At 55.8% G+C, this 64,141-nt stretch overlaps 1 protein-coding gene across 1 annotated transcript; it reads right to left on the bottom strand.

Moving 5' to 3' along the window:
* Positions 1 to 17,539: 17,539 nt before the first annotated feature.
* On the bottom strand, positions 17,540 to 58,228 carry HS3ST6 (heparan sulfate-glucosamine 3-sulfotransferase 6). The gene is made up of 2 exons (XM_064461389.1): positions 57,792 to 58,228; positions 17,540 to 19,390 (listed from the first exon to the last, which is right to left on the bottom strand). Exons 1-2 carry the CDS (start codon positions 58,142 to 58,144, stop codon positions 18,772 to 18,774), a joined length of 972 nt encoding a protein of 323 aa, XP_064317459.1. The 5' UTR covers positions 58,145 to 58,228; the 3' UTR covers positions 17,540 to 18,771.
* Between the last annotated feature and the right edge of the window lie 5,913 nt (positions 58,229 to 64,141).

The raw sequence follows: 64,141 nt of genomic DNA, 5'->3' as shown, positions 1-64,141 counted from the left end.
TTTTCTGATTTAGTGCTTGATCCCGGAAAGGTCTGAGTGATTTTAACTCCCCAGCACTTCAGCGGCACTTAGCACTCTGCCAGATTCAATCTGTCATTAACGGAGACTTCTCATACAGGGCTGCAAATTGCACGGTCCCTGCTAATTAGGCCTTCATGAATGGATTTATTTAAATTACACTCATTGGCATGGTCAAGGAGTGCAAATGCCATTTTGTAATTCACTTAGCAATTTGTTACGTGACGATCTGTACCGTTTACGTGCAGGGGAAGCTAGTCCCCATCCAGCGCTAGCAGGGACATTTCAGAAATCATCTTCAAAAGCATCTGCAAAGCTAGAGCAATATAAAAATATTTGCTCTTAGTTTTACGCTGCCCACAGCATTTACTGAGCGGGCTCATTGAATATTTATACATTCTTAGGACAAAAAGAACCCGTAAAATGAAAAGAGCAGACCTGTAATTTTATGCAATTGGCCTGACTGAATGCATTAAAAGCAGCAAATTATTAAAGGTATTCACTGTTCAGTGGCTTTGGCTGATACCTGAACTGGCTGCGAATGGGGAGCGCTGATGGAGTAATGATGGGCATCTTCAGCAGGAGTAATGCAGGTGCTGATGCAGCCAACAGGTGCTCAGCGAGTTGAGGGATATTTAACTTAAATTTCTCCCCACCACCGCAGAGAGTTTTTGTTCATCTCTCGCTTTGCGCCACGTCCCCCCCGCTGGAACCCAACACTGGAGTCATCCTGGTGCTGTTTCAGTGGGATTCCCTCGCTCTGAGCAGTGCCATGACTTCCAGCACCACAGGAAAAAGCAGCAACCCGGAGATTTATTTTAAAATTAAAATTAATGTGGCTGGTTCCCGCCTGATCTGTGTTAATTCTGGTTTCTTTGGTCCAGGGAAGACACCAAGACCCGAGGCTGGTGCATCTGCGTGGCAGCAGCACGAGCAGTGCTTGCACGCCTGCAGGCAGCTCCGACGCCAAACGCGTGCGTGAGCAAGCAGCACTGCGTGCCAAGGGCGCGCGTGGCGATGCCAACAGCTCTCTTCTGCACAAGGAAAGCCCTATTGCTGGCAAAGAAGAAAAAAGCCTGCTTTTAGGTGTAAAGCTATGTGTGACATGTAAGCTCTGCCCTTTCCAGCTGTCCAGGAAGGACGGTGTTTTGAAACAATGGCTGGTCTCAAGACAACAAAGTCTCCCTGTTCTCTCTGATGAATTCACATGAAACTGCTTAAAACCAGACCCAGCCATCCCCACAGGCAAGGGGTGCCTGGCATCTGCAGGCCCCGAATGCAGCAAGCACAGCATTTCTGCAGCGGTCCATGCTGGGGGAAGGCAGCGTCCTCCCTCTCCAAGGCAAGGCCTGGATGCCCGTTCGCCAGCAAGTTCAGTTCATAACTATTTCAACACTAATTAATCCCTTCTGCAACATATGCGCAAGGGTGGAGCAAAAACGTCATGCAATGCAGGCAAGCCGGCACAACCCGGAGAGGAAAGCAAGCTGTCGGCACCAGCCCGTGGACTGAAATCAGCTCACCTCAGGTGGCCATGGCAGAATTTTAGCAAAGAATAAACACCACAATTGAAATCTAAGACATTCTGGATAGTCTCGCCAAGCAGTTGGTATATTCTCGGCAAATAGCAAATAAACATATGCCAGAACTAATCCTTCTCTGTCTTTTTGATCGCAAAAAGTCAGAGTAAGATGTCCATACAGGAACTCGCTGCTTGAAAACGCCGACACAAGTCTTTTCTTCGCTTCTCTTTGTCCGCACAGCGGTACTCTACCTTGCTTTCTTGAAGATCAAGCTTTCATTGCCCAAGATTTTAAAGCCCTCAGCCTGCTGTTTATCTCGCCTGAAACTACAGAGGTGGAAAGTACTTTCTGGAGCCTCCAAGTGGCGTGAGAGCATTCACACTGTAGAGGATAACTTCTCCTGCACATAATTCCAAAATAACTTGAGTGAGGTCACTGAAATTACTTGGATTTTCATCACTTTCCCCAAGACCAGAATTTCTTTCTCCTTCGACAAGCAAAAAAATGATGAGTATTTTCCAACAAGACATCATGAATTAAAAAATACAACCATTAAAAATAGTTTTAGTGACAGCTCCCTGACACTGAGGAAGAACGCTTTGGGAGGAAAAAAAGAAAATATTTAACATCAGTTGGCTGCCATTCGAACATTTTCAACTATTCAAATATTCAAACCAAAACCAAATAAATTATATCGATTTCAGTTTGAGACACACAATACTGAACAAGACCTATTAGGACACACGGGAGGAGTGTCTTCCAGCCACAAAAGTGGAGGAAAACCCTTCCAATCTTCAGTGGCTCCAGTTTCCAACCAAGCCTAAAACTCAAGCCCTGCATGAACAGTTCACGAAGAGGAAAACTTGGGACATAACTCTCAAAGACAGATGGGGATGGTTGTAAGAGAAAACTGAGATCTTAGAGTAAATAAAACCTTTTCCCCCACCACAGAATTCAGTGAACAGAGCACCAGTGAAATCCAAACAACCCATCCAAGCAAAACTTTCCAGCAAAAATATACCTTTGATCTCCTGGCTGAGCACTTGGCCCCAGCGCGGCGGTGGCAAGCCTCCCATCGCCTCCGAGAGCCAGGACCGCATCCAGCCCCTTCCTAGGTAATCATGTGTCAACATTTCCACAGTATGCCTGGCTGCCTGTCAGCCAGCTCGTTAGAAAATTCCTGCAGACTGACAAGGACATTTTAAGTTTTTATCCATTAGAAAAACAAAAACCTCCCCCCAACGCCCGTTCAGAGTGCGAAGGTACGAGACCTGATCAAAACAGGACTTTATCGAGATATTTTCCCTTAAGAAAATGAACGCTAGAGGTCAATCTAACAACTTGTCCTGGAAATATATATCCCTGAAATAAAATATTACAGACTTCTTCTGTGTACTGTACACCTCTCTAACTACATCCAGATTCACTGGCTTGGCAAGGCACTTCGTATCTAACAAGAGTTTCTTCTATTCTTTTGAATTTGTTCTTGTCTTGCTATACATTAGTATTTCCTTTTCTGGAGCTCGCCCCGTATGATCGCTGTGGCGATTCACGTGGCTCGCTGATGTACTTAACTACCCGTTTATGAAACGAAAGGGGAAATTGGCACTTGCGTGTGTAAATACTGGAGGCCAAATGTGTCCCTGATGTAATTCCGCTGCAGCCGGTTGAGTTAGATTAAAGATGAGTGCAGAAACAGAGGAGCAACCATTGCCACGCAGATGAAAGCCCGTCTAACTCGGGATCTTGTGTCTTATGGATAAATCCATGGTTTCAAAGAGGCGGCAGGGAGCCTGTGGAGAAGCGGGTTGGGATGCGAGCGATGGGTTTGACTTCCAGCCTTCAAGTCTGATTCCCTTCCAAAGCGTCTCCCATCTAACAGCAACAGGGATGACTTCATTACCTGCGCCTCACGCTTTCTTCATCTCATCATCTGCGCTCAGATTCTAGAGGACCTTGTGGCTAAAGTCCCACAGACTAGCTACACATAACACACACAAAAATGGTTTTGGTTGGTTTGTTTTTTTCTTTATCATTCTTAAATATCCAGTCTTCCAATTTCAGTGAATTTCTTCCTCCCTCACCCCTGCTCTTAACAGCAGAAATAAGGTGTAGCCCTGCCAGCTTGCTTCAGCCTCCCCATTTCAACCTTCTTTAGCAAATCCCCAGCTCCCCTTTTATAAGGCTCCTGCCTCAGCCAAACTCGATGGAGATGCGGAAAGAGCGCAGGCTTCGCCGACTTGGAGGCTGCCTCCACCGGGAAAGCCAAGGGAGATTTAAGGCACAAAAGTCGGGTCAGATGAAAGAGCAGATCCAGCAAAGAGTGTGTTTAAGCACAAAATTTCTCCCAGGGAGTCACCGGGACCACTCGTGTGCTTCGCGCTGAGCACATGTGTGAGTGCTTTGCTGAACTGTGGCCAAAATGCAGTTCTTCTTTATGAATGCGGGCCAGATCCTGTAGCACTGAGTAACGCCGATGAGTAACATTTATTCACACAAGTGGTCTCTGCTGAGAAGGGCTGCCAAGTTCTGGCCCTATATGATTTTTTTCTTTAGCAAGCATCCAGAGCAGAGCTCCATATGGCAACACCGACTCCTCACTCAGCAGCTTGCCTGCTGCCAGCTCCTCAGTGGAAGCAGCCCAGCGAGGCAGAAATCTTCCAGCTCAACCTTCATGTTACAATTACATTTAAAAAACTGCCAGATAAATTCCTTAAAATTCTTCCAGGGAGTTTCTTCCTGCTGTGGCTGCCTGCATGACCGTGGTGGTCCTTGTTGCAGCTGGTAACGCTCTCCCAGGGCAGCACCCAAGCCCTTCCCAGGTGAAGGCATCTCCCAGGGTATGTCCAAAGGGTGACCATCCTTAGCACCCAGCTCCTTGGAGGCCTGGCACATCCCAAGGCTGCCACAGAGCTGATGGGCTAGCAGGGAAAGCCTCTCACACTCCTCTTCGGCAATCTGGCCCTAATGTGGAGCTTAAGCCGGTCCAGGGACACATCTCTCCAGTGGCTCATCCCAGTTAATGCATGCACGGGAGATATTTAGGAGGAGTACAAGAGTGGCTGAGGCCATGATACAGAGGCAGACACCTCATGCCACCATGCACTGTCGTGCATTAACACCCTCGCACCAAGACGGTCAAAACTGGGCAGAGCTGAACAGGAGACCTCCCTCCTCACCGACCTCCCTTGCAGCTGGGGGCTCTCAATGCCTCACCTTGGCAGTTTTAGTCCTGTTAAAAAGCACAAGGGAGGATGCAACCTCTTCAGCCACAGGTGCTGCCCTTCATCCCCACGCGCCTGGGAGTTACCGCAGCCAAGGCTGGGTGCAGCCAGAGGCTCTTCCCGAAGGCTGACTGCAGTGACCACAGCAAGAAACTGCTTGCCACAGCAAAGACACAGTGCAGGGCCCTCACCAGCCCCAATACCAGCTGCACCAGCCATGAGGACCCTCCAGGCACTGCAGGGACCCTGCCTGAGCCCCCCAACACCACAGGGACCCCACAGCAGAGAGCAGGAGCCACCCATCCAGGGTCCCACATGCGTCCTGTGCTGTCTCCATCCTTCGCCATCCCCTCTTCCGAGGGGCCACGCACGCAATTCCTAGCGAAGATCTGTAATAGGGGCTGGCGTTTCACAAAGGTCTCCAAAGCTGCTAAGCCAGCCACTTAGGAAGCGTAGCTACCTGCAGGGACTGGCAGCACTCGACAGGGAGCACGGCCATCTCACCGCCGCCTCCGGCGCAGCCCTCGGTGCCACTGCCCTCCTCGTAGTGTCTGGGCATACAGCAAAGCCAAAGGTGACACCAGAGCAGCAAAAGCCACAGCAGTACCTAATGTACTGTGGGCTTAGCCCATCCAGGGTCAGGCCTGCTGAGCACTAGGGCAGGATCAGGCCCAGACCAGGGCTAGCAGCGAGCCCAGGTTGTGCTCATGAAGCTTTTCAGAATCTCCACAGTCTCAGCCCTGCCGAGTGCGTGCAGTTACTGCCAAATCAATACATGCATCTTCCTGGTAAATAATTGTGTCAGTGGGACGTTAATAGTGCGCAGTGCTCATGGTGTCAAGGCTTTTTTTTTAAAAAAAAACGAAGCAAAGTCATTCTTTTTCCTCCTCCTTCCCCCCCCCCTTCCCCCGGCCTTCCCAAACACACAAAATGGGCTCCAGACCCACCTCCTACAAGGAAATGAGAACCAGCCCCGGAGGATCACCCAGCAAGAAGCCTCTGTTCGGAGATCTGACGCCTCTTCAAAGACGGGGGAGCAAATGTGCTCCTACCTCGGCTGATTTATGAAGAACGTCTGCATCACCGATGCGGGGGAAATGCTTAAACACTACCAGAGAGAAGGGGAATCCAGCCCTCCTGCCTGTGCTTAGGGGGTTGCACTAAACAACCCTTCTATTTATTACAGTTTGTTTTCATATAATTAGATCTATATTGCATTTTGAAGGAAAACAAACAACCTAGCGACTGCAGCACATGCTGCTGGCTTATACGCTCACTAGCAAAATAAACGCTGGTGTGCCGCCGCCGGGACCGGCCGATGGCAGGCGGGATGTGCCAAAGGCAACTCTTGAACTGCACGTGGCAGCAGCTGGCCTGGGACCGTGTCCCCATGTGTGAGGGGACGTGGGGAAAGCAGGTGGCTGGCCTGTGTTGGTGGGAAACGGCCAATATCACCTCAGCTGGAGGCAGGAGCAACGCCAGAGCCACGGGCAGCCAACCTAGCGCCCTAAAAAAGGCAGGAGAAAGGCTCAATTAAGCGAGGGGCACAGCCCAGGAGCGTTGTCTGAAGCTGTTGTTTCCTTCCCCCTCTGTGTTGAGAAATTCTGGGTGTAAATTGTTCTAAGTTGTATCTGTTTGGTTTTAATTTCTGCTGATGTCCCAGTGTTATTTATGCTCTTGAAATATAGCAGTAGGCACATGTATAGCGTTGCGTTTGTGAAATACAGCCTGCTGCCTATAGTATTTATTGATCAGTGCAGTAAATAATTCCAACAAGCACAACTCATCCAAGCGAGCAGAGGACAGAGCTGAAGGCTGCCCATCTGCCAGGGCCTAAGGCGCATCCCTTCCAGGGCTGGCAGGGTTGCACCAGCAGCACAGGGCTGACAGAGCCGCTCCTGAAATGCTATTTTTCATCCAAAACAAAGCCAAGAGAGCCAGTGCAGCTCCCAGGTGGGTCTCAGTGGCAGCTGCGGGGACATCCATAGTGACACAGGATCCAGCCCTGTGCCCACCGTGGGATGCTCCCTGTTAATGCCAGAAGGGCAGCGACAGACAACCAGCAACTCCTCGACTGCGTCCGAGCTGGAGCGGAGGTACCTGAGGGACACGCAGCCACACCGGGAGCTGGATCCCCAGAGCACCCTGCGCCGCAGGACAGCCAGGAGGCCAGTGCCAGAAATAAAAGCTCTCTGCAAGGATCTTTTCTTGATTTGACCGCTCTTGGGGAGAAGAGGAAGGCGGTACATAACAGCCCTATGTATAAGCTTGATTAGCATAGTTAATGTCTGTGGAATTTATTAAGTGTCTGAATTCTTGCACTTTTTCCAGGGGAAAGGCAACAGGGGCCTCTGCATAATGCTGTCCATGCAGAACTGTGTCTCTCAGCTGTCCCAAGTACTTCCCTGGAAGCCCTCCCTGTCCTGCAGCAAGAAGAGAGACCCGGGAAAGCCAAGCACAAGGCTGGATAGATTTAGTGTTGCTACACTCGGACTCATTTATCTTAGCTCAAAGGTGAACCAACACTATCCTCAAGGACAGGAGATTAGCAAGCAAAAGAGGAAGATCTGAACCAGATCTTGACCTGGTGTCAATCACGCAGCTGCACTGAACCAAACGAGGTTGATTTATGCCAGAAAGAAGCCCATCTCTTAGGCTTGAATTCATGCCCAGCTCCTACTGCCGCCAGCATTGCTGGAGCTGCCTGTCCATGCCAGGCAGAGCTCATCCCGCTAACACCAGTTCTCCCAGTGGCTCAGGGACTGCCAGCAGCCCAGTGCAGAGCCATGACATGACATCAACGCTCAGACTCCACGGGACACTCACACCAGGACATTGTACCACTGACCTCAGCGTCCTGCCTCAGCAGCAGCCTTCAGAATCCCTGGGTAAAATGAAGACCCTCAGAAGGGGATGTGCTGCAGCAGACACACCTCTGGGTTTCACATGGCTGCCCATTGCCACGGGATGCTGTGCGTCCTAAACACAGCCTGGTTTTAGGGGAGACCCTCAGCACCACGTGGTACAAATGGGAGCCTCCCAATGGGCACTCACAGGCAACTCCTCTTGGCTTTGCTGCAGAAATATCACTTCCCAAAGGAGATAATCATGCATCAAACTCGTATCTCAGCCATGAAGCAGGTCCCTGGTCTCAGATCAGGTCCCTAATCAGGGACTGGAACAGGTTACAGGGGAGCAGAGCTGTGCGAACCTGTGGATCAGGAGTGAATTTTATGCGTAGGCCCCTTCGTGCTGCCTGCCTGGGTGACGCTGCACGCACAGGGTGGCACCTGCAGCATCCCCAGATCCTCCGCTAACACAGGGGCCCTGCACCTTGCGGCATCCCCCCGCTCTGCTGCGCGACAGGAGCGATGGGGCTGTGGCAGGGACGGGTCCAGCGATGCTGGGAGCTCTGGCCACGCTGATCCCGGTTCATCCGAGGGCAGGATTTCTGAGCAGGACAGTACACAGCACAGCACAAAAGGGTGCTTTCATCAGTTCTGCTAACTTTTACCCTGGGGCGAGCGTGATACCCTGATGGCCTCTCACCAGGGGACAGCTCCTTCCAATTTAGCTCCTCGCTGCCCCAAAGGGGGTGAGCACAGTCTGATACATTCTGGAAACCAAGGGGGATCCCCGACTCCAGGCAGCATAAGGCATCGGACAGCTCTGCCTTCGGCCAAGCCCCCCACTTTGCACTGCTGCCTGCGCACACCAGGGCCTTTTTCTTTCCCAGGCTCCCTCCAAATATCCTCTCTTGCTCCACAGGCACAGATGGAGCAGGCACCCGCTGGCCCCATTTCCCGGGCTGCCCTTGAGCTCAGCGCCTGCCCCTTTCCACCACCAGGGAATCTTTCGCAGCCCCAGGGAGCTGCAACATCTTCCACCTCCTGCAAAACACACCAACTCACTTCCAGGGCTGAAGGCACAAGTCCCCACTGCTGGAGATGCCCCCAGGCACCTGGCATGGCTGGGGTGGGGGGGACCAGCACCCACTGCACTCCCCAGCACCCCAAACCCCACAGATACTGAGCAGACCTACTTCACCTTGGCCCGCTCCCTGGGTAGGAGCTGGTTGCCAAGCTCAGACTTGGATCTAGTGATAGACTTTTGTGCTTTGGCTCATGGATCCTGAAAACAAGAGTTTTAATCATTGCTTGCTTTTATGCACTGAGAACCAAAATTGGCTTGTTAAATACAGTAAGCGATCAGTGCTCTTTCCACAGTAAAGAACATTTCAATGACTGCTTGTGTGGGTAATTTCTTCACGCTTGCCTCTCTTCCCCTCTTGAGAAAAATTATGGAATGTGGAAATTATTGCGAAGCCTCTCCCAGCTTGGAACGTTTTCTGCCGGTTACAGGCGCTTGCTCCGGGCAGCGCTTCAGCCTGTGCCTACATTTTGCTGCCTGGTTGTGCACCACCCCGCTCGCCGACATGCCCCAGTCCCTGGGAGACTGCGCCAGGATCACATCCTCTGCAAGCAGGTACACGACGGGCCTTTAGCTGGGCCAGGTCTAAATAACCCCAATACCTGTCCTAAAGGCAATAGGAATCTTTGCTGTGCCAGCCTTGGGGTAAAGCCCGTCCTTCCCCTGCCTGAGCGCAGCACATGAGCACACATCGGCCAAGCCCAGAAAAACATTGATTTTATGGGGTTTTTTCCCCACTTCTGCATCCCTGAGTGGCAGCCCTGGATCTGTGCTTGGGAGCCCTGGCTGTGCCGTGGCCCTGGCCCCAGGCAGGAGCCCTTTTCTCCCAGTGCTTCCCTTCCAGCCATCTCTTAACATTACACTAGTGAAGTTGCCTTATAGCTTTTATTGTGATTTTTCCCAAAGATAAAATAGCGCTGTGGAAGCAGAGGAAGCCCCAGGACTAACCACGTCGTTGGAGCTGACACTGGGAAGCCTCAAGCTGGGAGCACTGCGGCGAGGCCAGGGTGCATGGAGGAAGAGGAGGAGGAGGATGCTCAGCCGTCCCGTCACTCAGCCCCAACTTTGGTGAAGGGAGCAGGAGAGCAGGCTGCAGCGACACTGCCTGCTCCAGCAGCCAGAGGACTTTTTGCTGGAAAAGGGGGATTTTTCCCTTTCCAAGCAAAACACCCTCAACCCACTCACAGATGGGTTTGCATCACCTCCTCCTCTCCAAATGCAGCTTCCGGCTGAAACCTCAGCAGGAGGAGTTAAAAAAACCCGGACAGGGGACAACTGTCAGTTTGCACTCATTTCTAGAGAAAGGTTTAGGGTTACAGAGGAACGCACAAAACTGGCTTTTAAACACAGACAGCTCCACACACAGCATGCTCCGCAGCAGGGTTTGGCACCCACAGATTTCCGCTGAGCCTGGAAACGCTGGGAAAGCCCGGCCCACAGGGGAGCAGGAGCAGAAGGAGTAACCTCCATCTGCAAACAAACCGCCTGCCCTCGCAGGCAGCCCTGGCCTTGGCGAGGAAGGGCGATGCAGCACCCCCTGCCCACACCCCCCAGACACTAAAACCTAACGCAAGAGGAGAGGCAGGGCTGGGAGCACCACTGCAGCCACCCACCAGAGCAGACCACCCCGCTAATACCAGCTCCCTGCATTATTTACAGTGCTTTGCCACATCCTGGTGTGAGGGTGATTCATGGGGCACTTTCCTCCCTTTCATTACACTAATAAATCTCCCAGCAAAGCGGGGACAGCACATCACGGCACACACCCATACCATCCTCGCAGCCAGCGGGCATCTCTGCTCCCACCTCTGAGAGGGTTTTGTACAAGGCAGTTTTGGTGATGGTGCATGGGATGGAGGAGGGAAAGGCCGCAGGAGGATTTAGGTGAAGTGATGAAGCTTAAAAAGGCAGAACAAGTCCCAGTTTCAGCATAAACACCTCTATGCAGGTTTACCTGCAAAGCAAAGTCTATCCCCAGCTGGCAGATGGGCAAATGCTTTCACCCTGAAGTTCATTTCTGAAAGTTTATTGCAGGTGCAAGACACAGGGCAGAGCCATTAGCTCCAGCAGGCGCCCATCACCCCTGCCCTGTGGTACCCCTGCCCCAGGGTCCTGTGGCTGTGGGCAGGAGGGGCTGGACAGCACGGCTGCCTGCAGCGGGGAAGGCAGCACCCACCACGGGGTGGGTGAACAGGGTGAGAATTGCAGCAGAAAGGACCTCTGAGATACCTAATACCTGCTTGCAACTAGAGCAAGATCAGAGCAGAAACCTTTCAGGGTGGACTTTAACATAGGACTGTATCGCCGTATGTAAAACCTACCGTGAAGACAGACCCAACGGCAGCGCAGTCCCAACCCAGCACCGAGGGGCGAGGGGCAGGGGATGTGCAGAGTGAATCTGAGCACCGTCAGCAGAGAGAGCAGACGCATCCCATGGCAAGCGCAGCTCCGCAGCACCAAACCAAAAGCGGCCGAGCACAAACAAGCGCCCGAAGGGGAGCAAGCGACTTCAGAGCGTGCCCCCACCCTTAGCTGGGTGTGAAGCAGCTCGGCAGCACCGGCTCAGCTGCATGCACATGAAGGTCGCTGCGGACCAACCCTTCTCCAACTCAGATGGTTTTATGTGCTTTGGTTTTTCCTAGAGGTAATATAAAAAGCATCGGCGCAGCCACAGGTACAGCACAGAGCAGCGGGGTTTGCCTGCTTCCACTGGGACAGTAGTCACGTACCTTCACCATGCTCACCTTGCCAGACAGGAGCCTCTGCACTTCAGGTGCAGCTTTGGCCTCTCATACCTGTCCCCAGACCTCCCCGCAGCCCGGCCACAGCCGCAGGGCTGGTTCCTGGCACCAATAGCCACCCTAGAGCTGGATCTGGCACTCCTAACCCAGCATTTGTCTGCTGGGTGCAAGACCACGCTGTTCCCTCCCAGCGCCCGGTGATGCCACCAGCGCGCTCCCCCCACAAACTGCTCTGGGTGCTGCAGAAGCAGCGTTAAAAATACTTGGGTGTTACAACCAAGTCAGAGAAATGGGCTTCCTCTCTGCCTCGCCCCTCTGTGAGTGCAGAGGGCTCCCCGTCATCTCCACCCAGCCACGGCCGCATTTTTCTCTGCCCCCTTTTTTTGGAAGGCGTGGGGGGACTGGGCTCAATGGGGTGGGGACCCATCACCTGCACACAGGGCCTACAGGAAGGGAATCATTCCCGAAGGGCATTGCTTCTAAACCACTCCAATATGGCAAGGCAATGATAACCAGCTGGGAAAACGCTTTAAAGACCCTTAATTAAAGACTGGCTGTTGCACAAGCCCCTTTCCCATCCCCACCAGAACAATTTCCCAGTTTCCTGGCCTCTCCCCTGCTGCCCTCCATCCGTCGCACTTTCTTTCCCACTGGCATCTGCCAGCAGCGTGCTGCGGCTGCCACGGCATGTCTCTCCAGCAATCAGCCCCTGCTGTCAGATGGAAGTTTGCACTCACAGCAGAAAGGGAAAAAAGTGAAAAATTCTCCCCCTGTTGACTTTCAGGTATGGCTGGAGACAGGAGCTGCCGACGTGGATGCTGTTGCTGGGGCAAAGCTGGCATGGCCACGCCAGCCTGCTCCTCCCCAGGTGGTGGGAGCATCAGCTTCATCATCTGGCCATGGTCTGCACCACCCCTTGGCAGCCACAGTAAATCGGGAGGGATGGGGCTGAATCAGCCCTTCTAGCACACTGCTTACCTCTAACTGGCCCTCACAAAGAGCTGTGGCATCGCTCGGTGCCCTGCCACAAGCCAGCCCCAAAGGCTCCAGCCATCCTCCTCCTCCAGCCCACTTTGTATGTCCGTGGCCCCTGGGGCAGCGGTGGCACTGCCCCATCCCACGTGTCTCCCTCTACCCCAAACCCATGGGAAGAAATGGGGGGGGGTACATGATTAAGGCCTGGGGCTCGCTTCCCGCCAGGGGGAAGCTTGCCAGAAAGGCACCAGTTTATTCTTTCTATTGATATAAATTGATTAATTATGTGAGGCAACATGTTGCTGTTTCTAATCAAAGAATAAAAAGAAATCAGAGCTCTCGCATTAGCCAAAGGAAGCACTCAGCCTGACGGGGCGGTTCTGCGAGGCCACGCTGCCTCTGGTCAGGATCCGGCCCCCTCGCACGACCATAATCTCAGCTCAGAGGGGGGAAAAAAAGGATGCTGCAAGTGAAGGAGACGTTCTTCTTCCTGACCACATTTGTCGTAAATCCCACATGCAGCAGCATGCCTGTGAGCCCACGCACCCGCTGCAGCCCTGCTGGCAGCACCAGCAGGATGGAGACGACCTTGAGCACTCAGAATGACCAGAGCATTTTAAAATGCCCCTGCAATTGAGTTAAACCTGCAGAGAAGGAGGCTGAGGCTGGCGCCCCTTCTCCTTCAGAAACCATGTCCCTTTGAATGCACAGGCAAGATTTAAAATCCAAATGGAGAAGCAGCTTGCATTTTCAAAATGGCTCAAAGAATACTTTTTTTGCACCAAGAAATGCAAATAAACTCAGTGGAGCTGGTTTCGTCCCAGCAGCCGCACCGCTTGCATGTCTTTCACATTCATCTCAGGAGCCACAGGGTTTGGAGGCAGCAGGGGAGAGCAGGGTGGTGGCAGGGGGGGACCAGGGCTGGGGGATCCAGCCCCCACCTGCAGCGGGACCCTCAGAGACAACCTCGCAGTGGGAACATGCCAGCAGCGTGCCCTGTCCCAGTCAGACAGGCACTAATCCCAGCAGGTTGCTCACCAATAAATAATTTGGTTAATTATTTCAGTAAGGAACTACTATTTCCCAAAAGCATCTTGCTGCCTGCTCACAGGCTTCCAGAGGGGCTGAGCACACAGGCTGTGCTCATGTCACCCCAGCTCCAGTTAAACCAGTGGATAACCTCACCCAGCGCCTGGGCACAGGTTGAACCACGGCAGCCCAGCTCCTCCTGGATTAGACGCAGCACCAAAACCCATTTTCTTCGTTACATCTGCACACCCCAGAGCGGCCTACACCTGATGGTCCTTATTTGTGCCCACATGTGGGATCCAGCCCATGCTCTGCATGACTTGGAAGCCACCACCGGGCACCTGGTTGCAATTATGGCAGCCTCTTCCTCGGCATGGGCATTTGCTTGTCTGTTGGGGAACGTGGCATGAGTTTATTCTGTGTTTTGAAATCACGTCAAGATTGAAGCCAGAGCAGAAGCCGGCAGAGTTGGGTGCTGCTCAAGGGCCGTGTGTGGTGCCAGGGGGCTTTGTAGAAAGGCAGGACACTGCAAGGGGACACAGATGTCCCTCCCAGGAGGGCTCCTCTGTGCTGGCCAGGAAGGGAGGCCACCACAGTGCACCCTGTGGCAAGAAACATCATGACTCCAGACATCCTTACGTACAGGATAAGCAGATGTTTGCAGGCGATGACTAGGAAGCGGAGCCATGTCCTGCAGGGACAGCCCAGCCCTTGCTGCCCTGCTCCGACAGAGCCACCATCGCGCACCAAAGAAGCACCAGCGGCCCCGGGGAGATGGAGCACCCCACCACGGGACAGACAAAGCTCCTCTTGGAGACCCCAAGCACAAATGCCAGAAACCTTGAGATGCACCAGCACCCACAGCCGCTCCCCGAGCGCAGCCCCACCACTCCCTCCCCAAACACCACGCTGCCCTACAGCCCCCCCAGGCAGCAGGAAGGATGCCCGACAACCCTGGCAGCAGCCCCCCTCCTTACCGGCCAGATCCTGCCCCCCGAGCTGGGACAGCCCTCGACACCCTCCACAGCTGGGGCAGGTCCTGCAGGGAGGATCCAGCCACCTCCCCAGCCCACATTTATAGCCTGCAGGTGCCCCACAGCCCCAACGGCACGAGCCCCACCTGGGGACTGTGGCGTGGGATGGGGGCTGCACACACCGCAGCAGGCGGGGAATGGGGAGGAATGGGGTGTTTTCAGGGAAAAGTGTGGCTTTTCCCAGGTTATAAAACATTCCCAGGGTACATCAAGATGAAATGTGTAATTGCGAACCAGCCCTGCTGCTCTCCTGCACCTCCAGACCTACGCAAAGGCAGGGAAGTTTTCATTTCTTCCTTTTGGAACTTTTTTTTTTTCTTATTTTTGTCCTTTCCCTTCTGTCCTCCTAAATTGAGTATAAAAGAAAAAGGAGTAAATATAAATTTTGGAAAGATCTTGCAACCCTGCTCTTCCTGGCTTATGGAGCGGTTGGGATGGAGGAGAAAGCCAGGGACACGGGAACCGCAACACTTTGGATAGCTGGATTTTCAACACAAAAATGGGGTTAGAAATGGAAACTTTGGTTAACTGAGACAGGGATGAAAACTTCATTTCATACTTGGCAGCAAAGCCGGATCTCCATCGCCCTCTTGCTCTGGCACTTCCCCCATTTAACCTGGTGCCCCAAAGGCGTTTCTGCAGCTCCGGCAGCGCGGGGGGTCTTGCCATCGTCCCCTGAGCAAGCAGATGTGGCCATGCCGCTGCCCAAACGCTCTTGGGGCTCGCTTAGAAACGCTTCCCCGAGGAAGCCCTGGCAGTGTGCTGGGGAGCAGACAGGCATCGCGTGCTCGCCTGGGTTTTGAAGCCCATTCTCTCAGCACCTGCTGTCCTGGGGGAAAATATCACCTTCCAGGTTTCTAGATTTTTAGCAATCTGAGATAGACACAAACAAGCCTTAGAAGCCCGCCCCAGCGGTGTGCGACAGCAGACACACAGAAGACATCAGCACAGCTCAGCATCATCTTTTTATAACTTTATTTCCAGAGGTCTTGTGCGGAAAGGTACAGCGTGACGTCTGTCCCTGAGCCTCTGCGGGAGTTCTCGGGGGGGGATTTCCAAACGATTCCTGACCCCGCGGCACCTCCTGGGCAGGGACGGCAGCGGCCGGAGCCCCACCTTCCTGGGCAGCATCGCGGGGTCCCGCCAGGTGGGACCCCTCCAGCCCATGCCTGAGCCCAGCGAGTCGGGGTCCCTGGGCTGATACCAGTGATTACAAAAGACATTGCAAAGGCAGGGTTGAGTTTTGATTTCCCTAAGAGTCCACTGCCTGTTACCAGGGAAAGAGCTCCCAAACAGGGTCCACCAAAGCACCTACAATAAAGAGGCAAAGGTTCTTCAGCAATCCTCGGCTTTCGGTGGCACGGCACAAGAGCCTCTGCCAACGTGCAAGCTGATGCCTTCAGAAAATCAGCTTCTGATTTTCTTAAACCTCCTTATTTAATTAGGGGGTGAGGCAGTGGTGACAAAGGCGGTTTCTCCTCCAGACAGACAGGAGAAACGCGCGTTGCATTAGCACGCGATGGGATCCCCATCCTGCCGGTGAAGGGAACCCACCCAACCCCGGGGAACAAAACATCACGGTGGAGAACTGCTCGGTGAGCACGCTGAATTTCAAGCAATCACTGCACGAGCGATGCCCACCCTTCCCACGCCCCAGCCCTTCCCTTGCACGCCGGCTCCCTTCTCGAGCCGAAACCCCCATGACACCGGGTGGACTCACACCCCAGGGCAGCGGGAGCGGGACACGGGCGCTGCATCCCACGTGCTTGTCGATGCAGATCCCCGCAGAGCCACGGGCCCAGCCGCCATCCCGCCCGGAGCAGCTTCGGTTGGAAGCACATTGCTCAGCTGGGGGCTCTTTCACTTGAAAGCAACAGAAACAACCCGAAACGCTGCCGTGGTGGACGTAAGCCTGTGCTTGCGCTCAGAGCAAGAAGAGCCCGGAGATTTCATCTGCGGGCACCTTCCCCCTTCCTACCCAAAGCCGCTTTTATTGTCTTGATCTAATGAAGTGCAGACTTCACCTGGACAGACCCATAAGTGGCTCCTCTCGGAGGCAATGAATACAAATACTTGACCTCATGAGCTGCGGGGCAGCAATTAGTTTAAGCAGGGGGTTTGTGTAATACTTCAAAAGTCTTAATCCGTGCGGTCAGCCCTGGCACGGTATTTGCCAGAACCTATTGAGTAGTCTTAATGAGTCTGCAAAGCAAGCTTTCAATACATTTTGGGTCGCTTCAGATGCTTTAAATGGCATAGTCTATATGGTATTGTGCGGCTTTAGAAAGGCCCGGGCTTTAAAAAAGTATGGCTCCCTTTCACAGGGCAGACAGAAACCATCTTTAGAGCCGGGACCCTTAACGTTTTGCATATCAATATGGCTGGGGCTGAATGCAGTCACTCAGCTGAGAAATAGGATCACTATCAGCGTTTCCAGGCTTTCACAGGCACTTGGGAAACTTTAAAGCCCTTCGTGGAGAATAATTTGGTCGAATGTCGTGGCTGGAAACAAAACCTAAACAAGCAGAGCGCAGTCCATCATGCGGAGCTGCCAGCGAGGCTGACAACAGGCTCCAGCCGCTCCGACATCCAACCCCCAGCGGGTCGGCGGACGGGGCACTTGCAGTCCCAGGGGGACCCCGCACTGGGTTGGGGGTGCTGAGCCCCCCCCATCAATGGCTACATCACTCAGAGGGCTCTGGGATTTTAGAAAACCAGTCCTGATTTCATCTCTTCTTACTATTCTTTTACAATATCCCAGTTTCTTAACACCAACCCTAAAGCCCCCAGGCTCTGGCACCACACCGATGGCATCTGCAGCCGCCCCGGCGCCCCTCACACACGCACGGGCCGACACCACGACACGAGCAACTGTTTGCATTTAACTCCGACATCACATTAAGCCCATCCTACATCACGTTAAGCCCGTCCTCGCTCATGTCACTTGTCCCAGCAGCCACCAGTTGAGCCCAGGGGCTGAACAGGGCAAACACGCTCAACCTCGGCTACAGCCCACAGCATCGGTACAGAAAATACGTGTCACCTCCGAGGGGCACAAAGGAGGTGCCCGCGGCCGGGGCACAGGAGCGGGGAGAGCTGTGCGGAGCAAAGCACGATGTGCGGATATAAAACCGCCCCGGAGGTGGGATGAAAGTGCCCAGCGTGCGTCCCAGGAGGAGCGGTACCTGCCGCCTCCATCGCCCCGGACAGCGGCAGCGAGGAGGGGAGGCGGTGGCCCGCCTGGCAGGGCACCCCTGGCAGGACGGTCAGCTTTGGGATGCACAGGATGGAAGAAACCACAGCCAAAGCATATTTGCAAACAATGTGGGGCCTGAGGGCCCTTGAAAACACATAATTAGCTCATTAAAGAGACAAATACAAATCACTAATAAGATATTAGAGGTTAATTAAATGTTTTCCCCATCTTTAATTAAGGGAAAACTAGCTAATTCAGAATAAACTACTTTCTGCAGCCTCCCATGATGGCCCTCTACGGCTGCAGATTTGAAAATCTATTGAGATTATTGAACTGAAAGGTCAGAGTTTGGGGCTTTTGTTTGCTCTGCTTGGGTGAATTTCGGGGGAAGCAGGAATTTTCATCCTAAGGGTTAGAAATACCCTGCTTTATCATCTGGGTTACTCAAAGAACTTAAGAAGGTATGAGATACACAACTCCCTCTCCCTAAGCCCGGACCTGGCGTTTAGTCAAAACTACCACCGTTAATTGTTTTTCTTAACTAGGAAATTCCTGCAGACTATTTTCTGTCTGCAAAACAGACCCCACGCTTGGGGTCTGCTGCTCGGCCTGTCTCACCCACCGCCCGACGGCAGCCGCTGCCTGTGCTCAGCACCGGAATTTGCTTTAGCAAAAACCCACTGGCCTCGTGTCCCAGAGGCCAACTGGTTTCCAAAGCTTTTATTGCGGATGGCAGAGCTGTCATCCCCACGCACCCACACGCAGCTGCCCACGCACCCACACGCGCCCACTCGCCACCGAGAATGGTCACAGTTAATATAGCTTAGCGAGAGTTATATGGAAGAATATTTAATCTGGTCAGGGAAGGGAGAGGGGTCATCTGTGGTTTTATTTCTTAAATATTTCTCTCTACTCCAGAAGGGTCCGTTTCTTGCTGGAAAAGGTCCGATATAAATTAGAACGAAGGGAGGAGGTCGCTGGTGGGGCGGCCACGGGCATCCCTGGACCACGGCAGCCACGAGCATCCCTGGACCGCAGCCCTGGCTCCGCACGCTGCTGGGCCGAGCAGGTCCCAGCACGGCGGCGTGCCCTGTGGATGGCTCAGTCCCACCCAAAGTCCTGCCCTGTCATCTGATAAAACTTCATGTTGAAGGGTCTGTAAAACTCCCGCAGGCGCTGGACCACCTGCAGGTCGATTTTGGGGTGCGGCCGCCCCTTGGATTTCCCCAGGCAGCGGGGCTTGCTGCCGCCCTCCGGTTTCTTCAGGCAGGGAAAACCCTTGGTCTCATTAAAATAGAAATGTTTGTCCGTCACCACCCTCTTGAGACCCAGAAAGTCCTGAACACGGCCCATCTCCCCGGCCGGGTCGCTAACGAGCCTCTCCCCACTGACGAAGAGGAATTTGGAGAGGGGGAAGTACTGCAGCCAGTTGTCCAGGTGCTTGGCGTAGATCCCGATCCTCACTGCGCTCCAGCTCGTGTCGATGAGTCCCGTGCTGACGTTTTTGAAGGCCAGGGCCTGGAAGCTGGGGATGGTGGGGTTTTTGGAGAGCGTCTGCGTGTAGTCCGAGATGGCGCGGGTGACGGGGTTGCGCACCACCACGATCAGCTTCGTGTCCCGAGACATGTTGTAGATGCGCTGGGGAGCCTCCTTGGTGACAAAGTAGCTGGGGGTCTTCTCCATCGTGATCTGCCCCTCCAGCGTCCGCGGCATCAGGCTCCTGGGGAGAGAAAGGGACACGGTCAGGGCTCAAGGCACGGCTGCTCCGACGGGGACAAGTGGAAGCAAACCCCAAAACTCGGCCAGAAATGCCCAGGGACACTGCCTTGTCACACCCCCACCCGTCACCTCCTCACCTTCAAAAGCCTTCCTACGGGTCTCTCCTCTCCTCACCTCAGCCTCCCCTTCACCCGTGCCAGGGTCTGTCCCTGGGAAGGGACTCCCTGTCACTCTGCCCTGCTAGGAGCATCACCCAGAGGACACCTGCAGGCTGTCGGTCCCCCACGACCACCTTCCCAGCCCTGGAAGTCACTTCTGCCCCCTTCTTCTCCCCCCAGAGGGTCTCAGCGGTGGCGACCGACATCTCGACATGCACGCGATTTTGGGATGGGGCTGGTTTTCTTCCCAGCCTCCAGACAGGTTCCATGTCCTGGAGGTGCCGACTGGCCACGTAGGGTGGCAAAGAGGAAAACCTCATCACGAGGTGTGCACCCACGGGGGCTAAGCCCAAGTGATGGCTGGGGATGGAGATGCCCACCAAGGCTCCCACCTCCTCTGCCTCCAGACAGCAAGCAGTTAAGGCGAGAAAAAGACTGTTTCCTTTTTAAAAAAAAAAAAAAAACAAAACCAAAAAGGCAGAAAACCTCTCAGGGCCCAGCCATTGTGCTGTGTAAAATTCACTGCCCTGATTGTTCCCTTGTGCACTTTAATGAGGCATTAATTGCCAGAGAAATTACCCAGGCATGTCACCCTATGACTGGAGCCAGGGGCTGCAGAACGGGTCCCCCCTGCCACCTGCGCAGGCACCTGCCCCAGAGCCCCTCGCGTCCCCCAGAGCCTCTCACGTCCCCCTTCTTGGGAGCGAACACATCCCCTCTGGCCCTTCTGGTGAAGAGGGGAATTGGTTTCCCCAACATCGGAGCCCCCCCGGGACCGTGGGGCCAGTGCAGCTGTGCCAGGGGGCCGGCAGCTCTTGCTGCTGTGTCCTGGCCACGTCCCACCGGCTCGCTCCCGCAGCACCCCCCAGCATGCGTGGGTGCCCTCGCCGCTGCAGTGATGGAGCTTGTTCTTCATGGGGCTCATCTGGAATCCAAACAGCCTCATTTCCTCCACGCTGCCGCAAGCTGTGGTCCCCTTCCCCTCCCTCATGCTCAGGGTGACACACATGCTCCCCCTCCCCAGCCACGTAAATCGGGAGTGTCTTGCTGAAAGCCCGGCGTTCTGCGCAGCCCCTGCTGCCCACCCGAGCCGGGCGGCTGTCCTGGCACCAGGGCCGTCCCGAGCAGGGTGGCTGCTTTCCCGCAGGGAGGGGACGCGAAGCTTCCAGAGGTTTGCTTAATACTTTGGGAAATGACCAAACCACTTTACTAGTTCTTCTGAAATAAAAACTCCGCATCTGTGTGCGCACAGAAATAATTAAGCATGTCCTTTGCTCCCACCTAGGACTTTTCTTAGCAGATGGCAGAGCACTTAACCCAACAGGCAAGCACTGGTTTACAAGGGGAAACTGAGGCACCAAGCAATGCCATGGCTTGTAGGAGGGGCTGTGGAGATGCCTACGTTCACCCAGCCAACAAACATCCACCATCCTGACACAAAACCACTTGTATGGGTCAGCAAGCACATGGGGATCCAACTGGAGCTGCTCTATACCCAGAGGCATCCCAGGACGAGCTCCAGGGGTCAGGGAGTCTCTCAGAAAAAGTAGCGATACCCGAATCCTAACTATGACAGGAGATAAAATAAAGAAAAAAAAAATCAAGTCTAACTGAGACATTTCACTTAACTGAAAGGAGAGAGCTGGGACTGGACAGACTCTTTCCTACAAGGACTCTCCCTTTTGCCTGAACTTGGAAGAATTCTGGTTTTAAAACTCAAGGTTGCCCCTGGGGTCTCCCCTGCACCCCTCGGGCTGCAGCACCCCGTGTCCCTTGGGGCTTGCTGGAACGGAGAGGAGCTTCCCCGGCCTGTCCCCATACACCTCTCCTCCCTCACCCAGGTGGGATGAGGATGTTTTTTCAACGGTGCTTGTCTGAGGCCAAGCTGACCCACCCAAGGGCAGGGAGAGCTCCAAAACCCTCCTTAGGGGATCCCTGCGGGAACGCTGGCAGAGCAGGAGGATGAGGATGGAGCCTCATGCCCGGGCTTCGGCTGGGTCCCGCAGCAGGGCTGGCTCTTGCCAGCGGCTCTTTGGGGTGGGACGGGGTGTTTCAGGGATCCCCATCCCGCTGCTCAGAGCGGTGGCACCGGAGGGTTGTGCCCAGCGGGATAGAGGGGTCCCCACGGCAGGAGGGGACGGGCCAAGCAGCAGCCGGGCTGTGCTGTGGGGAAGCCGGGGCTCTGCCCAGCAGCATCTGTTCCTTATGTAATGGGAAAAGGCTTGAGGTTTTGGGTTTTTTTTCCCCTGGACGTAGGAAAGAACACTTTATTAAAAGCATTTGCGAGTGATGCTGGGCCCCGCACAACTCCCTCCCCTGAATAAGAAGGAAAAGCCACTTGTGGCTTCCCTCTCCCCTTTTATTTTTTGGACAGTGCCAGTGCTTTCAGAGCCACTTCTCGTCCCAGCATCACCACCCGGCAGCCCGGCCCCTCTGCCTGGCACCAGCATCTTGGGGGCAGTGATGGGTGCTTTCCCCAACCTTTTCAGCACCTTCCCCCCACCCGCCCAAATCTCTGCGCTCACTGGAGGGGCTGACTGCCGGGGTCCCGCTGGGAAGCACCCTCCCAAACCAGGATGAGGACCTTGCACCCCACACCCCGGCCTCTCCCTGCTGTGGTTGCCCAGAGCCAAGCAAAAACCCCCCAACGCCGCTGTTCACACACCTCCAACCTGCTGCTTGGGCCTCCCCGGGCACGAGCCAAGCCAGAAAAGTATGTTTAATTCTAATAACATTCAAAAACCTGCCGTAGGGTTTGCCAGGCTGCTTCACGCAGCTTCTCTGGGCGACTCGTTGAGGTATTTCTGCTGCTCTGCAGCGCTTCCCCGGGTGCCACAGCAAAACAGCTCCTTCCTCGTGCTGCTCACACGCCCCAAACCCTCCCTCAGCACACATGGGCTTAAGACCTAAACCAGTCACTCTCCTCAATGGGCAATAAAATGTTTATTACCAAACAGCGAACGCTTGGGATGACGCGATCCGAGAGCCTGGAGAGCCCACGTTAAACTGAAATATCACCTGCGCTCCACAAACCAGTACCGGTTGTACCCGACCTCGGGAATTCATGGCTGTGCTCAGCTTTCATAAAACAGGATGGTTTGGGGCTGCTGCAGTTGCCATCGCAGTGTTCCCAAGGACATAAACCAGAGAGAAACCCAGCGAGCTGCCCCTGCAACCGCGGCGCTCCCCCAGAGCACTGACGCAGCGACCGCGGAGAATGACGTCAGCGTGGATGCCCCAGCAAAGGTTTTGCTAAAATATTTTAACAAAACCCATTTTACCCGCCCTCTTCCTTTTTGCAGAGGGACAGCAAGCGCCGGGCTGAGCCCCACAGTGCTGAGGCAGTCCCTAAGGGGTCTGTGGGGCAGGGGGACCCCTGGGACCCCGCTCACCGCAGGCAGCCCACTACGCCCGCGCCCAGCAGTACCAGCACCTTCCCCGCACTCATCCTGCTGACCAAAGGCTTCTCAGCACTCTGGAGCAGCACCAGCTTTAATTAAAGCCAACCATACCATCCTAGGCTTAATTAAGATTTAATTAAAATAGAATTTTTAATAAAAGCCGATGCTAGGACAGGGAGTCCCAGCTCTGTTTGCACAGGTACCGCCAAAGCAGCGGCAAGCGGCTCCCGTGCCTGTGATGGGGTGCCCAGCCCTGCCCCCCGACCAGCGCAGCCCCAGACAAGGTGCCCCACTGGGGCACAGCACTGGGGCAGCACCGTCCCATGCAAAACCGCCCCGAGGCTGGTCCATCAGAGCCATAAGCCCCCCAAGCTAGCGGACCCTCAGGCGGGCTCCAACACGTCCACAGCTTTGTTTCCAATGGGGCGAAAGGCGCACGAGCCCTCGAGGGCTCGGTGCCGCTGACCTGGTTTTAAACCCTCGATCCCACGCTCGGTTAACGTGGAGCCGCCGGCCGCCGGGGCCAGGGTGGTGGCGGAGGAGCTGGGTCCCAGCGTCATCCCGGGACCGCCATCGGATTAATTGTGCAACACCTCCTCTTCCTCAGCAGCTCAATCACGCCCAACTACTTGCAAGATAATTACGCTATTTCACATTTTCATTAACTCCCTAATACTTTCTCCTAAATTACCCCAGTTAATTATTTGTCACCCCCGCCTCCCTCCAGATCCGGCTTAAACTGGCAAAGAGCAGACCAGGCTTCTGTTCTGCCCTGCTTTAGCGCAAGCATTAGAAACTTTAATTACATTTACAGTTAATTCTTATTGACCTTAAGAAAACGCCTCGGGAATGCTAAGCATCGCCTACAGGTACATGACACTGCAAGGGGGGAGCACCCCGGCAGCCTTGGAGGAAATTTGTATTTCAAGAGGAGACCGTGTGCCCAGGAGGAGGGATAAAACTCTTTCAACTTTCTATTAAGCTGATAAATTTCAGTTTTTAATAAGCAGTAAAACAATTGCTACTTGAGAGGCATCAGAGATGGGATTTGCTACATAGAGATATTCAACATGTGAAACTGTTAATGTTTAAAGAAAATAGCAAATTCATAGAGAGAGATGGAAAATGCCACCATCTATTTCAGCGCCTCCCAGGAGCCGTTTCACTCGTCGTTTCACCAAGTTTTCCTTTCCGCCCAGCCCCGGGACCCATCCTCATCCTCCTCTCACCCTCCAAGCCGCGGCACCCGTTTGCTCGGAGGCTGCTGCACCACCTTGGGCTCTGCGCCGGCAGCCGGCCACGACCCGGGGCTCACCCAGGGCTGAGCCAACAAGCTCAGGTCTGTAACATCCCCTAATTCTCTCAGCCGAGGTGCATTTCCAAGGCTGAGACCTCTCTGGGCTGTTCCCGCTATTATAGTCAATGGGAAACTGCAGATTATGTCTGTGCTCCTGGGGGGCCCTTGTTTAGATTAATTACCTCCTCTGTTGAGGTGGCAAGGTGCAATAACTTACAGACCTGATAAAAATGCAGAAAGCTGTATTAAATACAGATTAACAGCCGTAGTAGGCAGGTAATCAAAGCAGACTTCAAAAAACTGGGCCGACATAACTTTCCAGGGTTAATTGGTTCATGATTCCTCGACTCTGGGATGATTTTGCTGCCGATGACGGAGAACTCCTCCCAGCCCTGAGCTGAGAGCATGAAGTAATGGATGCACCCATCAGAGGACCGCCTCGCTGATAAATAAGCCTCCAGACGGAGAGCATCCCTTGTGTGGGGTCTGCGGGAGGAACACGTGCGTGAGCCAGGCTGGAGCCCGCGCCGGCACCTTGCACCACGTCGAGCTGCCGAGCGGTGCCTGCAGCGGGCACCTCTGGGTGCCCGGGGAGCAGCAGCCACCCCCTCGAGGGGCTTCAGAGAAACACGGCAGCGCTCACAGCCCAAGATCATCCCTGCATTAACACCGCTCGCACGGCGGCTTCACGCACAGGACGGGCTCTGCACGTGATTCACCCCACCCAAAAATGCCAGGCAGTACCATGAGCGCAGATGCAGGTCGTGAAGGGAGGCCCCAAAACCCCAGATAAACTGTGGGTGATGGGTGCCATCTGGATCCGGGCTTGCAGGTTCTACGTATCACCAGAAGTGGAAGAGAAAAGGGGGGTAAAAAAAACCCTTTCTCCATTATTATTAAATAAAAACAAGCACTGACAAAAAAAGCCCCCGACAAAAGCAAGTGAAAGGCAAGGGGATTTCTGCCGGAGGGGATATGGTTGAGAGCTTTCTGCAGGGCTAAAGAAACTGACTCTTTCAAGGCGATAAGATGGGCGATGGGATGACGTGGGGGACAAAACCGGCCAGGACAGGCCAGCTTAGCGCCGGTGACGGCTCCGGCCGCCCGCCCCAGCCCAGCCTTGTCTGGGCAGGGGGCACCCAGTGGCGTCCGGCTGCGGTTCCAGGGGACCTCCTCTCTCAAAGGCAGGGTGACAGGCTGCCCGGGACCGGGCTCAATGGGGGACAGAACCTTTTTTGTGTAAATGTAAAACAGTTTGGAACCAGGAGAGGGGGACAAGGCTTGGGACAGATTTATCCTCTCCCAGCAGACACCCAGTACCACCCGGATCTGCATATGAATCGCCCCAACAGGCTTATCTCACCCGGCGGGACAAGGCTGCCTTTGTGGCCGCACAGCAGCTATGAAGTTGTTAAACTGGAACCAGTTATGTAGACTTTAAGATACTGGCCTTTTCTTTCAAGACAGCTCAAACAGCAGCACCTTTGCAAGGCGAGGGGGATAGGATGTCGGGAGGGACAGATCCAGCCTTGTGTCCCTGATCCCGCTCTGCCAGGGAGACCCCAGCTGCTGGGGGCCATGCCGGACCCCCCATTCCCCAAAGCAGGGTGGGGGGCATGTGTGGGCAGGGGTGCTTACCTCCCACCCCAGCCCCCTCCATCACCCCCTCTTCCCGGAGGAAGCACCAGGGCATCTGTTGAACCTCAGTGCAAGGCACGGAAGGCTGAACTCACCGGCAAGCCACCCGGGAGCAAATTAGGCCATGCTCCTTTTTATGCCTAATTACTGTCATCTTCCCCCTCTCCTTCCCCGCTGCCCCTTTGGAGGAGGCAGCGGGTCCTGCCAGCACCTCCCCAGCAGGCAGAGCCCCCCGGGCGCTTTCCATCCCAGGCCTGCCTCCATTATTTTTGATTCTTTCACCGATTCAAAAACGTGCAAATGAGGCCATGGCTTCCCAATCAGGCCTGGCCAGGAGCTAATTGGCTTTAAGCAGGGAAACCTGAATATGCTAATGACGGCAGTAATGAGCATGATGTGCCTGGAAGGGGGAGCTGACTCCAAGACACGTCAATTAACAACAAGGAAGATAATTTATTAATGCTCCTTTGCACCCCCCCGCCCTTTGCTCCTAATTACAGTTTGATACATGAAACATTGCGGAGGTTTGCCGGGTCCTGCCGCAGCCCCGCTCCCAGCCGGAGCATCCCTGCACAGCCCCAAGCATCTCCTCCTGCCCCCGAGCAGCCCCCCGCTGGGGCAATAGCCCAGGACCACGACTGGAGGGTCTCCAGAACATGCAAAGGATCCCAGAGATCTCCCACCACCAGACCACGGCGGACGGGGTCCCTGGGCTGGGATTCAGCCAGGTCAGGCTGCGGAAGAGGCTCAGAGGAGAAGGGAGGTGCGATGGGCCGGCTGGTGCTGCTGGGCAGGGCAGCTCCCCGTGGGGTCCGAGCCCTCGCAGGCCTTTCCCGAGGGGCTCCCTCGCCAGCTGCAGAGCCCGGCCGCTTCGTCCTGTGAAGGGTATGGGCTGCAAAGCAGGAGGAGGCAGCCATGGGGTCTGGTGGGGGGGCCCCGGGAAGGGCTAGGAGCCGGGAAGTTTTGCATTTCGCTTTCCAACCGATTTAGCATCAAGATCTGGGAAATGTGGAGCAGCCCGTTAGCATTTCTAATGGAGTGGCTGCTTTCACAAGTTACCCGACACCCAGTTATTAATCCCAATAAGAACCAGGGCCATTTGGGAAACCACGGCTGCTTTGTCCATCTATCCAAGCCTCTGTGCACCCCAAGTCCTGAGCCCTGGCAGAGAGGCAAGGCGGCGGCCGTTCCGCCTCCACCACTGCAGCCCCCTGCACCCGCTCCTGCTCCTGCGCAGACCCAGGCCCGCTCCCACCCGCCGCCCGGCATTTGCATCACGATCGTGCTCACGTTTATGGCTGGGGGTTGCAATTATGGGCAGCTCAAGGCCCTGAAGGTTTTTTTCTCTTTGCATGGTTATTCCGGCGGGGTCGTTAAGGCCAAAGGGCTCCCGATGAATGCACATAACAGCATATGATTATGAAGAGCAGAAATCGAAGTTAATAAGGGCACAGCTCCTTCCCCGCTCAGGAGCGACAGCGCTGGAGGAAGAGGCTGCTTGGCCTCTGTCAGCGTCCACGGGATTCAGAGATGGTCCCTCGTCTCCCTTCTCTGCTGTGGAGCCATGCTGCGTGGGGTCACCCCAAAAACGCAGAGCAGCTGAACTCCTCATCGATGCCTGCCAGGGACCCGGCCCAGCCGGCACCACTCTGGTCCCGCCGTGCTCTTGCTGAAGGTGGTGCCCCTTGGCCAAGGCGCAAAGCGACGGCCGCCCTGGGACTCCTGCTCGCTGCTGGAGTCACCGCCCACGGCTGCATCGGGCATCCCACAGTCCCCGGGGACATTCACTGCCTCCAGAGCAAGAATAACAGCAGGACGGTGCCACCTGCAGCCCCCAGCGGCACGAGGGGGACCTGAAGCAAAACCAACCTCCTGTTCCCAACATTTCGCTTGCAACAAGCAAAGATGTATTTTGAACAACCACGAGTGAAAAAGCAGCTGAACCTGCTGCTTGGGTTAAAACCAGGTGAAAAACCGAATAGTTAGGTGAATCCCCCAAAACCCTACCGAAAGCGTGGGCTGACACGTGCCCAGCTTTGGTGGGATGCTGGATTAGAGCTGGCATAAGGCGAGGGCAGGGCTGCAGTGGGGACACACGGCCCTCTCCATCCTTCTGGAATGAAGCGCGTCTGCATGGCAGCAATTAGAAATCCTCTTCTTGCCACTCGCTCCCCAGTGTCCCTTTGATTCCCGAGTCCCGGCGGCCCCGGGGGCGCGGGGACAGCCTGTGGCAGGTGTCTTGCCTGTGACCCGGGTCAATCGAGGGCTCTGATCTCCAAATGACCCTTCCCAGCAGTGAATATGTACCCGCGCGCTCAAACAGCTTGCAGATGAAGGAGCAACAGACTGGAGATGATTTATTCAGGAATTAAAGGTTCAGTACCCCTTTTAAAGGCTGCGCCTCGGCACTGTCAGCCTTCATTGCACACAATTAAAGGGGTTAGCTGCCCCGGCCCACCACCACCCTCCTCCCTTCCAGGGGAATGAAATCAAACAAAACCAACCCCCCTGCACGCCCCCACCAAGCCTCAGCCCAGTCCCTCCAGTGTATGGTTGGGGGCACTGCAGAAGGACTTGCAAACTCAGCGCATGAGTGGCCCTGAGCTCCAGCCCGGGAAGCTGCTCCGGATCCATTCCCTGCCAGGGATCAGCTCGGCTCTGCCTGGGATGGGGGGGATGCAGATGCTCGGGTTTTGTCCCCGCTCGCAGCGGGGGATGCTCGGGGTCAGGGTCCGCGCTCGGCTTGTGGCAGAGGCAGCCCCAGCGCCGTCCATGCAAAGCCTGGTCCTGCAGCTGGGGCTTGGTGAGATGCTCCTGGAGCCCTGGGCCAGGGAGGGAGGCAGGGGCTGCCTGGGACCAAGGCACGGGGCTGCCTGGAACAAGCCCCCTCTCCTCTTTATGCCTCTGGAGCGAGACCCAGCCCTTGCAGCGAGAGCCGACCTCCCTCCCCCAGCTCAGCACCTCCCGGCTCTGAGCAGGGAACGCACTGGTTGCATGTAAGCTCACACCAGCATAATTCAAGCACAGGCTTGAATTTCCCTCTCACACCTGAGAGTGGAAATAAGGATAAAAATTGTCATCATCGGGATTATTTTTCTCCCCTTCCCAGTTGTAAGAACCGACGTGGTGGTTTGGCTGCAGGGGGAGAGCATCGCTCGCAGGCGTGAGCAGCAGGAATTCAATGAAAAGCTTCCTTCCTCTGAGAAAAGAAAAGGAAGAAATCTGCTGGCAGCAGCGGCTGCTGATAATCTCTTTCCAAGGCAGTAAATTTTCCTGCAGCTACCCCAGCAAGTAATCTGGCAGATTATTACACCTTTCAGTGGAATCAGCCTTTTAAATACACTCTCGCCTCACCATGTATCTTGTGTTTTATGACCTGACTTGCTGTTTGAGCACAGCGAAACACAAATTATGCTCTTCTGCAACCAGAGTAGGGGCACTGGGGACAAATTTTATACCTCTGATAACTGGGATCCTTGGGCGCTCCTATAAATAAGGAAAATTTGCTCTTAAAACTGCATGGAGCTGCCAGGCTGGGGGCTCTGCATCACGACAGCCTGGGGAGGGGAAGGACGCCCTGTCCGCTGCTCTGGGAGAGCACCCCGCTAACCCAGGCAATGGCAATGCCGTGCTGGGAAGGCACACGCCGCTCGGACAGGCATGACACGATTAACGCAGCCTTATATACTTCCAATGACCAGCTATTTTTTATGGACCAGTTGCCCCCAGCCTGAGCGCTCCGGGCAGGCAGCGCGCTTCTGGCAGGCTGTTCAGATGCAAAATTTACTGCTGTTTTTAAAAAATTGAAAAAAAAACCCTCCAAGATCACTCTAAGTATAAGACCTTTGTTTTCAGTTACAGATAAAAAATACACATATTGGTTTTCATTAAATTACCCTCTTGCAGCGATGGGCTGATCACTCCCAGTTTCCGACCTAGATGGAGGAAAGCGCGGGAAGGACATAAAAAGCCCACAAAAATCTCATTTTTTTCAGGTTTAAAGTTACATGGCCAGCAGAAACACGAATCCCTCCACTTCCCAATGCCCAAGCGGGCAAAACGAAAACACCTCTAGTCAAAAAGCAGTTCCTAAAAGGCAAACACAAAAGCACAAGGGCATCAGGACTGTTTTTTTCCCGTGGTGCTGCACTCTCAGGTCATGGCACGAGCGGTGCTGCACCCATCGCTCCAACCACCTCCTCCCTCGCGACTCCACCTCACCCCACGCAGCCACACCGTGGCCAGATCCCGCCTGGATGGAAAAGCCGCAGGGGTTTCCCCGAGCAGCCTCGGGGCAATGCACGATCCCAAGGATCTCTGTGCCCACGGGCAGCTGTGGCTTAACCCCATGCATGACACAGCAGTGTCTGCTGCTTTTGGGAGGGGAAAAAAAAAAACAAAAAAAAGAGTTATCTATAATTTTGTGGTTGCCTGCAGGGCCTGGGGCTGCTGCACGCCAGTGCCCGCCACGCCGTGGAGCTGCAATTCTTAAGTTTGAGGCAAAATCCTGCAATATTTCGAGTGCATCCATCCTCCCGCAGCCGTGCGGTGCCACGTCCCGGGGGACAGCGGCTGCAGGTGGTCCCAGCCCCTGAGCAGTGCCAGCCCAAGCTACAGGCTCTCAGCTAATTAGCTCAGACTAATTAGCCAGGGTTCAGTGCCGGTGGCAGGACCTGCGCTGCCCTCTGCGGTGATGGGTCCCTGGGATCCCTCCTTGCCTCGATCACGGGGTGCAGGCGAGGGGCATCTCCAGCAGCCGGGGCAGCCCTGCCCAGCCCTGGGGAGGGCACAGGGGTAGGAGCCCCCACATCGAACACCCCGGTCCCAGCCCCGCTGCAGGTGCAGGAGCAGCAGGAGCCCGTGCGAGGGAGGAAGAAAGGAGGAATCCACACATGTCTGCCAGAGCGAGACCTTCCCGCTGGCCAGCGAATTGACAGCTGCTTTGATTTGATTAGCAGATGCTGACGAGGCATCGAGACAAGTCCCCAGAGCCATGAATAATTTCAGTGGATTTGTGTTTATTTGATCTCGGTATGGGGCTGGCCCCGCTGCCTCGCCCAGCCCCAGCCCGGACCCTCGCAGAGCCATGGGGAAGGGGCTGCCGGGCTCTCCAGATGGCCACTCCAAGGCCACTGCTGGCAGGGCTGGCTGTCCCCCTCCGTCTCATGCTCCGGGCAGGAGAGAGCCTTTTGCCGTGCTCGTCTCCATCCTCCATCCACACCTCCTCCGCAGCCATCCCACCGGGCCGGGGGGTGAGGAAGGGACCCCCCCAGCACCTTTTGTGGAAGGGAAGAGATCACCCCAGCCTCACAACTTTGAACATAACTCATTCCAACATTTTCAAGTGTTTTTTACCTTCCCCCCCCTCCTTTTAAATGGACAAAAATGGGAATTTTGCACTTTCTGGTTGCTGGAGCAGAGCTGGGATCAGAAGCCATCCACCAGGGCCACCAGGTCCTGCTGGCATCACCAAGGGTCGTTAGAAAGCAATTAACGCATTTTAGAGTAATGAACTGGCCATAAACCCACCAGATGTTACCTCTGAACCAGTGTATCTGTACCAGGTATCAGGTCTCTCCCATAAATGAGGGGGGCGGGTGGGAGGGAGAGCTGGCCCCGTCCCCAAATTGGGCAGCCAGTAGAAAATGCTGCCAGTGGAAGGGGTGAAGAAAAACCCCCTCCCTTGGGTGCCCCCGGGACGCTCAGCTCCTCTGCCCCAGCACCATGGTGCCCGACGGCACACGGACCTGGCCAGGGCTGAAGAGAGGGGGTCTGAGCCCAGGGCGAGAGCTGAGGTTCCTCTCATGGCTCCTCGCAGGGTGGCTTTGGGAGAAGATGACCCAGGACCACGCTCAGCAGGCACAGCCCTTGCCATGATGCTGCCAGGCATCTCCCTGCATCTCCCTCAGGACCCCAGGTCCTACTCTGGTAGGTAAATCAAGCAGTAAAAGCTAGGCACACAGTCCCTATTTTAAACCAAACAAATTCAACACAAACAATTTCGATGTAATTCTCCTGCCCACAGCACCTTCCGCATCCAGTTTAAAATTGCGCTGGTTGGATCTGATGACTTAGAGATCAAAGATGCTCCAAGCGAGGCGAGAGCCCGACCCCTGCCATTGGAGCAACGCCGCTCCCATCACCATGTGCTCATTTAGCACGTGGCAAGTCCACCGACTACATTTCATGGAGGCTTCTGCAAAAATGCTTTCCCAGTCTGGCTCTCCCCTGCTGAACAAGCACCGAGTCCTGCTCGAAGCTTCAGCTTCAAACTAACCACGAGTCATTCTGAAACACATCCAAAACTGTCTCGTTTCTACCTAAGAAAACATAAATCAGTCCTCGCTTGTGAACTGGAGCCAGGTCTGAGGTCTGCAACGAAGCCATGGGGATCCATCGGCAGCTTCCAGTGACAGTTTTAAGCTCTCTTAGCCAGATCCACAAAGGTATTTGGGAACCTAATGCTCGCCCAAATCGCTGGTGACCGAGCGCCTCAATCCCCCTGCAAACGGGACCCCCTGCTCCCTGCCATCCCAGCCCCCCGAAGGAGGAGAACCAAGCTGGTGCCTCACTCTGCCCCAGCTCTCCCAACCCTCCATCCCAGCCTGCCGGTGCCTTGGCTTGCAGGGAGCATCCCCCCACGCTACCCCTACGTGGGGGGACCCCGTCCCCCACAGCATCAAAACCAGTGCCGGACACCCATCGCCAGCAGCTGCTGCCGGCACCGGGGCCTGAGCAGGAGGGTGTGCACAGCGAGGGGGGACAGGCGTGGGGAGAGGGGGGTGACAGGAGCCAGCAGTACCAGGCCTGCTCTCGCTGCGTGGCGCCGGACCAGCCGGCTCTGCTCTGAGCCAGCAGCAGCTTCAAGAAGCAGCGCAAAGTGATGCATGAGCTGTAGGGTTTGGCCCGGGGGAGCAAAAGCACCATATTGGTGCAATTACCTGAGTTTAGACAAACCTCCACGGGTGCCTGGGCCGGGTTCAATAGCTGGCAGATGAGCGGCATCATCTGCAGCATCAGCTCTTGGCTGGCACATGGGGACCCTCCACGGGGCTGCCGGGGGGCTCGGGGCAGGGAGCAGATGTCCCACAGGCGCACGGCCCCGGGAGCTGCTGCAGGTGTGGGGCAGGGGGGCTGCCCGCAGAGGGGAGGATGGGGAGGCAGCGATGCCGCAGCTGCGTGCAGGCAGGAGGGGCAAAAATGTGCTGAGGCAGCAGTGCTGCGATCGCAGACCCCCACCCGATCCCCAGCCGCGGCCAGGCTGTGGGCAGGATCCGGCCGTTCCCATCTCCCCAGCGCTGCTGTAATGCTTTTGACAGCTCAAGTGGGCGATCGCTGGGCTGCTGCCTGCCCAGCCCTGGCAGGAGGCACGGCTGCACGCTCCCTGCGTGCTGCCTGATGGCCTGGAGCAGGCAGCAGCTCTGCAGAGCAGCAGGTTACCCCCAGGTTAACCCATCAAAGGCGATGGCTACTCCCCAAGCCCTCAAGACAGCTGCCTGCAAGGAGGCAGGGACGGAGCCAGGGCTGCCCAGCCCTCCTCCTCGTCACCTTCCCCGGCCGAGCAGGGTGAGGGAGCCATAACTGCATCTGAAAGGAGGGAGGTTTCACCCTGTGGCTGGAGAGCAAAGCCCACATGGTGCCCAACAGCCCCTCCGCAAGAGCAAACCACCCCCCTTGTCTCCCCTTCCCCAGAGCGGAGGTCGCGACAGCATCCATCACCCCAAACCCCTGCGTCCCCCCAGTTTTTGCATGGGGGCTGCAGTTTGCACCCTCCCTCCCTGGCTTTGGGGGTCAACAGGGGAAACTTCAACCAGAAACCCCCTTGTAATGGTCACCATCACTGCACCCGGCCGGTGTCCCCTGGGAGCAGGTCCCAGCTCTCTGCAAAGCACGTACCATGTGTGTTGCACCTCGCGACGGCCCCGAGCTGGAGGAGCTTGTCTGCCCTCCCCAACTCCATCGATGACAAAAACCAGAAATACGGTTTGTTTGGCGTTTGTCTCGGGTCGAATGCTGTCATGCCGCTCTTGTTGGGATGGAAAATGCATCCAGTTTTCCACAGAAAGAAAAAAAAGATTCCCCATCTGTGTCAAATTTGTAATACAGCCTAGGGGAAGATGGGAAACAAATTTAGCGCTTTTTTGGTTTTTTTGCTATCAGAAAAAGCCCTGTTTCCTGGCGAAGAGCAGAGCTGAGCTTCGCCCCGGAGCGCGGCAGTGACACGAGCCACCACTGCTCGCGCAGCCCGAGCTGCCCCGTGCCATCCCGTCCCATGGCATGTGCCGAAACGCTGGCAGGAGCCAGGCAAAGGGAACTGGGAGAGGAGCTCGCGGCGCTGGAGCGGCTGCCAAACGGTTATTCTCCCTGACAACCTGCTCAGTCACTTCCATGCCTGTGCAGGACTTCGTCCCCCAGTCTGCAGCCCATCACATGGGAGCTAATAACTGTTTCCTCCGCAGATAAGGGAGAAGCCTCAGAAATCCAGCCAAGCCCGGACAACAAGGCTTTGGGATGCTGGGGATGCTTCTGGGCGCCCAGCGGGGCAGCAGCCTGTCCCCCCCCTCCCCTCGCGCTGCGGTTCAGCTGGTCCCCAGGCGAAGGAAATCCCCCACCGAGGAGGGAGATGTGGGTGGATTACGCACTTTGCTAAAAAAAAAACCAAAAAACAAACCAAAGAGCTGTTTCTCCAGCTCTAGAGAAAGGGGCCGTGGAGGCCCGGGGAAGGCTCAGACACGGGGGATTCTCCAGCCCCGTGCCCAGGCTGGGCCGTTGGCAGCTCCCAGCTCCCCATCGCCCGTACTGGGTGAGCCCGAGGTGCCCGGGTGGGGATTGAGGGGCTCCATCTGCAGCCCGGCAGGTTCGGGTCTCTCATCCCAGCATCGGTGCTCCCTCCCTCCTTCCCTGCCTCCAGCAGGAACAACTGGGAATTCTCTAACAAAACATTTCTTCACTGGAAAAGCATCGGTTTGTGGCAACCAGAGCTGTTTGTGGGAAAGGGCTGGATTTTGATTATTTTTAGCCTGGCTTCCTAAGGAAATGTGGCTTAAGCAATCACACGGTCTGTCTGCCTGTCCACGCAGCTGTCTGCCTGTCTTCCCCTAGCCACGTCTGATCCCACCGGCTGTTTCCAGCCAGATTTGATGGAGGACAAGGATCAAAAATAGGAAGTTTGCACATTTCCATGAAAAGCTATGGCCGAGTGGCAGCTGGGACCCCGACCGCTGCCCTGGGCTCAAGGCAAGGCAACTCCAGCACGGCCCAAAACCCAGCAGCCCCGTCCACTCCAGCTTTGCTGGCCTTCGGGCTCCCCAGGTCCCACTTAGTACCAAGGTATTTGGGTGTCCAGCATTGCGGACGAAGGAGAAACACGCTCCTTGCAACTAAAATACATTTGCAGAAGTTGGAAAGTCTCACTAATCTTCCCGTTAAGCAGCTCCCCAGGCAGAGCCACCTTTGGCAGGCGTCCCTGCCCACCGCACCGGGCAGAGCTGTGCTCACAAGCAGCAAAATCCTCCCTGGAGCCAGGGGCTGGACTCTGCCAGACCTTGGGCATCGGTTAATACCAGCAGCCAGGCCAGATATCCTAAGGATCACAGTCCTGACCCCACACCCCAGGGTAGCGCCAGCCTCCGGGGGCAGCCTGCTGCTGGCTTGTCCCCAAACTGCCCTTTTCATAAGGAAAAAAATGAGCAAGCTTCCCAGCTCGCCCCAGCCCCACGACGTTAGCGTGTCTCGCTGCCGCAGCTTCTCTTCCCGACTGAAAAAAGACCCTCAGACCAGGCAAAACACCACCTCCGCAGCAGGCAGGGCAGCGCGGGAGGGACTCGCCCAGCCCTGGCAAAGCCGGGCAGAGGAGCCGCAGCAAAGAAAGGGCATTTCTGCAAAGCCCCAGGCTTTGGAAAGCGGGAAGAGGAATTCAAAGGCTACATTATTTGCTCCCAAGTTATTATGTGTCATCGTATATATTTGAGACAGTCTTAATCCCTCAGAAGCTGGTGGCCAGCAGAGCAGCGGAGGTTGAAGCGTGGAGGCTGGCAGAATTAGAAAGCTGCTCTTCATTTTGCCCTCGTAGAGAAGGGGAGTAAATCTTGCACCACCTTTCCCACTGATGCAGCGACGATAATACCTGCTTAATTTAATTTGTGCTGTTTCCAGTCATCAACCTTTTACGTGCTTCCAGGAAGCAATAGGTTGATTTTCATTTCTACGTTTGAAAATTGGGAAGCCGATGACCAGCCAAGGCGGCGCTCCCCCGAGAGCTGTGCCAGCACGCTGCCGCCTCCACGGCTCGCGGCCAAGCCCCCCGAGCTCTGCGGAGCGAGGGGCACACAGACCTCCAGCCCCTCTCCCCACTGAGCTACCCCTCTCCTGGCTCACGGCAGACAGAGCAACGCCGCTTGGGGAGCGGGGCCTAAACCAGGGCTGGGCATCAGCCTGGGCTGAGCCTAAACCAGGCTGAGCAGCCCCAGGGCGGCCCTCCCAGACGTGCCGGGCAGCCCATGCGGTCCCACTGGTGTTTGTCAAGGCAGCAGGACCTCCCGAGGTTCTGCGCCGTAGGGATGTTGGGGCTCCATCAGGCTGCCCCCCTACAGGCGGGCGGGACCCTGCCTCGCTTTTACAGGAGCAGTGGCTCCTCGGGAGCCCGAGACCACCACATCTCTGCCAAGACCACCGAGGTGGGGCAGGAGGAAAGGCTTGTCTGCCCTCAAGCCGTGTTTTGCTGCGGGAGCAGGAGCCTCGGGCTGTAAACGCCAGCACCTCCCAGCTGCTGCTCCTCCAAAAGCAACCGGCCCCCGCGCGCCGCTGCCCCTTCTCCCTGGGGACTGATTTAGGACAAGAAGCACAGGCAGCCCCTCAGCGTCACAGGAGCCAACCCTCTGATGTGGGCTCACTCATGTTGCGTAACGTGGGTAAGCTCATACTGCAGCTGCCTGTGTGGATTCTCTGGTGTCTAATATCACGGCTGTGCTTCAGGTGTAGCCCCTCCTGGGAGGGCATCTCCCCGGGACAGGACTGGAGGGGCACAGGTGCTAGTGGGTGCCCCGTGCATCCCCCCTCCCTGCTCTTCAGCTGTTTACTCACAGCTTGTAGTTTTTGCCCCTAAATTTATTCACAGTAAAATGTTTCCGTAAGCATCAGAGGCCGTCCCAGCTCGCAGCCTGACAGAGCAGGGAGGGAGCAAGGCACAGCAAGTGATTCTGCAGCAGCAGAAACCAAGAGTGCCTGGGACTGACACCATCTCCCCTGGGCTGTGTCAGGAAACAAACAGTAACTCCCAGGGAAGGTAAAAACCCAACTCATTTAACCCATCTCATTTTTCCCCTGGGGCACCGGCAGCAGACGGGCCGGTGGCCACCTCGGCCGCCTCCGTTAACAACCTGTAGGCCAATTGCTGCAGTACAAAACTCTCGTGGTCCAAGAGTCAGACCTGGCTGCGATACGCTGGAAGCCCACAGCCACCCGTGACTCTGGTGACGTGAAAAAGCAGGAGCCATGTTCCCATGGGCTCCTCGCTCCTGCAGAGCCCAGTATGGGACCACACGGACACTCACCCACTTACACAGCGCCAGGAACGGTTTGGTGCACCTGGGTGAGAACGAAAGCAGTAACTCCACCAGCCAGGAGCTTGAATCTATTCCTCATCTGCTACAGCATCATCACATTAACATCCTTAACTAGACACTTCAATATCTGGGTGATGATGGATGGGTGGAGGGATGCCGGATGGGAGCCTGCTGCTAGACGGACAGATCGATCCCCGCATCCCTGGCGGCCGCTCCCGATAGCCCAGCCTGAGGCGGGGAGCAGCCGGGGGCTTCGCGAGGGCCAGGGTCCGCAGTGGAGGTCCGGATGGCACATTTGGGCTGCAGAACCCAAGGACATGTGGAGCCAAGCCCACACCAGGGCACGCAACCAGTAAGTCAGGCTGTATTTAAAGGACTGGTAACATCAAGGCTTGCCACGGCTGATGGTCCTGCTGTGAAGGAGCTTCATGAACAGCCGCTGAGAAGGAAAAGCACCAGGGAGACCACAGCCATGGACACAACAAGCGTAGCAGCGGGATTTGGGCTGCTGTCTGCTAATACCCAGCCTAAGAAATTGTCAAGAAGCAGCAGTCGTGGAAACCCTGTCCTACACACCTGACGGGGACAGTGAGCACCAGGCACAGAAAACTAACGGGACGGCAGCCCGGCTCTCCTGCCACCATCCCCGGATCCATCCATCGACAACCGCAGCCAAAGAGCCGGACCATGACAAAGGCCAGCACTGCCGGCACCCCAGCCCCGCGCTTGAGCCCCCACAAAGGCAACAGCTCCGCGTGCTCCTGCAGAGGAGCTGCTCCTGCCCGGCGGGACGCAGCCGGGCCTCCCCGCGGCCATCTCTGCAGCCGGGACCAGCTCCTAGAGCAGCAAAAAGGGAGGGACGCGCTGAAATAACCGTGCCGGGGCAGACCAGCCCACTGCTCACCAACACCAGCGCACGGGCCCACCGGTGGCCCTCGGCCAGGGCTCGAGAGCAGCCACCCAGCTGAATCGACAGGTCTTTTAGCCCCAGCACAGCTACACCCACGCTCACACGTGCACCGAACAGCATCTCTGTTAAAAACAGTCACGAGCGGGGCAAGGGCCAGATCCTGGAGCCCGACATTAGACCAGCTAGGAACAAGGCAATGACCCCGTGGCTCCAGCAGGATCACGCGCTTCGCAGGGACGCGGGGAGCCGGCGTTCCCCTTAGCCATGCCGGCAGAAAGCGAGCAGGACTCTCGTGTGGTCTGCATGCCCCCGGGAGGCGTGGGGGAAGCTCCCCAGCCCACGATCCCGGGGGCTGCTACGGGACCACAATTTTCTCTTTCTTCCCCTTTTTGAATGCAACAGAGGAAGAATCTGGGGCTGTTTGGAGCGCATTAAGCGGTGGGAGGCCAAGAGGCGTTCCTCCCAAGGCACATTCAGCCGACGGCTGGCGTGCCTGGGAACTCCAGCTGCTCTGTAAAAGCAGGGAGGACACTGGGAGCTTGTTTGCTGCTAGACTCATGTGGGGTGGGACGTTACGAGCTGATGGGAACATTTCCCAGAGCCCACAACCTCCTGACTCAGCTTCTGGGGTGCCACCGTGCCCCCACCCCCCACCCCCACCCGCGGGACGTCTTTCTCCAGCATCCTTGTCCTCATCTCTGCAGTTGGTGAGGAGGAAAAGGCACCCTCCAGGCTGACCCCCCACTCCCTCCCAGGCCGGGCTCTGCGCCCATCGCACGGCTGAAGCCACAGAGGATGGGGAGGCTGGAAATCAGGGAGCTGCACTCCGGTGCAACGCGGCTCCGAAGCCGACCGGCACCGAGCGTACGGCTGGAGGGGCTCGCTGCTCCACACCACCGCCACAGACCACAGCTTGGGAAGCACCGGCTTAAAAGCCTCCAGGGATGCAGGGGATGTTGTGAGGAGGACGCTGGAGGATCCGGTCAGAAAGCTCACCCATAGAGCAGGGCTCCGGGCAGAGCTGGGCTCTGGGGTGAGCAGCAGCAGGAGCTGCGCCGCTGCGGGGAGCCACGAGATCCCCGAGGTCAGATCACACTCCCATCAGGTGCCTCCACTCCAAAAAAGCGATGCAGAGAGGCACACTGAAACCATGAATGATGCAAACGCTGGGCTCATGCTGGCTGGCTTTCTGAGCACCTGTGAGCACGCTGCACTCATGCATCCCACTGAACCACCATGAGCTGCAGGGTCACGGCCCCGTCTGCGTGGCCCCACCAGCCCATGGACCCACAGACCACCAGGACACCGCAGCAGCGATGAGGCCAGGCAGAGGAACCCGGGCCACCTCTCCTTCAGCTCCATTTTTCCACCCAACTGTGTAAGGAGAGCACATGGCAAATGAACCCCGGCTGCGAGCAGCATTCGCGGGGACGCCGGGGGTACTCAGGCCCTCCGAGCTGCGGATGGGGTAGAGCATCCTTGATGGGAAATGGCTTTTCAGCCAGGGTTGGTCTGTGCGGAGAGGAACAGAGGGCTTGAGCAGAGCTCTCCTCCTGGTGACAGTGGCTCAGCGGGCCGGGCTCAGCCCCAGGCTGGGACACCAAGGGACGGCTGCAACGGGAAAAATAAAAGCAGAATAAAGCGATGGGTGGAGGGAGAGAGGTGCTGGCAGTGGGGCCAGGTGACACCGAGCAGTGGCTGCCTGCGCCCTCCCTGCCCACCCGGGTGCTCCGCAGGCCACGGGGATGTCTGGGATGCTGACAGTGATGCTGCATTTATCCAGGCTCAAGCTGCTCACTAAACTCATCCGTTCCACTCCTCGACACCACAACTCAAACTTTATTAGCAGATAAAACAGATCTATACTTTTATCTGCCAGCAGCAGACAGAGGGTGCTCACCCAGCTTGTTTTCATAATGACTAAAGTCAAAAAGATATGGAATACGGAGCATGTAACCAGCTCACCGAGGGCAAGGCAGAGCCGCTGCCGGCCGACTGCAAGCCACCCAGGAGGACAAGCCCGCAGCGAGGGGACTTGAGCGGCACAAGGAATGGCTTTCAGCGTGGGTTGCACAGGTCTATAGCACACCAAAAAAAAAAAAAAATCATAAAAAAAAAAAAAAAAAAAGAGCGATACGCTGGCCGGAGCTGGGCCAGGAGCGCGCGCGCGTCGCCCTGTGCCAAGAGAGCATAAAGCTCCCATTTTCTCCACGGCATCCGACGGGATCGCAGCTTCCCCCAGTCAAACGCCTCAATGGCGAGAGCGGCGCACGCTGTGAAAGCTCCCCGGCCCTCTTATGAGAGCGCGTCCGTAACTCACGGGGGGTTTGTGCCTGACTGGCAGGCAGCGCCCGGCCCCGGATGGGACCACCTGCCTGCAGTGGCAGAGCCCTCAGGTTTCCCATCCCAGTCCCAGGGACGGGTCCAGGAAAGCCTTGGGATCAGAGGGGCCGGGGGTGGGGGGCAGGATGGGGCGTTAATGCCGCTTTGTGCTCCATTTTCCAGGGTAGTGGGAATGAATGGAGCCCATCGCGGAGCCCCACCGCTCCTGCGGGCAATGGACGTCCCTCTGTCCGCTTGTGATTGAATCGGCCCCTTGGATGGATGGATGGATGGATGGACAGACAGCAAGGTACCCCAGAAAGCGCTGGTTGCTTCCACTTCAGAAAGAAGCGACCACAGGGACGGTCTGTCCTGGGGTTTGGGGGTCCCTCTGCTCCCCAGCGAAGGATGCCCTGCCCGCTCAGAGCGCGTCTCCCGGGGGCGTCTGCCCACATACCCCCCACCAGCACGGGCTTGCTGCCAATGGAGGGGAGGACGGGGGTCCTGGGGAGAGCGACGCCGCACCAGGGTCCCACCAGAGCCCCCCAGCCGGTGCCAGGCACGGGGGTACACGCTGCCCCCCCCCGCCGGGGGACACGACCCAGCGGGCACGGGGATAACGCAGCGCCGGCGGGTACCTGCCGAGGATGCGGGCACACGCTTGCTGCCAGGACGAATTCTGCTTTAGGATGAAATTTAATGTTGGGGGGTAAAAAAAAATAGTTCTGATAAGTCACCTTACAGTAAATTGATTTTTCCCTGCATGGCAGTAGCTTTAAAGTAAAGGAAAAAAAAACAAAACACAAAACCAAAACAAAACCTTCTTTAGGCATTTCAGAATAGTTTTTCCTAGTTATTGTGAAAATTTAGATCAGAAAACATGTTGGGTAACATATTCAATTCCCCACAGCCTGGAGAGCCTCATCAAAAATCCATTTGAAGTATTACTCTCAAATCCCTCATGGCAATGGGATATTTTAAGGTCAGTTAAACTTATTATTCACTCAAGATTTTCTTTCAGGTCCCTGAATATTTCAAACAGATTTTCCCCCATCTCTAGCCCAATTGTGTTACAAAAAGCCCTTTCCCTCTTTTTTTTTCCTGAAAAGAATTTAAAAAAACCTGTTGTCAAAAGAAAAGTTACTAATCAGAAACAGCTTCTGAAGTCTTAAAACCTGCTACAGTTTGTACTTGTTACCAAAAAAACATTGACGCTATCCCCAGATCCCTAAATCCCTTGACTTTTAAAATGTTGAATGGAGCTGTGCTTGGAAAAGAAGAATTAACTTGAATTTGTTTTTCTTATTTGCAATTCAGTTTCCTTGAAACAGGGTCTACGCACAGATTTATTTTTCTCCCTTCCATTGTGCAAGGAAAGAAAGCAACTTCAAAAAGTGCAACCTGCATTATTTTTGGATTATTTAGGATTTCCAACTTAACGTAGCTGCAATTTCTGCTCCTACCATCCCCTTTCCCTCTACGGGAACTTAAAAAAAAAAAAAGATCACCCAAAGAATACAATATTTTCATTTCTGAAGTGTCCCACCACGGGGAGGAGCAGAACAGCTCTTCCAGCAGCACACAGAGCTCTCAAGTCAATGGTACCTGCTCCGGGGTCGGCAGGATCTGTCCCTGAAGGGACCACACGCCCAGCGACCCTGAAGGCAATTTGTCTGGTGCAAAACAACAAATATTTTAGAGAAAATATAACAATATATATTTTTACGACCGTCCACAGAGAAACCTGACAGCCAGTTACGAGCTTCTGAAGTAGCAAAAAGCTCAGCCTTCCCCCTAAACCACAGATGTCTCTTTTCTGCTCAAAACCTCCCCTATTTTGAAAGGCCAACACCAACCAAATCCAAGACTTCACTTGGAAGATCGTTCCTTTCTTTGTATTTAAAAGCAAAGGCAAACTCCTGCTTTGAAGAAAATTAGACTTTTGACCACGCAAAACTGAAGCTTGACTTCCCGGCTGACCTGCAAAGGCTTCCTATCTGTGTCCTCCCAAAGAGAGAAGCTTTTCTGGGGAGGAGATGAATCGCCAACACAGAGCAGCTCCTCTAATGACCGGGGAAATTAGGTGTGAGTTTGGGTCATTTGCCGCAAGCCTGCGCAATCCCAGCCTCCCACATCTGGGAAGCCGCTGGTGGCCACGGCAGAGAGCACCTCCTCAATGCCGCAAACCTCTCCTCCCCTGTCCTCTCCTGGCCAGCAACACTGCACGGTCAGCATTTTCCATCTTAATTTGGCACTTTTCGATCTTCTTGGAAACTCAGGGAGAAAATCAGCTGCTAACCTCACAAGAGGTGGAAGGCGGGGATGGACCAGAGGACGCTGGCTCCCGCCTGCTCCAGCCTGGCCCTTGCCATTACACCACCACCTTGATCATGCCCCGAGCCTGCAGCAACACCACCCCATCCACCTCCTGCGCTAATTCGTTCCACTGCGTTCACCACCCCCCAGCATCCCCTAAGATATTTGCCCACAGAGATGTAGTGTGGGGAAGACCAGGACACCTGGGTCTGGGGTACTGAAGGAAGCCTGGGCCGGGAGGGTCCTTCCAGGGCGGACAATTTTGGCAGCGTTTGGCACAGATACTCCTGTTTTCAAACTGGCCCAGCCACGTCAGTGTGAACTAGACCAAAAGACCAGCCTCCTCCAGTACCTACCCCAATTACCGCCCTATATTCAGACCCTATAGCATATATGGGGCTGGAACAGCCACAAAGGCACTTCCAAAGCCCCACCTGCCTGGGATGGAGCGATCATCCTTCCAAATCATTGGCTGTTTCCTAAAAGATGCCCAACATTTATACCCCAGATAATAATTTCACAGATTTCTGAAGGTCACAAACAATATTAAGAGCTCTGCCCAAAGCCAAGAGTAATGCAGCCAACGCGGGAGGCAAACTGAGCAGAGAGGAAAAGCTTCCAAGTGCCCATAATCTTGCTCCAGAGAGCAAAGAGTTTAGAAATTATTAAACAGTTCTTAGTATTTCCAGCCATCTGGCCTGCATTTCTCCATTTATTCAATCAGACATATGTTGCTTTTATCCCCGCCACTGCCAGCTCTCCCCTGTTCTCTGAAAACATGTGCATCCTCCACTCTCTGCTCATTTTCAGCTCAGCACAAAGCAGAGGCTGCGAGTTCGGCACACAGTACAGATTTCTAGCAAGTGAACATGCCCGTCAAAGCTGCTTCCACCAACAGATTTCTCCCACTTGTACCTAAAAATCAGTGTTTGCACAAAACAAGGCAGCTCTGGCAGACTGAGATGTAACTTTGAGTTGGGAATCCCGCTGATGCAGAGCAGCATCGCTCCACTGACGCCATTGGCATCCTACCGATTCCCGCGAGCCAGGATCTGGAAGGAGAGGTCTCCTCCAGCTGTGAAGGTGTGGAGGACCAGAGGCCACGAGAAGCGTGTCTCTCTGGGGACATCACAGCACACATATGCCAAAGTGAGGAAACCAATTCCACTCTGCTCTTCAACCCTACCGCACGCAGGCTCTGCCGTGCACTCACACGTGCAATTGCATGTCCAGGCCGTCCCTGCCAAGGTGTAGCACCACGAACCATCTTCTCTGATTATCCCACTCTTTGCACTTTTCATTTCTAGCTATGATTTCTCCCCTCTAACAAGCAGAACGCCCACCCAGGGGGACCAGAAGCCAGAACTGCAAATAATGGATAGAAAGGACAAAAGAAGAACGCTGCGCTGCTCCAGCAGCACAGGCTCCCACTACCTGAGCCAACAGCATCGCCCTGAACCTCTACAGTCTTCAGAGGGCAAGACGACGAGGAGATCCAACAGTCTGCCCAAGGACGGGCAATGCTGTCACAGTGGCGTTGGACACGGGAAGAGACCTATGAGCCATGGAGGCTGTTTTGGAGCTGCCATCATCACTAGCAAGAAGATAGAGCTGTTGGTTGGGATCAGGCTTAGCTTCCACCAAGCATCAGGCTCCAGCCCTGGCTCCTTTGCCACCTGGGGATGACTGCTGTCCCACAGCATGACTCTCACCCCCCAGCAACCCGCAGCAAAGCACGTCCTCATCTTTGCATCAGCCCTGGCTGCACGTTCCTCTCCCACGAGGCTCCTCCGAAGACCGCCCTTCCAGCAGGAACAGTGTCTTCGAGTCCACAACAGGGCAAGGAGCGAATTACGTTTAATTACACACCATCCAGGGTCTTAAGTATCAGGCGAAGTGTTACCAGATGTGCAGGGATCTCCGTCAAAGCGATCCGCAGGCTTGAATGCCTGTTTGGATATTTAATATGTTGGTATCTGGGGTGTGAGGGTCAGAGATGGGGTTTTCGATGCAGATGTTACAAATCTTTTCTATTCTTACCACCACCTTTTAATAACACCATAAATCATCAGGCACTTCTCAGGTCACCACGTAATTGCCCATTTGTGTATCTGAGCAAGCTTATCTGGACTCTTACTCTTTGCTGCCAGCAACGGAGATCTGCTGAGAGCAAACACCGGGGTTTTGCGTGTCCCATCTCTCCTTCAGCAAGTCATCTCTTGGCATATGTGCTTCAGATGCATTGTGGCAGCACAAGAAAAAGACAAGTAACTGATACAGGAAGATTAAAAAAAGGTTGGATCGGTCTGTTCCTAATGCGAGCCTTGCTGCTCGCAGCCCTTTGATTGCAGCAGAATTAAAAGATGGAAATTCACTGGAGGCAAAGGAATTAATTAAAAGGAGAATAAAGGAGCATCAGTCTGTTGGAGTCCTGGCATCAATTCTGAGACTAGTTTTGAAGTGGCAACAGTTTTACTCGTTCTTTAAAGTTGTTCTTCTACATCCTGCACGGTGACTCAGGGAACTAACACGCAGTATGTGCAGCGCCTGACGCTAACAGCCATCCAGGGACGAGGTGGCCTTCCACCTTCTTCTGCTTCAAGGATCTTCCTCCAGACCCAGGAGGAAAGATTTCTGCAGAAATCAGGTTTCTTCAGGACCTCACCCCGTCCTACACGGAACTGCTCCTGACTGCTTTCTTCCGATCCACTGAGACCTTCAAAGCATGGTGGAGGCACCATCCTTCACCGGCTGCCAGCTCTCATTCGGGGCTTGGAAACTGCCTGCGGATCGCTTCGTAACTCGGCAAGAAATAACTGCAGAGGTTTGGCTGCAGGTGGGGAGGTGGGCAACCACCTTCGGTCGAATCACGGCTTCAACTGGGATTGTCTTCAAATACAGCTGTGCACACACATACGGACCGCGGTTCTCCAAAGCTTTCTTCTGGTTCCTGAGCCTTCAGTTTTCTTGTCTTCAGGAGATATTTGCTTCAGCCAAGAACTGAAACTGTCCCCGTCCCACAACTGCAGGAGCTACGGCTCCAAAAAAACAACCAAGTCTCTTGAGATGCATAACAAAATCAGGAGAGTTCCCAACCCTCCCCTCCACCCAGACTGTGCTTTAAAAATTTATGTTCAGCTGCCGTGTGAAGAGCAGGATCTGCCACTGAGCGCATCCCAGCTGAGCTCGGGAGGGCTCCACCGCCACGTTTCTTTTCAAAGGCCACTGGTTACCCCTCCTCTTCATCCACGAACTTGGCTCCAAGAGCTGGGTACATCACACATGCAACCTGTTGTGTAATTCACCCGCCTGTCAGGTCACGTAGCCAGAAACCCACTAACAACGAGGTGTATGTTCACACTTGCAGGCAACTGGCCGAGCCGAGACTCGAACGCTGACATGAGGCTCCCACAGCTGGACACAGCTGGAGTCAGGTAGTCACCAAACCTGTCCGGTTCTTAAGCCTGCATTTGCCTTTATTTTAAAGAATGCTTGCCTAGATAAAAAAAATTTTAGAAGAGGTGATTAAATGCTAAAAAGACATCGCTCGTTCAAGGTTCCTGTTCAGTAATTCAGGTTTTACGAAGCTTTTACACGACAGAGACCTCATTGTGATCCCTGCTAAGTCCCATGAATACAGCAAGCCCTCACATGCTTCCCAATACGCTTTAAAGCAGAATAATATTAATTTTTAATAGACATAAGATCAGAACTGAACACAGCTATCCCTTGTTATGTGCCTAGTAACAAGATGGGATCAAACCGAGCGCGCTCTCGGGGAGGACACGGTGGCTGGGTTACTACCTGGCACACCACGCTCACAACCTGTGCCGGGCTAATTGCAGCGACCTGCCGGGACCCGCACGGGCTGTACCGGGCTCAGCAGCCCCATCTCCTCCCCGAGGCCCATGGGCTCTGCCGCCGCCTCCGCTCCCCCGTGGGATGCGGCTGAAGCACCAGAGACGAGCTCCGATGCCCAGCACAGGGCAATGCCCACCCTGCCATTGTGCCTCAGGGTCTAGGGCAGGCGTGGGTGATCACGGCAACAGTTGTGCCCAGTGGCCTCCTAAAATGGCCCCGACAGGCTGTAGACAGGGACCAGGGGACACCCTTTATCACAGCCTGGAAGGAAGCAAGGGACATGGCACGGGCACGTGGAGAGCCCCGATCACGAAGCCAGGGGACACGAGTGACCTGGAGCTATCTGCCAGGGCTGACACCAGGATAGCACCCTCCCAAAACCATAACCCGCCACCCCACCTAAGACAGGATCTGCGCTTCAAACCCGGGTGGATGCAGAGCGCTGCCATCCTCTTAGCAATCCTCCCTCTCCACACAAAGTAAATGATAAAGCATGCCTTCAGCTGCAAGAGGCAGCCAGATGCAGGTCAGACCCCGGGAAAACCTGGTGGCGAGGGCAGGCTGGTGCCCTGGCTGCTCAGCACCACGCGCTGCTGTGGCAGGTTTGGTCCCACTCCTGCACAGGGCCCCTTCCCTGGACCGGGGCACTGGGATGCTCCCGCCACCGCAGTCAGACCTTGACCTCCAACACGTGCACAGATCCGGCAGCAGCACGAGCCCTCCCTGCCGGGCAGGATCAGGCCCTTGGGATGCCTTTCTCCCTTCTCATTCCAGCAGCAGCCCAGCCCCTGCCCCGACGGCTCCTTTGTGAAGGAGAGGCACCAGCAGCAGCTCCGCGCCGCCCGGGTGGCAGCGGAGCGGATGCAGGTTGTCACGCTTGGGTCTCTGACACCACGGGGGGACGTTCAGCTCCCTCCCTCCCCCCAAAATGGGCTTTTCATAGAGACAAACGATCCCTTCCTTCAACAAAACCTAAATTCTCAGCCGAAAGTACTTGGCAGCGGCCCCTTGAAATTTTTCTCATGGCTTGTGTGGCTTAGGAACATGACTTTCTGCAATATAAAAGCAGCCGGAGGAAGCGGCCGATGCTCTTGTTAAAGAATAACCCCCCCCTCAGCCCGGCTACGCGCCCTGCTGGGCTGTCGCTCACAGGGATGGAGCCGGCAGGTCCCGGCCAGCCAGGTCCGAGGGGCTGGGAAAAGCTCTGCCCGGCCACCAGTAACCCGCCCAGCCCCGGAGCATCGCTGCCACGATGGGGCTGCGTCGGCTGGGGACCGGAGGGGCGGCCAGCGGCCCCCTCCTGCTCCGCAACATCTATTGACAAGCGGCCGTGATGAGGGATCGCGCTGACGAGCGCCTGATCAATGGCGCTTATCGAGCCCCCTCCACACCCCAGGTAATTGGAGGATTTCTTTGGCTTCCACTCTCATTGACATTTCCACCCCGGCAGGGTGTCCGTGGGGGCACGTTGTCACTTGGAATTACAGGGGAACTGAGCAGCACAGGCGCGCTCGGGAACAACGGCACGGCACGTGGTGCGAGGCGTCCAGCGGCAAGAGGCGGGGGAAACCTTCGAGGCACGATCAGCACCCACAAACAGCCTCGAGGAAGTAAAAGTAATAGTAAAATAACCTAACATAGGACTGCAGAGGTGGCAGAGGCGTTTCAGGGTCCTGCCCCGTCGGTGCGGAGAGGCAGAGCAGTGCAGGAGGCAGCTCGGGCACCCACGGGCAGCTCTGCCTTCGGCTGGAGCAGGGAGGCAGGACTCCCCTCCCAGGTCCCCACCTCGCTGCGCTGTGGTTTGCTTTGGGGACTCGATTTCACCTGCAGCAAGAAGAGAGTCTGCCTGCCCTCACGGAGGAGCCCTCCTGCCCTCGGCCAGGTGCTGCCCCACAGCCCAGGCCTCCCCAGGGCTGGGGTTTGGGATGCCGCGGGTGCCGGAGCAGCTGGGAAGTTGGGGAGTGCAGGAGGGTTCTGCCAGCCCCCGCCGAGCGGCACCACGCAGCGCCGGGCAGGAGGCAGAAGCATGATGTGGCCTCCGGGGATGGGATCTGTCACTTTTCTTGTCCCTTCCCATCAATCACCTACAAGTCCTTTTTCTTTTTTTTTTTTTTTTCGCACAATACAGTGTCCGCTGAAAGCAGCTGCCACTTCACCAGTGGAACTAGCCCGAAGGGTGCAAGCAGGGGCAGGCGAGGAGATGGCCAATTCTTCATTACAACTGCAAAAACACCCCCCGTGCACCCCCGCGAGCCCACGGGTAGGTGTGCGCACAGCCACGGCCACGCACACACGCGCCGTTTAGGGGCTAAGTAATAAATCAATAGCAAGTGGTCAGCCTTACCCTCAGCAAGGGCGCTTAACAAGGTCACATCCTTATTCTCTCCAGACTAATGAGTGGAGATTACTAATAAGACCTCAGTGACAAGTGACTATATTAATGTAATTCTCTCCTGCTTGTAATCAATTTTGTGTGTTAAAATGCACAGCGATCTCGGCCGCCCGGGATCGCCGTGCCGCTCCCAGCGCTGCAGAGCTGCTGCCTGAGCTGGGAGAGAGGAGTTTTATTCCCCTCGTGTCCGTGCCTGGCCGTGGGGTTTCCTCAGCAGAGCACACTCGGTCATGCAAAATCACTGCCAGGAGAAGCCCAACAGCACATCCCGCTCCCAAAGGGCTGCCGTTCCCCTCGGCCTCCTAAAACATCTCTGTGCCGGTGCTTTAATAGCCCGAACAGGGAAAGTTTTCTGCAACTGTTTGAGAACCTAATTTCAGCCATTTCACCCCGTATTTCAGCCTCGAACGGTGCTGGCCCCAGCACTCTGCATGCTCCGTGTCAGGGTGGTTCACGTCACCAGCAGCCCCGAATAGAGCAGCATGTGCTGGAACAAGGATGCTCCGTTTGGTCTTTGGCTCTAGAGCACCTCAGCCGTGCAAAGCCGGGATCTCTGCAGGCAGAGTAATCCCTGCTGTCCGCAAATATTATTGGCACACAGGGTCAGGCATTTACAGCCCCACGCATCGGGACCACTTGCAGGTTCAAATTTAGTTAGCCGGGCACGCTGCCTCTGTGCCCTGGTTACAGCCCCAGTGACTGCAATATTCCCTATTTGCATTTCAAACGACTCTCCAGATCAAGGGTGACTCACTTAAGAGAGGCATGAATAATTTTGAAGACGTTGACTTCTGTGATCTGCAGGCTGCCTCTGCACTGGGCGAGGAGGAGGTGAAACCCAGTGAGATACTGTGAATTTTCTACCCAGGACCATTACCACAAAAACGTGAGCGTGTAAGACCTGAGCAGCCACGAGCACAGCGCGCCCTCAGCGCCGACACGTCAGGACCTCAGACCCTGCCAAGGGGAAAGCCCCCGATGGCACAGCCCAGACGAGGCTCCCCCAGCCCAGGACACACGATGCCCATTGTAATGGTGGGCTCATGGTGCCCGGGAGTTTAGGCAGAGCCCCAGTAACTAACAGGACGCTGCAGGACCAGACTTGCACTTCTCTGGACTCTCAGCAGGTCTGTGAAAAGCTGCAGTGGATTTTTTGGTGTGCAACTGCCACGTGTCTGTCCTTTACTATGGAGCAGAGCTGGCTTACCGCACTCAGGGGGACTAACTGGGACAAGCCCAGGGTAAGACAGTCTGCTGGAGAGATCCGAGTCGGATCCCGCAGACCCTGACTCATGAGAGCAATGCGTGGCATCCCCCGGAGCCCCGCAAGCTGCTGGGGAGCGAGGACCGTGCGTCACACCACCTATTCCCACAGCCAGCCCGTGCATCCTCTTGCAAGGCAAGACTCATCCTACGCCACCGCCGCGGCAGTTCCCCAGGCTGGACCAGACCTGGGCAGGCTGCCTCCACCCTCCGTTCCCAGCCGCGGGCCAGGCTTTCAACCAAGTGCTTTTCAAAGACCCACAGAAAGGCATCCAGAACATCCCTCTGCTCCTCGCTTTCATAAATTTCTAAACAAATACACCAGAAAAATGTGGTGGGAGGCTCAGAGGGAGATCCGAGAGCTCCACCGACTCCTCTGTCATCCACCCCCAGGTAGATGAGCTGATGATTTTCTCAGCCCGCTGGCGCGGGGCGAGGAGGGCACGGCTGGCAGACGCCTGGCACAGCTCTGCGCCGCAGGCAGGGCCAGCTGGGAGCGCTGGGGGACCCAGAGCACCTCGGTCTCCCCCATAGCACATGGCTTGGTCCTCGCTGGAGGGCTGAAACGTAGCGCGAGAGCAAGGGCAGGAATTAAATGGAGCCGTCCGAGGTGCTCCGCGGAGGAGCGCAGGGGTGGGGGGGGAGACCAGACCACCCCGATGGGCTCCGCGCTGGCGGCCGGGCGATGCCCGAGCCCCTTCGGCCATCGCAAAGCTGGGGTGCGGGGAAGGCGGCGCCGGGCTCAGGTCTCACCCAGCTCCTGGAGCCCCCTCGGCGCTCGCTCTGGGTCCTGCAGGACACTGGAGCATCCCTCTGACGCCGGCCGGCTCCCTAAGCAGGCGGATTTCCAAAGCCCTTTGAAAAGCCATTTAGAGCTAAGTCCTGGTATTAAACCTGGCCTTTCATTAGTCAGGTTTTCAATCTCTGCCCGAGCCCGTTTCAGCAAAAAGTTTTTTAAAAGGTCAGGAAGAAGCTTTTAAGCATATTTGCCAATTAACTATTGTAACCCCCTCCTCGACTCGATGCGAGCTGCCCACTTCCGTCTCAGGGGATGGTAATTACTGTTTTATAAATAAGCTTTGAACTCTCCTAAGTAATAGTCTCTCCTTGCGTAAAAGCACCCTCTAAATCCACTGGCCTTTTCCACCTTCTGTCACTGCCTGCCTCTAAAAATAATCTAGGAAAAAAAAAAAACATAATACTTTTAAGAAGAAACTGCAAAACTCTCGCTTACTCTGTGATGACTATTTCTCCAGCCCCTCAATAATTCAACTCACAGAAACCCTGCAGCTTTCACTGCCGTTTGTGAACTTTTCATGATATTTAACATCTTTTCAGAAGTTCTCTGGAGTTAAAGGTAAGTGATAAAAAAACCTGTCCATGTTTTGTATGTTTAAATTTCTAGCCCCCGAGGCTAGAAAAGAGTAACCAGGGGAGCACAAGGAAAAGGGCATTAATGAAGAAGTATTTTCCAAAGGTATTGGTTCACATAATATTCATTTTTTTTTAAAACCAGCCCCACGATTTCTAGGTGCCCAGTTTTATATATTTATTTAAGCATTCTGGGATAGCAACACTGGCAGACTTGAAATCCTTTAGAAACTCAGGTTACTCCTGCACACCCCACTGCACAGCCTGTATATAAACCCCGCATTTATTTAAAAGAGACAGCAACAGAGAAAGCATTCCTCAGTCGGGAAGGCCACGACTCGTTCCACTCTGCAAGACACAGCTTTTATCTGAAAAATCACAGCCAACACTAACACGCAGCTTTAATCACTTTAGCCTGACACTATCTACGTAACAACACATGGAATAACCCGGCTTAATTTTGTCTCGCAGCTGAGCCAGGCTAAAATTCAGACTCACAAACCTGCTTGTATCAGCAAGAAACACTTCACCGGCTTCGGCGGGCTTTGGGTCGGGAACCAAATGCAGGAGCTGCCACATGAAAGCGAGGGAATAACGTCAGTGTGAAAGTGGGGGGCAGGAGGGCCAAGTCATGCTCCTTGCCCCATCGCCGACTCGGAGCCGGTGGGAAAGACCCCCCCAAAGAAGGCAGGCACAGCCCCTCTCACCCGCCCTCCATAATATCTGCCTACGATCCCTTTAAACGGTTTCAAATGTTAATTCCTCATCACGGCAGTAAAAGCTATTTTTAATCCCACGTGAAAGCAGTTTGCAGAAGACCAAACTTTGCACGTCTTACAGATTGCTTCCGAAGGACCGGCAGTGCTGTGCGTTAGGGAGCCGTAAAATGGGGGCACGCCGTCGCGGGGAGACCCCTCTGGCTGGCACGGACGCACACAGCGCTAAAGCCCTGTCCTAAACGTAGAGCTGGGACTAAAACTGCGTAAAAGCAAACTCAAAATAACGTGCGCGAAATAAAGGCTTTAAAATATCATCTTCACAGTTATAAAAGTACAGCTTTTTCTCAGGTTTCCTGCATTTTCTTCACATTTTAGGATTTCTTTTCCAAACACGGGGGTGAGGATAGGGGAAGCTGATACAGAAAAGCACTATTTTTGTAAGGAAATTTTTTAAAAAAAGAAAGAAGAGACCGCGAAGTAATAAACCCAAGAAGCATGCTGCAAGACTGGGTTTCTGCAAATGCACCAAGACAAACAAGGGCCACTCTCAGCCCCGGAACGCTGAAACACGAGTCCATCAGAACAGATTAGCCAGTGTCAATGAATAAAGATAATGTCCCGGAGCAGCTCTCAGTGCATCGCCATCTGACTCCTCGCAAGATCCTTTTGTCTGTTCCCACCTATGTATTTCTTAAATGTGCCTGTGAAAAGCTCTCCCTGGAAGGGGATACAAGCTCTGTGCCAAAACACCGCCTGGCGACTCCAGAGGAGCTGAAACGTCGGGTTTTATTCAACAGCTTGTGCTATAGAGTGTCTTGATCTGTCTGTACAATCACAACACACACAAAAACCCCTCAAGGCGTCTACTTAGCTCTACTTTTCAACTGCCAATAACACTCACAGCAAAAGTCAAAAGAGCAGCACTGGAGCCGCGTCCTTCCCCTGCCGCTCAAAGGCTTCGGGGTTGCAAGGTTCGGAGATAACAAAGTCTGGCTCAAGAAATCCTGGATGCCTTTCAAGAACATTATTAACGCCCATGAATGGGCTTGAAGGAGAGGAAAATAATAAAAAAAAAAACCAAAAAAACCCTATAGAAAATAAAAACCCAAGCCCACCACATCGCACGTAGAAGCTCTCTGCAAACCACCCATCTGCCCTGGGCACACACGCATGCTCCCAAGCTGGGACACCCCCGGCACCGGTCAATGCACGCACAGAGGCGCAGCGTGAGCATGACCAACCACATGGAAAGTTCCTCCCCCCCGCAGGGGAACCTGCATGCGCTGCCCCGGATCAAATGGGGAAATGCCAATAAAAAGCTAAATTCAGCCTCCAAGAGAGGCAGAGCTCTGGGACGGCTCCGCAGCACCGGAGGATGCTCGGCGGCGATGCCCGCTTGCCGTGTGCCGCCGCGGCCGGCTGCGGAGCTCCAGCCTGGCCACTCACCAGGAGCCTTGGCCAACAGTGACTAGCCGTCCCATAGTACTTTTTTACTACTTCTGGCCCAAACTAAGAAAACCAGGAATTCTTCACAATTCCTATGAAATCCAGTGTGCGCTGTCATCCGGGGTGCAGTTTCACTGAGCACAACCCCAACGGCTGCTCTCTCGTGGTGTGCTGCGCTCAGAGAGGCGAGGGGTCGCTGGGAGCCTTGGCCCAGCCCCGTCCCTGTGTAACTCTTTCTTTAGCTATTGGAAAAAAAGCAGGAAAAAGAGGGCCTGGGATCATAGATCATACGAGGAGACACAAGACAGAGCAAAAACTGTCGTACTGAGCTGATGTCGCTGCAAAGTGTTGGTGGATGGAGATGAGGAAACTGTTCTTTGGATAAGCTACATCAGGCTGAACTCCCCAAAACTCCCGTTTATGCGAGCCAGCATCTGCCGAGCCCCTTCCCTGCACCACCTTCGTGCCCCAAAGCCGCCGTCGCCCACCGCTTCTCCTGCCCCGCACCCCACAGCGCCAGAACCGCCGAGGCTCTGCCGCGTTACGGAGGCAGACGGAGCGGTCTCAACCCCGGGCAGCCGCGTGGAAAACAAGCCCGGCTCTGGCAACGGAAAAAGGGAGCGATCCCATGCAGAGATGTCAGCTACGCCCCCCAAAACGTCGCCAGCAGAGCCGCGCCTGCTGGAGAGCCCACCAGAGCGCCCAGCCCCGCTTGCACAGGCATCGGACGAAAAGCCAACACCCCGAGCGCCGCCTGTGACCCCGACTCCGCTCCCCCTCGCACCGCGAAGGCCCTGGGCTGAAGGCGGGCGCTGCTCTGCAGACCCCGCGGGGGTTCCGCCCGTTACACCCCGTAGCAGCCCGGCCCACGAGCGCGGCTCTCAGGTCACACAAGCAAGGGCAGGGTTTGGTCCCGCGCCATCACGCCGCGCACCGCTTCACGTTTTTGCTATGAGGTTCTAAATGTCACCGGCGAACACCTCAGGTACAACGAAGTTCTCGCGTTTGCCTTCGCCCACGCTCCCACAGAGCAGACGGACGGACAGACGGCAAGGTTCCCGGGTTCCCCAACAGGACACTCGCGCTCCCCAAGCGCTGCGTGAGCGGAGGAGCAGACACGCCGACACCACTTCTTTTTTATTTAGGTTTACTTTAAAGCAGTACTGAGTGCCAAAAAAATTAAAACAGTGTTTTGCTTTAGGATAAAACGTCACGTCGTGCTTGGATTATCCATTAGGTAATTTATGTCGCAGTCTAGAAAAGGTGTTTAAACTTCTCGTAATTAGCTAAACCTACAGTAACTCAAGGAATTTCATATGAGACGCTTGCTGCTTCTGCAGGACATTTTCTTTTCACTAGTCAAAAGAACGGCACCAGAAAAGAACTTTGGGCTATTTCAGATTTAAATAAAATAAAACAAAACACTCTGGGCTAAGAACAAATGGTTTCAGTCAGTGACTTACATTATAACGTAAACTCCTCGGCACCCACAAGCAGATACTCGTGCCACTGCAGTGAAATCCCCACGGGACTGAACTACCCAAAAAGAACCAAATAATTCTGTGGCGATATTTCCAGGGAAATTTTTTTTCTCTCTCTCTCTTTTCACGTTTACTTAAGACAAGCAACGACCTACAGGTGCCTTCGGGCCAAATATCTTGGCATGAGAAGCAGTTGGTGTAATTTTGGTTTCCTAGCAAGTTCAAATATTTTAAAAATGTTTACACCACTTTGAGATATTCATTGGAGAAACCTGAACTTCTCTCCAACTTCTATTTTCCTCCACTCAAACACACCCGGCTTTAAACATTTAGCTCTGTCTGGCTTTCCCGGGCAAAAAAACCCCTCAGTATAGCAAGGTCTTGTAAGAAGACAAAACAAGAGGCAAAGAGAAGAGGAAACTAAGGAAAAGAGTCGCGCGTGTGATTGAAAACACACTTGCTCTATGCAGAGTTAAAGCAAAACATCTACTGATTTTTTTTCCCCTCACTAGAAAGGATGCAACTTCTTCCCAGCACAGCGCACGCTTCCCTGCGACGCATCTGGCTGCGCCAAAAACCTTCCCTGCTCCATTTCTCCAAATTTACCATAACCATATGCAGAATCATCTGAAAACATCTCGCTGGTATCAGGCCAGGCTCCCTGCAAGCACTTACAGCACTAAAAACTCACTACACAGCAATCTAAACCCAAGATTTATTTATTCTTCTCTCGCTGTGGTCCATCCTGCAAACCTCTCGCCGGACTACGGCGAGGGATATGAAAGCGCTCGATCTTCCACGCTTTAATTATGTGCTCGCAGTCATTAAACTCCCATTCTGCCAAGCGAGATCTATCTTGTAATCCTCACCCAAAAAGATTAGTTATCATCGTTATTGTTTCTAGAGCAGCGCAGCCACAAATGGCAGCGAGAAATGAGCTAATAAATCACAGCAATATTAATATAGTCATAAAAATGAGTGCGCTACTTACTGCGTTTGAAGGTGTGTTAAGTCAATAACTTTACAGTCCAGATGTGGTCTTACAGAGCTGAAACTCTGTGGGTAAAATTACCACTAAAATTACACTTCCCATTAAACACGCCGATTTTCGCGGGTTATTATTTCGGCGAGGATTGCTAAGCTGCAACCTCCCCCAAAACATCGCGAACCATTAAGCGCACGTCAGAAATACGGTATTCCCGCAGGGCTCGGGGAGAATAGGATGGACAGGCAGAAAGGACAGGGAGAGCTACTCCTTTTATTATTTTCAGATGTTTCCCTGCGAACACCGCAGCGCTTTTATAACTCTACATGTTTGGACTCTCTTCAAAATAACGGACCAGATTCTTCCACCGCCTTCAAGGGACTTTGCGCTCCGACTCCGTTTGGCCCGGCCACGCCGGAGTTGGCCAGGAGACGGGACTTTAATAGACACCACATGCACAGTAGCTGCTCTTCCGAACACTTTATCGCCTGAAGAGTTCAATTCCATTGAAACCCTCAAAACCAAACAACTCCCTTGAATCAATACGGCTCTGCCCTTTGACACAAACCTACCGAGGAATTCAAGCGATACCGTTTTACCCTTCCCCATCCCTCGCTGGGTCATCGTTTTAACGCACAGCCAGGATCAAGCCCGGTCCTGCGCGCCGAGGTCCTCCCTCCCTTTAGTTTTATAAGCCACTCGAATTACCAAAAAAAAAACCAATTCCCTAAAGAAACCCGGTGGGGAAACGGTGGGAGAGCTGAGAATAAATCGTTAAATCGCAAAGCTTGGGTCATTAAAAAACAAAAATAAAGCAAATTGCTGCTGCCGGGGGTTCCGGGGACACCTGTCCTCGGCTGGTTGGGCTGTGGGATGGGGCATACGGGGACACGGGGGGGACACGGGGGGATTCAGGGGGGACCGGCTCTTACACTCCCACCGCTCCCGGCTTCGGCAGCAGCCCCCAGCCCCCCGACTCCAGGCAAGGCGGAGGGTCGGAGCTGCCGCTCCCTGCGAGCCCGCTCCCTTCTCCATCCCCCCCGGGACCTGCATCCTTCACCCCCCGGGACCTGCACCCTTTTGCCACCCCACGGAACCTGCACCCCTTCGCCCCCTCCCCGTGCATCCCCTCCCCGCCATCCCACCCCCTCGGACCCCCTTTATCTCCAGGGACCAGCCTGTTGCAAAGCAACCCCGTGAGGGCACGGGAGGCAATTGAACACCGCTGGAAGCTTCCTTAGCCGCTGCCGGGACCCCCGCCCGCCCCCCCGCCCTTACCTGTACCAGCGCAGCCCCTTCTCGTAGCACCTGTCGAAGAAGTGGGGTTCGGCACCCACAGCCCGCACCCCGGGGTGCGCCCGCAGGAACTCCAGCAGCGCCCGCGTCCCGCCCTTCTTCACGCCCACGATGATGGCTTGCGGGAAGCGCCGGCTGCCGCCCCCCGCCGCCCCCGGCCCCGCGCCCCGCACCGGCCCCGCACCGGCGGGCGGCGGCAGCAGCAGGGCGGGCGGCAGCGGCTCGCAGGGCCCCGGCAGGCAATAAAAGAAGTAGGTGAAGAAGAGGATCATGGTGAGGAGCAACGAGGCGCGGCGGCCCCCGACGGGTCCCAGCAGCCGCCCGCTACATCCCATCGGGGGCCGCTCCCGGCCCCGCCGGGCACCGCATCCCGCACCGCCGCCCTGCCCGCCCCCCCCCCACCCCTCCCTCCCCACCCACCCGCGCTCCGCTCCACGCACACCCGGCCCGGCCCGGCCCTCCCTTCGTGCACCGCCCCCCACGCCCACCCACCCGCGGGGCGGAGGAGGGAGGGCGGGCGGCACACGCGTGGCGGGGGGGGGGGGGCGGCAACGCCGCGGGGTGGGGGCGCGGCACACGCGTGGGGCACCGCCGGGGTATCCGCGGGGGGCCCGTGGGCAGCCCCTGCGTGGGTGCCAGCCCGGCCCGGGGCAGCCCCGCTGCTCCCACCCACCCCGAGCAGCCGCGGCGGAGCGAAACCCTCCCGGCCCCGGTGCGCCGGGAGGATGCGTTTTCCCACGTTTTCCCATCCGATTTTTCTTTCTTTTTATATCTAGATCTCTAATTTCTGGGGCTGCATGGGGTGTTTTCGGCCACTCGCATCGCCCCGAGGGCCGCGCAGGGGAAGGCTGCAGCTCGGCAGCGGGTGCGGGATCCCAGGCTGGAGCTAAAACGCCATCGCCGCGGTGGTAGCCCGGCAGCACGCAACCAGCGAGCGGGATCTGGAGAGGCAGCGCTCATTAGGCTGCACTAGCTCCCCTCTACTTATTGTTTGGGATGGGAAGGACGGCCCTGGGTTTCCACGCAGGTCCCTGCACCTTCCGAAATAAGCCAAAAAGCAGTAGTTTAGGTGGTGGGATTTAAAAGGCATGCGTGTGACGGGCGGTGGGGTGGGATGAGGTGGTTTTCCTCCTGCTGCTGGGGAAACCCCGGTCCCTGGGGCTCAAAGCAGCATGTATTTTGGGTGCTACATAAATCCCGCCGGGTGCTGCAGTGTCGGTGACACACTATGTGTGGGCAGCATCCCCAGGTGCCTCTGGCCAGGACGGGGCCTTGCGTGCGGCATCAGCACCATCCCGGCTTGTTCCTGCCCTCCTGGCAGCACGTGCCATCCCCAAATGCAAAAGAGCCGAGACCCAGCCCTAGGGTGCCCAACCCTGGGGGTTTCCTTGGGGCCGTCACCCCTGGGACCCACCGAAATTCTCCCAGGGCCCACCCTGCCCCATGCCTCAAACCACTGAGGCCGATTTCCAGTCTTGTGCTAAAGCCTCCCTTTTTTGTATCTGAAATTGGCGGTGTCTTAATTAACCTATTAATATAATTAGCTCTTTTTATAATTAGATCCCCCAAGTCTTCCAATAGATAGAGGAAGGCGAGGAGGCCTGGGGGTGTGCGTGTGTGTGTACAGAGCCGCGCAAACACGGCTGCATCGGAGGCAGCGATGCTCCTGCATGGCTGCGTGGTGCCACAGCTGCACCGTCATGCACGACATGACATGCATGATGGCATGGCTGCATGACATCAGGGCTGCAGGGTGGCACCGCTGCAGGGTGGTATGGCTGCATGGCAGCAGGATGGCACAGCTGCATGACAGCAGGGCTGCAGGGTAGCATGGATGCAAGGTGGCAGGGCTGCAAAGTGGCATGGCTGCATGACAGCAGGGCTGCAAGGTGGCACAGCTGCAGGGTGGTATGGCTGCATGGCAGCAGGATGGCACAGCTGCAGGGCAGAAGGGCTGCAGGATGGCACGGCTTCAAGGTGGCAGGGCTGCAGGATGGCAGGGCTGCATGACAGCGGGGCTGCAAGGCAGCACGGCTGCAGGGTGAAAGGGCTGCAGGGCAGCAGAGCTGCAAGGCGGCACGGCTGCAGGGTGAAAGGGCTGCAGGACAGAAGGGCTGCATGAGAGCAGGGCTGCAGGGTGGCAGGGCGGCAGGGCTGCATGAGAGCAGGGCTGCAGGGTGGCAGGGCGGCAGGGCTGCATGAGAGCAGGGCTGCAGGGTGGCAGGGCGGCAGGGCTGCATGAGAGCAGGGCTGCATGAGAGCAGGGCTGCAGGGCTGCAGGGCTGCAGTGTGGCAGGGCGGCAGGGCTGCATGAGAGCAGGGCTGCAGGGCGGCAGGGCTGCAGGGCGGCAGGGCTGCATGAGAGCAGGGCTGCAGGGCGGCAGGGCTGCAGGGCGGCAGGGCTGCATGAGAGCAGGGCTGCAGGGCTGCAGGGCTGCAGCAGGACGGGGCTTTGTGCCCTCTCGTGGCTGGTGCTCGCAGGAGGCTGCGCCGGGGCTGCCCGGCCCATCCTGCACGGTAGCTTTTCAACGAGAGGAAATAACTGCACGAGTGCGACTGGAGATCCCTTCCAACTCGCAACGCGAAGGTTCCCCAGGGGAAAACGAGGAGGAAAGATTACAATGAGGAAGTGAATCTGTTATCGGGAGCAGTTTGATAAATAAAAAAGCATCCAAAATCTGCCGTGCGGCACTTGCCAGCTCTTGTTGGGTTTTACGTAAGTGATTAGAAATAGGAACTGTTTCACTCCGGGCGAGAGCGGGTGGGAATCGCTCCAGCTCCCTGTTTGGGTTGGGGGGAGGGTGTTGTTGTTGGAAAATGCCAATTTGTCAAAATGGAAATCTTTGGCAAGAACATATCCATTTTGACAAACTTCTGTCAAAACACAGCCCGGGAGGCTTGGGAAAGGCAGGCAGGGGAGAGAGCACAGCCCCCTCCTCATCCTCGGCGCAGGGGGATCCCTCGGGGTCGTGGGGCTGGGGCTGCCTGCGGCGAGCTGGTCGGCACTGCCAGCTCCCCCCGTGCACCGTGGGTGCTGCCGTGTCTCGGCGATGGCGCTGCTTGGGCACGGTCGGAGGAGAAGCACCTTTTCCTTTCTCGCCTTCAAAATTGGGGAAAAAGGCTTAAAACGTGAGCTCGGGGCTCACTGCTGAGGCCAGGCGCATTGTGGCGAGGAGGGGAAACACCGAGCACCGGCGGGCAGCCCCGCAGGAAGGTCCCCAGGAACATCTCCCTGCCTTGCTGGCAGCTCAGGTGATTAAGGACAACAAGCACTCAGGTGCAATTTTTTAAGCAAAATTAGGACTTCTGTTTGAAAAAAAAAAAAAAGGAGTTCTGGAATAAGCAGGTCTGATGTTCTCGTTGCCCTGGCAGGCAGCGGCCACCCTCACATCTCTGCAGCTGCCCCAGAAGGGCTGTGCGGGACGTGGGATGTGAACCCAGGCCAGCAGGGCCAGCGCCCGGTGCCTCTCTGCTCCCCTGGCCACATCATCTGCTGCGCGTCTTCCCCCTCCGTTAGCACGTCTTTGTCCACCGCTCTCATCACACAACCTACCGGAGAGCGCAGCTTTCCGAGAGTTTGATGATCCCGCTGAAAAGCCTCCCGCTGCAGCCGCTCGCCGGGCTGCCGCCAGCGCTGGTGTCCGTCGGGGGACGGGGCTGCCTTCCCCGGGCAGGAGCAATGCTGCTGCGATGGGCACCGATGCCTTTGCACCAAGGAGCAGAAGGCGGGTGGGCAGCAAGCAGCAGAGCCAGTGCAGCCAGCACGCCGGCCGTGCTTGCCGACCCTTCACAGTGCATGGCTGGGAACAGTGTTGGGAGGATTTATCCTCGCCCCTGGGGAGGGCAGGCACAGAGAGCCCCATACCACGTACCCCAGCACCTCAGCTCGCTCCCAGGGCTGGTGCACACCACGGTCCCTGCCCTGGGCCGCTGCATAAGCCCTGGCATCAGGGCTCTGTACCCCCGGGTGGCATCCACGGCCCCAGTGGGCTGGGGTCAGCGGCCCCACGGGCACCGCTGCGGCACGGCTGGTCCCCGGGGCCGCTCACAGCACGCAGGAGCCACTGGGCTGCTCTGGCAGAGGCGGATGAAAGTGTTTGGGGCTGTCACCGGTGTTATGGATGGGCTGCGAGCGCTGGGGGGAGCGGCACGCAGACACTGCGGATGTGGAGGGAGCCTCCGCGCTTCCGACCCCTGATTGATGAGATGCAAGTGCCAGCCGTTTCACTTACTATATCACCGTTACCTCAGCCCTCCGGCCGGGACGAGAGTGCTTTGAACCTCAGAGACAATTGTCTCCACTGAAGAATGAGAAGGGTCATTTTTTTTCCCCTGGGGTTCCAGCAGGAGCGAGGGGGTCCCCAGGAAGCCCCATGACCTGGCTGACGGCTTGGCAGCTCCCCAGGGACTGGGGGCTACAGCAGCCCAGGGGCAGCCAGGGCACGGCAGCTGTGCGGAGGAAAATGCCAAAGGAGCTTTTGATTGCTGCCAAGGGTTAGAGACGAGACACATCCAAGCTAGCCAGGAGCTTCCAGATAGATTGGATATTAGGAGAAATTTCTTTACTGGAAGAGCGGTCAGGCCTTGGCACAGGCTGCCCAGAGAGGTGGGGGAGTCACCGTCCTTGGGGGGGGTTCAGAAACCATGCAGACATGGCACCTGGGGATATGGTTTAGGAGGCCTGGGGGTGTTGGGTTGGAGGTTGGACTTGATGATCCTAGAGGTCTTTTCCAGCCTTAATGATTCCCATGGCAGTGATGCTCAGCGCTGATGGGTGAGCAGCAAAAGGGGAAAATAAAGCAGCAGAGAGGCCAGAACCTGGCCAGCACCAGCACTGCCGGGCTCGCCGGAGGCACCAGGGAGCCATGACCGGTATGCTTGTCCCACAGAGGATGCTCAGCAGCGGTGGTGCTCCATCCACGCCAGATTTGCAGTTTACTTCAGGGCCGCCTTTCGTCGGTGACAGGCCAGCCCGGCTGGCTGTGGGGGTCCCCGTGCTGCCGGGGGCTGCCTGCTGCTGTGGTCCCCAGGGCTGAGATGCCTGCGGGCTGCCTCCTGCCCTAGCCTGCTTGGCTGCGTTGGCAGTGGTGTGAGTTCTCCCTCCAAACCGCACGGGTGCTGCGGCATCGAGGGGGCGAGCGTGGATGCCCGCGTAGCACGGGGGCACGCGAGGAAGCGTCGCTCCAGGGGGTGCATCCCTGTGCCGTAGTGCTGGCTGCTGCGCCTGGCCCCCCGCATCCCCTCAGGGCAGGGAGCAGCTTCCCAGCCGGGCTACAAATGCCCAAATGCCCCCCAGCTGCACCAGGGGCAGCGAGGTCAGGGGCTGGATCCTGCCTTGGCAGATCTTGTGGCAGAGCATCGGTTGGAAATGCCTGGCGACCGTCTCAAAGGGCCGTGTGTCTGCGGAGCAACTAGAGCCCGACACCAGACGTGGTTGTGCACATGTGTATGGTTTGAATTGGGTTTTTTTGGGGGGAGGGCTCCCTCCAGCCAGGGGCGTTGCCCTCTCCTCTCCAAATGCAGGGCTGTACCTGCCAGCCTCCCTCGGGGTGGCTCAGCCCTGGAGGGAGGAGGCACTGGGACAGAGCAGGCTCCCAGGGCAGCCATCCCCAAAACTCCCTGTGCCCCATCCCGGGATCACCTGGAGCAGAGGGGTTAGCCAGCCCCCCGGCGGGCTAAATCCTGGTCCCAAAGCGGGTGAAGTTCACGCCTCATCCAGAACAGCCAAGTGACAAGCCCCACCAAGGGCCAAACAGAGCAATATCAGCACAGCACCATGTGAGCTCGATGCTCCCCTTGTCCATCCCCCCCCACACCCCAAAACCAGCGGGTCCAAGCAGGATGGGACCCTGGATAACCAGCCAGGGCATCCCAACTGGTGACCCCAGCACCACGACCCAGCCTCCCCTCCAGAGACCTCCCCTCTGCCCGCCGCAGCAGGCAGGCAGGAGCCGCAGCGTGGGTGCTCTGGGATTTCCCAAAGTTTGTTATTACAAAGAAAGAAAGAAAAGGGCTCAAGGGATCAGTGGGAATGAAAAATGCTTTAGAAACATGGGAGATCATTTAACAGGTCACCTCCACAGCGGAGTTTGCCAAGCTGATAAAGGCAAGCAAACTTATTAAGGCGCGCACAGCTTGATTTGAAACGGCTGCTCCCAAACAGCCAATTACTCCGAGCCGTTCCAATCCAATTAGGAAGGCTGTTTCCCTGATTACGGCAGTGTGTTTTACAAATACAGCACAACTCCTTGGGTTCAAAGAGCAATCCATAAAAGGGAGCTCAGGAAGGGGCGAGCCAGCGCCCGCAGCCAAGGGAGGCAAACCCCATCCCT

Source organism: Phalacrocorax carbo, chromosome 10, assembly GCF_963921805.1.
Source record: "Phalacrocorax carbo chromosome 10, bPhaCar2.1, whole genome shotgun sequence".
Classification (NCBI taxonomy): Eukaryota; Metazoa; Chordata; class Aves; order Suliformes; family Phalacrocoracidae; genus Phalacrocorax; species Phalacrocorax carbo.
This window is presented reverse-complemented; position numbering and strand designations above follow the sequence as displayed.

Excerpts from the sequence above, each read along its gene's own strand:
- HS3ST6 (XM_064461389.1), bottom strand. The coding sequence starts at position 58,144 with ATGGGATGTAGCGGGCGGCTGCTGGGACCCGTCGGGGGCCGCCGCGCC. Across the intron at positions 19,391-57,791 it reads AAGGGGCTGCGCTGGTACAG|GAGCCTGATGCCGCGGACGC; the intron begins GTAAGGGCGGGG and ends TTCTCTCCCCAG.